The sequence below is a fragment of the Kogia breviceps genome, chromosome 9, assembly GCF_026419965.1.
Source record: "Kogia breviceps isolate mKogBre1 chromosome 9, mKogBre1 haplotype 1, whole genome shotgun sequence".
In the NCBI taxonomy this organism is placed as follows: Eukaryota; Metazoa; Chordata; class Mammalia; order Artiodactyla; family Physeteridae; genus Kogia; species Kogia breviceps.
Window position 1 is genome coordinate 110,867,372 of NC_081318.1, and position 72,089 is coordinate 110,939,460.

Genomic DNA, 72,089 nt, shown 5'->3' on the forward strand with positions numbered 1-72,089 from the left:
TAAAACCATGGACTCTACGCGCATTCTTCACCCCCTCCCGCTTTCCCTTGTTCTTACCTAAAATTAGGCATGCCGCTGTGAAACATCACCCTTCCTCTTGCTCCTTGATGACATCATTCCAACAATTTTATCCTCTCTCTTCTGCATTTATTTATTTATTGAAAGGTATTTATTAAGTATCTGTTTGTGCCAGATGTCATTTTAAGTGCTAGAGACACAGAGTAAGCAAAATCAGTGTTGGTGAGGGTGTGGAGAAAAGGGAATCCTTGTGCGGTGTTGGTGGAAATGTACATTGGTGCAGCCACCATAGAAGGCGGTACAGAGCTTCCTCAAAAAATTAAAAATAGAACTACCGTATGATCTAGCAATTCCACTCCTGGGTATATATATCCAAAGAAAATGAAAACACTAATTAGAAAAGATACATGCACCCTAATTTTCATAGCAGCATTATTTATATTAGCCAAGATATGGAAGCAAACTCTGTGTGTGTGTGTGTGTGTGTGTGTGTGTGTGTGTGTGTGATGGACTATTACTCGGCCATGAAAAAGAATGAAATATTGTCATTTTCAACAACATGGTTGGGCCTGGAAGGTATTATACTTAGTGAAGTAAGTCAGACAAAGACAAAAACTGTGTATCTTCACATATGTGTGGAATCTAAAAAGTAAAACAAACGAATATAACAAAAAATAAACGGATTCATAGTTACTAAGAACAAACAAGTGGTTACCTGAGGGAAGGCGGGGGGAGAAAAATAGGAGTAGAGGATTAAGAGGTACAAATGGATGTCAGCACTCTGGAGTTGTTGCAGCTTTAAATCTTTTGCCTGATGGGGTTTGCTGCTTTCCTGGAAACATAAAGGGGCCGTTCTGGCTCTCAGAGTCCCATCACCCATCAAATGTCAGCCTAGAGTGGGGTGTTGGAGCTTTGCTTTGGGATAGAGCTCTGAGTGGTGGTGTTCACATCAGCCCAGCGTTCTGAAGGTAGCACACTGAGCAGCCTGTAGATTTTCTCCCCCAGTTTCATTCCTAATTCTTAGGACATGTATTCAAGTATTACATAGACATACAGAAAAGTATAGATTCACAGGTGTCAAGCTTGGTGGATGAGTATAGAGTGAATGTGCCTATGCCTTCTCTCTCCCCACTTTACCAAAACTCCTTTTTCCGTATCACCAACAACCTCCATGTTGCCAGGTTTAAAATACTCCTCTCTCCTCTTCGGGGGCCTTCATCCCTGACTTTATTTTTTATTGCAGTATAGTTGATTTACAATGTTGCATTAGTTTCTGGTGCACAGCAAAGTGATTCATATATATATATATATATATATATATATATATATATATTCTATTTCATATTCTTTTCCATTATCGTTTATCACAGGATATTAAATATAGTTCCCTGTGCTATACAGTAGGACCTTGTTGTTTATCCATTCTATATATAATAGTTTACATCTGCTAATCCCAAACTCCTAGTCTTTTCCTCCCTCACACCCCTCCCCCTTGGCAACCACAAGTCTGTTCTCTATGTCCGTGAATCTGTTTTTATTTTGTAGGTAAGTTCATTTGTGTCCTATTTTAGATTCCACATATAAGTGATATCGTATGGTATTTGTCTTTCTCTTTCTGACTTACTTTGCTTAGTTTGATAATCTTTAGTTGCATCCATGTTGCTGCAAATGGCATTATTTCATTCTTTTCTATGGCTGAGTAACATTCCATTGTATATAGGTACCACATCTTCTTTATCCGTTCATCTGTTGATGGACGTTTAGGTTGTTTCCATCTTGGCTATTGTAAATAGTGCTGCTATGAACATAGCGTGCATGTACCTTTTCAAATTAAAGTTTTCTCCAGATATATGCCCAGGAGTCGGTTTGCAGAATCATATGGTAGCTCTGTTTTTAGTTTCTTTAAGGAACTTCCATACTGTTCTCCATAGTGGCTGCAGCAGTTTACATTCCCATCAACAGTGCAGGGGGCTTCCCTTTTCTTCTGTAGCATAAAATACTGTAGCATAAAATACTCCTCTCTGTTCATCTACTGAAACTTGCAGCTTCAACAGATTTGACATCTGTGCTCTTTTCCATAACAGTCAACTCTGCTGGATTATCTGACGATGCATTCTCTTGGTTTTCCTCCAGCCCCTGCTCTTCTCTTTTCTTTATCCCACAGCTAAATGTTAGCCATTACCATTCTCAACCCAGCGCCTTCAACTCCTTTCTCTTTCTATTCTCCCCCTGGTTCATCTCAGCCCTTTTCTTGCCCTATTTGCTATCTCATGTTGGTGTCCTGATCCTCTGTCTTGTCTATGTCCAGGACGTCCTCTTGGACAGCCCAAAATAACATGCCCCAAAGATAACTCTCCACATCCCACCCTCAATTCTGAACCCATTCTCATCCCGATCGCCTCTCACCTAATTCTTAGGAGATGAAAGCCCCAACCACTCAGCTATCTAAGTCCCAAACAGAGAAGTAATCCTTCAAGACTCTCTTTCTCTCAGTCAGATCTTCAACGAGCCCAGTCATCTTGACATCTTGAGGATCTCTTATCTGTTTTTATTTAAATCCATCTGCCACCATATTTTCCATATATACCACCATTTCTTGGTGAGTGGCTACAGTAGCCTCTTATTGAAGTCTCAATTTCCTCTCCTTTCTTCCTCAAATCTACTCTTCACTTAGACAATGTAGCAACAGCAATTATTTTAATCAAGACTGTTGACCCTTGAAAAAAAACACGGGTTCATAAATTGAGCATGATGCTTCTACTTAAATGGTTCAAGGGACATAATTCTTTAATAAAATCCAAAGTCTTTGTTGAGCCTTGGAATTTCCTGTGTGCTTTGACCTTTGATGAACTCCATAAGCTCATCCAGCCCACTTCTCCTCACCTGCTAGGTTCTTGCCATGTGCCCTGCTTGGGGAAGCATCTTCCCTCTCAGTTCAAAGCTTTCATGCACACCATTATTTTGTGTGGAACATTCATCCATGGCCTTCTCAAGGTCCATTCCCTCTCCTCTTTCAGAAACTGGCTCAAATGCTGCATTATCAGGAAGCTCTTTTGCCAATATAGACCCTCCCATTTTCTTTTGTAGACCCTCTACAAAAGAGAGGGTGAGGAGTATATTTCACAAGTTTTTATGAAAATATGTGTGCTTTTTTTGTTTGTATTATTTCTATTGTCTGTCACCCCCACAGAGTGCAAACTTCATAAGGTCAGAGGCTAAGTTTGTTAAATCTACTAGTGCTTTACCTGTGCAGAGTATTGTGTCTGACACATGGTAGATACACATTACATAAGTGTTTAATAAATGCAGAAATGTCCTGTAATTATAATTTTAGAGATTGTAATTGTAATTTTAAGGCTAAAATTCAGGGAAACTAAGGAACTACTATGTGACAGGAGTATTCTCAGCATTTATTTCATTGAATTTTCATAATATTTGGGGGATGAGGCCTTGTTAATCCCATCTGAAGCTGTGGGCCTTTTATGTAGTGAATTCTTGAGGAAATCAGGCATAGTCCTCATCACTTTACATTCATTCTCTTAATATTTATGACCTGGGAGGGATATTTCCATTTTATAGAAACAGCCTTAATGGAGTCATATTAGGTATTCAAGTTCATCCACAGTGAGGAGATTACAGGGTCAGACTTGAAACATTGGTGTTGATGTTACTGAGCTCAAGCTTTTCAACGTGACAGGTGTTGTGTCCCACTCCTGGGAAACCCCCTGGATCACGTTGGTTTCCAAAGGCTGCTATAACAATGATCATTAACAAGGGGGAAAAAAACCAACAGTAATTCATTTTCTCACAGTTCTGAAGGCTAGAAGTCCAAAATCAAAATGTTGGCAAGGCCATGTTCCCTCTGAAGGCTTCTAAGGAAGAATCCTTCCTTGCTTCTCCCACTTTCTGGTGGCTCCATGAGTTTCTTGGTTTATGGTAGCATCACTCCAATTTGGGGCTCCATTTTCCATGGTTGTCTTATCCCTGTGTTCTCCAAATCTCTCTCTCATTGTGAGCACATCACTTACTGGACTCTGGGCCACCCTAATCCAGTGTGAGCTCATCTTAACTTGTTTGCTTGATGATCTGCAAAGACCCTATTTCCAAACAAAGTCATAGTCACAGGTACAGGAGGTTAGGACTTCAACGTATCTTTTTGGAGGGACACAATTGAACTGACAACAGATTCCTCAAAAAAAAAAAATAAAGGATCCAGGAATGCAGACAGTACTCTAACACAGAAAACTCTTCTCAAAGGGAGCTTCCTCAACCGTCGAGATCCTTCCTGCTTCATCTCAAACACAAAACAGAACTCACAATTCATAGGCAAGTCCAGCAATGACATTTATTCCTAACATCCTCAACCTCCAGCCCAAAGGCAGCTCTGGTACGAAATGAAAATTTTTAGCTGAGGAGACAAGCAAAAGATTCAGGCAAAAGCTTGTCCCCATGTCTCCAGTTACTGTTCTTGGGACAGTTCTCAAGATGTCTTTATTCTTCTTCTATAGGAAGAGAAGCAAACAGAGGGGAAAGTGTGCAGATCAGGGAAAGCTTATCCAAGATCAAAGCACAAACAAACCTTGGAAACACTCAGAAAGATGACTGAGCTTTATTTATATATTAAGTGATTGAAATGACTCAAGGTCCAAAGCAACCTTTTGCAGGAAGAGGATGTTCCATAAGGAGATGAAGTCACTGTGAGGCAGGACATTTATCTAAATCTCCAGAGGATTCCAAACCCATTTTTCAAACAAATGGCAAAGACAGCGGCAGGGAACTACCCACCCTTCCACCCATTCTTGACAAATATCAGCCCTTAGAATTGGCGCCTAACTGTCGAATTGCAGTTGGAAGTAGAACAGGACTCAGCAAAATGAGGAGAGAGCTTATAAAAGTATATAAAATGTCAAGAAGGAGCTGCCAACATTAAGTTTGAACAAGATTAAAAGAAGCAGCTTCTTAATTATGCACATATATTACAGCCATAAATGAAAGCAGATAAACAGGCACACAAAAATTAATGGATCCATTCTTTAAAAAATACGTTCCAAGTAAAAGAAGAGTCTGAGTAAGTCCTTTTCAATTTAGAAGTACTTTCAAAGACAAGAATTAGGTAAAAACAAAGATGAAAAGGTAAAACATCCTAAGAAAATTTAAAAGGAAATTATATTGGTAAGAAAATAATTTGGGAACTAAGCAAACCATGAGTAGAAATAACTTAGAAACATTAGGAGACAAACTAGACAAAAGCTGAAACTCGACTCTCATGACTTGAGTTAATTTTGTTGAATAAGAGAAATAAACAAAAGGTGAAAAAAAAAAGGAGAGACTATTTTAAATGGAGTGTAAGGCCAATCCAGGTTAAATTTAAGTTTTGAAATAACAAAACCAATGAATACAAGATAATATGTATTATTAAAGCATACTACAGAATTTTTAAAGCATACTACAGAATTTTTCTGCTAAAACAAAAGAATAGTTTGATCTAAAATTTAAAGTACATCCATCTATTCCCTGATCAACCATTTCAATAGTTAATACTATGAGCTGTCCACTGAACTTCAAGAATAAGCACAGAATTATTCAAACCTACAAACAGAAATAACTAACAGGAAGAAAATACTTCTATTAAGCTGGAGCCATTCAAGGCAGCTTTGGATGCATTGAAAATGCCCCTTCCTTCCTAAAGCTTGGTGTCCGATCACTGCTGGAGGAAACTATATAGATCATTACCATCATCAGTCCTTTATCAGCACCCTCAGCTGGCCCTGGATGCCTTTAGACAGTGAACAGCACTAGTTTGCTGTTCCCGATCGTACCATCCTGAGCTTTAATTCTTTTTCTCAATCAACCCTATGTGCACCCCCCGTTTCTCTCTGTCTCTGTTTCTGGATACTGGTCATGCCATCTCTTTCACAGAGGAAATTGGAGCCAATATGTCTAAGTTCCCTCAACCTCCTATCCCTAAGCATGTATATAGATGTTCTAGCAGCTACAGTTACCCCTTTCACTTCCTCTCTATTCTCAAAGAAAGGTGCCCATTTCCTGTTCAAGAACACTATGTCTTCATGCATGAACCCACCCATGTCTTCTCTGGCTCCTGAAAGCCTATAGAGCAACCTGTCACACCCCCTCTTGAGTCTGACATGGCAAGTCTTCCATCGTCCCATTCCTGCCCCTCTCACACACCCTGTCTCCTTCCTCCCCCTCCTCCATTCCCAAAGGACCCCATCCTCCAGCCAAACCAATCTCCTTAAAGATGTCTCGGCATACAATTTCTCTGTGCACGCTGCCTTCTTTCCTGAGTCCACCCCACATTCAGTTTCATCATTTAGTTCAAGTGGTCATAAATCTGTGAAAATTCTCTTCATTCTTTTGGGTAGACACATTCCTAAATTCTGCTAAACCTCTCTATACACAATTATGCAGTATTAACTTTTACAATGCATGGCACATTTCTCTTTAAAAATCTAACCTCTCCTACTGATGTTGGAGGCCTTTCAGAGCAGGGACTACTCTACGCTCTTCTTTGGTTCTCTGATATCTATCACAGGTAAGACCACCTTAGGCTGTCATTAGGTGTCTGTTGAGTTGAGTGAATTGGCCGAGGTACAGGTAGGTTAAATCACAGGTCACATACCTAATGTGTGAAAATGGCCACTTTCCAAACTAGGCTCCACAGACTATAAAATCAGGGCCCTTTGCACTGTGCTGTGTGACCTCACTGAAAGGAAATTATTTCTTAATTACATGGCTTTGTGTCTACATGCAGCTCGATTACAATTGTCAGAAAAAAATTGAAATCCAAAGGCGTGAGGAGGAAGCGAATCTCACTAGTGGCTCAAGACCTCGACTGGGCATCAGTCACCAGTGCTGGGCACAACCGACTCTAGATTCAATGGCGATTTTTGTTTGTTTTTCTTCCTGAAAGATATGGCTTGATGGACGAGAGAAGGATATGTCCACACACACCTTTCAACATTTTCCTGAACAGGTGGTACACAGATGCTTCACTGTTCATAACTGAGAGAAATATAATTGCGGTGAAAGCTCGTATCAATGCCTGTTTGGGTTATTAAGCCACGAGATTTAAGCCTTCATCTAATGATAGTACAAAATAAGTTCTAATGGTACATGTCAGAACACTCATAATATTCATTAAACAAAGAGTGACTTGCTGAAGAGATAAGAAAATGAATTCAAAATAATAAGGGGTAGGGCTTCCCTGGTGGCGCAGTGGTTGGGAGTCCGCCTGCCAATGCAGGGGACACGGGTTCGTGCCCTGGTCCGGGAAGATCCCACGTGCCGCGGAGCGACTGAGCCCGTGAGCCATGGCCGCTGCGCCTGCGCGTCCGGAGCCTGTGCTCCGCAACGGGAGAGGCCACAACAGTGAGAGGCCCGCATACCGCAAAAAAAAAAAAAATAATAATAATAATAATAATAAGGGGTAAAATTCAAAGAATGTTGTGTACCTAATCACATCACAAGACTAACGGAAAGAAATCATGGGCCATTTAACAATTGTGTCTGAGTTATCAGAATTACATGATAACGCTTCTTTCCTTTCTTTTATTTATTTATTTTTGGGGGGGTAAATATTTTACAATTTATATTTACTTCCTTATGTTTTTCCTCACTTCAGAATCTTTTTTATTACCAAATATTCTGGTCAGCTAAAAAGTGATCATAAATCTTTTTTTTTTTTTTTTTTTTTTTTTTTTTTTTTGCGGTATGCGGGCCTCTCACTGCCGTGGCCTCTCCCATTGCGGAGCACAGGCTCCGGACGCGCAGGCGCAGCGGCCACGGCTCACGGGCCCAGCCGCTCCGCCGCATGTGGGGTCCTCCTGGACCGGGGCACGAACCCGTGTGCCCTGTATCGGCAGGCGGACTCTCAACCACTGCGCCACCAGGGAAGCCCATAAATCTTTTTTCTTTTGCAGAGACCTGATGCTATTATTGGAGACATTGTTGTAAATTTTTTTTGCTTATTGTCGAACTTTGCCTATATATTTGACACATGCAGGGGCTGGGAGTTAAGGAGTTTACCCAGGACTGTAGATTTGTCCACTCTTGTCCTGTGAATCAGTTTTCTTTGATATTCTTTTGCCAAAGGTCAGGTTTAACGAGGGTTTCAGCAAACCTAGGTTTAAAGAGAGGTCTCTCTATGATATTACAAATGTTTAGTAAATGCTTTTGAGTAGTGATTTCTGGAAAGTTGTTAAAATACTATTTTCCACATAGAGTCCTCATGGAGGTTAAGAGAGATAGGTGAAAGAATAGCAAAAACAAGACATATACTTGACCTTCAGAATAAGTTTCAGAGTCAGTGGTTTAATGGAAACAGTGTAATGTACACGCAGCAAGCCCTGAGTCTGGTTCCTTACTCTGCCCCTTACTTCCTGTGTGTCAGTGAAGTTATATATCAAATCAGATAAACTCATTCATCTTTAAAATGCAGCTATCTATACCACTATCAGAGGACTGAATCTAAAGCACTGGGCATGAAAGTTTTCATGCAGCTGGATGTAATCTAGACTTAACTGATCAAAACTTTAAAGGCTTCTCTATCTACTATTTAGTCAACCCAACTATGTATATATATACATATATCTATATATACACATATACATATATACATACATCTTGATCATCTATCTATCTACCTATCTATCTAGAAAAAGAAAGAGAACAGAGATTATGTAACTTGTCCAAAACTGACAAATAGAAAATGGCAGAATGGAGATTTCAATTCAAGTCTTTCTGGTTACAAGATGTAATCTATTGACCTATCTATCTATCCATCTATCTAAATGGGTTGTTGTCTACAAGGATCTTCTTTCTATTTTTCTATTAAAAACTTCTCAAAAATATTTGAACAATTATAGAGATACATGAAGTGCAGACTAACTCTGCTTTATCTTGTCCTCTTAATGTCCCCCATAGTTTTCCACAGCCAAATATTAAATTTCAAAATTTCTCAAGAGAAGGGGATTTGGTTCGTATGATTGGCAGTTAACAGAGAGACAACAGGGTAAAAAGGAAGAACCAAGTTCAAGGGAGGATCTTCTTCTCTCCAGGACTTTACAACCACAGCTTGCTGAGCACCTCTGGAATGCTATGGGATGAGACAGAGCTAATTTTTGTAAAAGAATCAGTAGCATGACTTGTCTCTCTCTTTTTTCTTAAATTATTCTAGAGATACTGAGATTTACTGCCTGAATGACAACTCTTTATAAAAGTACAACTCTATTCCAAATTACAACCAGTCAGGCAGCAGACTTAAAAGAGAAAATTAAAAGACAGAGCAAATAGTTTTAAGCCATTGCTCATTTTAAACTTACTAAAACCTTTTTTCAGTAAAATACCTTAATTTTTCTTTTTTTCTTTGGTCAAAGCCAATAAAAATTACTTGGAGATATTTCTTAGCCCTAATAATTTCAAGTATTTTTTGAAACTTCAATCATTTTCTAAATTACTAAGTACATAAGAATCTATGTACAAAGACCTGAATCTATGAAAAAGTAACAATTTTTTCCATCTGTTCACTTACACATCCTCGAAACACACAAGTGGTTGAGGAATCCTCTCAGCTTCAGAAAAGACTGGACAACATCTTAGAAGTTTTCCAATTCTTTCTTCAAGTCATTCAGTTTGAGAAAAAAATCTTCATTTCTTAACCCTGCAGGCTTAAACAAAGACTTTGTTATATGTATTTATGAGTTTCATTAAGTATATAAACACTAAGGTTTGCATTCTACTTATTTTGAACATCTTTATTGGTGTATAACAACACATACTGAAAAGTTCATGAACCAGAAAGTTCAGCTCACAAAAATGAAATCTCACAAAATGAATATAGCGAAGCAGCAACAAAATCAAGAAATAGAACAAATGCCACTTCTCCTGCTTGTGTCCCCTCCTAATAACATACTCACCCTCTTCCCCAAAGGCACTCATTATCCTAGATTTATAAAATGTAGATCATATCTTATTTTTGTAAGTTTTATATATGTGGAAAACTAGAGTATGCATTGTTTGACTTTTATTCAATGTTATGTTTGTGAAATTTATTTTTGTCTTTGTATATATAACTCTGATTCATTTCTTTTTACAGCTATATACTGTATTTTTGTAGCATCATTACAACCATTATGTATCCACTCAACTTTGGAAATGCCTTAGGGTATTTCCAGTTTGGGGCTATTATAATGCTGCTATGAGCATTTATGTCCCTGCATTTTGGTACACATATGCTGCACGCATTTCTATTGGATACATACCTAGAAGTGGAATTACTGACTCACTGGGTGTGTGTATATCAACTACATCGATAGTGCCAAACAATCCTTCCAAAATGATGAGAATATAAATTGTAGCCATGGGACTTCCCTGGAGGTCAGTGGTTAAGACTTCGCCTTCCAATGCAGGGGGTGTGGGTTCAATCCCCTGTGGAGGAGCTAAGATCCCACATGCCTCGGGGCCAAAAAAACAAAACATAAAACAGATGCAATATTGTATCAAATTCAGTAAGGACTTAAAAAATTTGTTTTAAAAATAAATTGTATCCAATACATAATTGTGTCTTTGTCCACTAGTTACCAAGCATTTGTGATTTCCCAATGATGTTTGTTACCATTATGTAAAGAAATACTATCCTGTTTGATAGATTTCTTCCTAAATCATTGACATGGTTTGTGCTTTGGCAAAGATATCAATTTTAGAAAGTTATTTTCAACAATGTTTTCTGTTATATAGAAATAAAATAATTGTATCAGATGTACTTCTGCAAATATATATTTTCCTAGTCTGTGGCTTGTCTTCTCATTTTCTTGACATTGTTTTACACAGAGCAGAAGTATTTTTTGGTTTTTGGTTTTTTTTAATTAATGTCCATTATTATTGGTAAATGATCATAAATCAATCCATTGTACAACTGCAAATGTTTTCTTCTTGATGTAAGAGATGCAACTTATTTATTCAACTGAAAGCCTCCAATATTAGCTAAATGTTTACAAGATATTTCAATAACACAATGGTTAATATTGTGAATTCAATTCTAAATTCAGAAAATCTCAGGAAAACTTGCTGGGTAATGGATTAGGAACCTTCCATTGCTGAACTAGCTCACAAAGGTGTGTGCACCAACAAGCCACAAGGTGACATTTTCCTAGAATTAATAGTTGTGGTTTAAAAATTTCTCATAGACGTCATCCTACAAAGAAAAATGGAAAGCATGATTTAACCTGGCATCAGCATGCACCAGCTAATTATACTGGTGCTCCCTCCTGGTCTCCTGTAATCTGAATCCTTGTTGAACAACTGCATAAAACAGGCTATGGCTTTAATTTGAATGAAGTCCAACTTTTCAATTATTTCCTTAATGGACTGTCCCTTTGGTGTGATATCTAAAAAATCATCACTGAACTCAAGGCCAGATAGGTTTTCTCCTATGTTATCTTCCAAATGTTTTATAATTTAGCATTTATATTAGATCTTTGATCCATTTGTAATAAATTTTTGTAAAAGATGTAATGTTTGTGTTTAGATTTTTTTTCTTTTTTTGCATGTGGATATCTCATTGTTCCAGCACTGTTTCTTGAAAAGACAACCTTTGTTCTATAATAATGCATTTGCTTTTTTGTCAAAGATCATCAGACTATATTTATGGGGATAGGACCTATTTCCAGGCTTTCCATTCTGTTAAATTAATCCATCTGTCTATTCTTTCACCAATACCACTCTTCTTTGATTATTGCACTTTTGTAGTAAGTTTTGAGGGCAGGTAGTGCCAATGCTCTGATTGTCTTCTCCTTCAATATTGTGTTGGTTATTCTGGGTCTTTTGCCTCTCTGTACAAATTGCATAAACAATTTGCTATTTTTCACAAAATAACTTATTGGGATTTCATTTAATCTTACAGATGAAGTTGGGAAGAACTTACATCTTGACAATATTGATTCTTCCTATCTATGAACATGGGCTATCTCTCTATTTATTTGTTTCTTTGATTTCTTTCATCAGAATTTGTACTTCTTCTCCTACAAATCTTGGATATAATTTGTCAGATTTATGCCTAAGCATTCCATTCTTCGGTGCTAATGTAAGTTATAATGTGTTTCAGATTTCAAATTCTACCTTTTCATTTCTGGTATATTAGAAAGAGATTGACTTTTGTATCCTTGTATCCTACATCTTTGCTGTAGTTACTAGTTAGTTACAGAATTCTTTTTCCACACCTTAAGTGGGACAAGATGACGAGAAGGAGCTATTGTTGAGTATCTCCCTTCCTCCAGGTGAATTAGGCTCTGATAAAACCCCAGCAGATTAGGCTCTTGTAAAATAGTTTCTCTTGAAGGCAGATTTTGTTAAAAACAGAATGCTCTGGAGTATTTTGAAATAGTTACTTTTTCCCTCTATCTGTCTCTCCCTGAAAGTAATTTTTTATTATATTCTGAACATCTTGGATATCATATTATTATAAAATGCAGACCCTATATAATCTTCATATTTAGCAGTTTCCTGCTCAGGTGTAGCATGAGGGACAGGTGCTTATCTATGTTTAGCTTTCTGCTAGGTCTGCCAAAACTACCCCAGCAAAAGTGGGGCACTGACTCAAATCGCTTCCTGTAGATGAGTGGGGTGGATGTGAGTCTCCCCTCTTGGCCCCATTCACAGCAGGGAGAGGAACATGGAGGGCTGACTCAGACTTCCTATTGCTGCAGGGTGGGGGAAAATGCTCAGAGCCCCCCGGACCCCCACTGATACCAGAGAAGAGGGGAAGCAGGAGTGTGTTGCCAGCCAGCCCCGCCTCCCATGACCTCTGCCATCCCTTTGATTTCCAGGTGGGTCTGGGGACTGACTTTTCAGAGCCCCCTGCTGACGCCAGGAGAGGAGACAGTGCTGATTATCCCCTCCTCATGCTGCTGGTTGGGATGAAGAAGAGCAGCTCCCACCGAGCCCCGAGGACACGCGGGATGTTAGTGAACCTCATGTTGAGGAGCTTTGCCTTGTATTGTGAGGTCTCACCACTGCCAGGTGGGGGTGGAAGCTCAGGCTGCCATCGGGCTCTGCTGACCCTACAGGTGGGGTAATCAGACCACTGACTGCCTCTGCCACGCGTGGGTGGGATACCAGCTCCCTAGTCAACCCTATTGACACGAATTCAGCGAGTTCCACTGGGCAGGGAAAGGAAGAGCAGCTCTCTGTTCAGCTCTGCTGATGCTGCTCTTACGGAGGATTGGAGCACTGCTGGCTTCCAGCGACTGGGGAAGGAATGAACAGCAGCCCGCTCCTTCCAGCTGATATCACCGCAGGGAGAACTCAGGATGCTGCCTGCCCCACGGCTCATGGTGCTGGGGTGAAAATTAGCTCTCACTCAGTTCTGCTGAAACCACGGTTGTGGTGGAGGGCAGTTTTCCATTGGTGTTTAGATAGAATCAGGTAGATATTGACAAAAATCTATCTGTCCTGTTAGACCACTCTCTCTAAATCCTTTGTCCATGGGGAATGAACTTTCCTCGAAACCTTGTTTGTTTGTTTGTTTGTTTGTTTTTCTGCACCTGTTGGCAATTCCAATTCGGAGGCTTCTGAGGCACCGTGTTAGATATCTATGGAAGGAAAAATGATAACCCAGTGAACACAGCTTTGTATTTTTCCTCTAGTCCTGAGGGTCCTAAGCAGCCATCTTCTCTTTTCCACCCTTCAGAATCTTCCCACGTCTGATTATTGTGTTATGTTCAGGGATTTTTACTTTATAACAGGGAGGATCTGGGAGAAATAAGCCTACTTCATATTTACTAGAAACAGAAATCTTATCTCCTCAATAATAATAATAATAATAATAATAAGCCTCTTCTGTAATTGTAGTCCTTCTTATATCCTTCTTGGGCCAGGGAGACATTTATATTGCTTTTTGAACTCCTACACATTCATTTTTGCATTTTCCATATGGTTTCCAACATTGGGAGAATTTAGTAATTCTTGAGTAATTTATGATAAGTTCCCCTAGTGATATCTCTATTTTAGAGAATTTACAGAGATATTTTTAAATAGCAGTTTTAATATGTTATTTTAAAACATATTTGGGCAATAACTGTAAAACTCCTATATTTTTATTGAATATTGTATCCCCATAAAGAATCCTAAGATAATTCACCTGTAACATGAAGACTCTGCAGTTAGTAACATTAATAACTAGGATAAAAATTTCCATTCTTGTAAGGAGGAAGTTAGGGAGCAGGGTGACAGGGGGATTTGGGGATATTTGTGGACAGAGAAAGAAAGTTGGTGCATGTGAAGCAATGCCAAAAATGTGGACTTCAGAATCAGAGGGATCTGAACTTGAATCCAGCTTCATTGATGCTTATAGATATTTTATGATACCCTTCAGTTCAATTTCTTCATTTTTACAATAAGAATAATTTAAAACACTTTGCATATAGCAATGTTTCCTTTCCCCAAACCATCCTCTCACCATGAGTTTTCTGTTGCATTATGGGGAAAATGGTTTACCTCTGATTTAAGGACCACTCACTCCCTTCCCATCCTCCACCTCCAGTCAGTCCTACCACTGGGCAAAGAGACTTGGCAACAACTGTAGTCGGCAACCAGCAGAAGAGAGAATATAAATATGTAAAACATCTTCCTAAAATATGCAAATTGCACCAAACATAAATCCTTTTCCAAGACCCTCCCCCCAATCCGTTTGGGGATGAAAAACATCTTGTGTTTTACAACTACATTTGTTATTGCAAAAATATGCAACTCTCTAAAAAATGAGTGCTGCAAAACCCTTTCTTTAACAGTTCTTTCATGCTGTCCAGGAGGCTTTATCACAGAACTGATAATAAAAGCAAAGCCAGGCTCATTTCCAGTAATTTAATGAGTTTTCCCAGCTGTTATCATGAGCAAAATATCCTTAAATAGGAAGATAGAGTTACTTTGGAAACCTGTGCTGATTTTATCTTCTGACTAGCTGTCTGTAGTTTACACTAACACATTTTCTTAGATGCTGCTTTATAGTGTGTAAATGATGACCATTGAAAAGGTATATTCACTCATAATGCTATTGGCTTTCCCATGTTTAAACAAGCCATCTTGCATCTAATATTGTGAGGGTTTTTGCATAACTACCTACAGGTCATCTCACAAAGCTATACTTGCTATATCATTACCAATTCACAAGGGTAAATTTTCAAATGCTTTTCTCGTGTAATGCTCTTTCTCCTTCCCTTAAAAATGCCCAAACATAAAAAGGAACAATAAATACTCCAGGCTATATTAAGAACTTAATTTGCTCATTCTAAATGTAAATTTACATAGATTGCTGAGATAAAATTGGCATTTTAATTATAGATTGCAAAGAGAAAAGACAATATTTCAGTGAATATTTCCAAGTTATTGCACTTAAATGGCACTGCACATAGGGTAGCCCAATCAGTCATTCCTGGAGGCTTGATGATCTTGGATAAATGTGGAAATTTGCACTTCTAAATAATTAGTTTAAGTATCATTAAGCCTTTTAAAACCCATTTCTGCTTATTATAGTTTTACATATTAAAATATATTTACTGAGGTTTTGGATTATTTCAAGTGTGAGAGAAAAAGGCCAGGCAGTAGATTAAAAATATATTAAGCTACAAGCATCTCAGCTGATGCAAACTGCAAACTGCCTGCTTCTCTGATTGTGTGTCCTTTCCTTTGTCCCTGTGGACACTCTTCTATTGAACTAGAGCATACAGCCTCCATTGCTTCTGGATGTATGACCATGTTCCAGTTCAACATCTGAAACAAGAAAAAAAAAAAAACAAATCTGTGAAGAGGTATTTTTATCAAAACGTCTTCAAGAGTACTGAATATAGTTGAGGCTCTATTCCACTTGGTCAAGATTTGCTTGCATGTCAGAACCTATGTTCCTACGTGCTGTAGTGCAGAACCAGTGTTGTCACTCTAAAGTCAATCACTTCTGCCTCACACTGACACCTGGGTAAATGTTTCCATTCCATGGCTTTAAACAGCCAGGAAAACATCTTTAAAAAGATGTAAAAGCTAACAAACTTGTATATTTGGACTGAAGATATCTGGGATAAATAAACATTATTTATAAAGTAGATGGAAATATATTAATAAAACTTTGTTCAGGCTTCAATTTGTGAAAAATACACTTGAGAGAAAAAATGATAGTCATAAAATTATTTGTATATATTCATCATGAATGCACTGATTATGAAATTTAAGGTCAATATCAGTAGTACTCAAAATGTACCCTCAGACACCTGAGGGTCCCAAGACCCTTCAGAGAGTTCACAGTATGCAAATTATTTTTATATCAATACTAGGGCTTTGTTTGGCATATATGCTTTTTCTCTGATGTTAACAAAGCAATGGTGGGTGATTAGTACACCTTGGCACAAACCATGACAGCAGTAAAAAGCTCTACAAATTGTTAGTATTTATGTAACTGCTATCTGCTTGTGCTTTTTCAAAAAGAAAAAAATAATGCTAGTTTCACAAAGTAAAATCATGTGAGACAAATTTATTTAAGCACAGTGTACGTACATCATCTTTCTGTTTCTGTATCATATCAGAGCAGAGTATCTGATCCCCACATGAAGTAAAACAACAAGAAGAAACAATAAATGGATTTCTTTTATTAGCACATTCCAAATCTGTGAAAATACAGACTTTTCTGAAGGTTAAAGAAAGTTAACCTTCTAAATAATAAAATGAATTGAGCTTCTAAATAATAAAATGAATGGAACTAAGATAATCAGAAGAGTCTAATGACAAAAATATAAACTCCTATAGGAAGGAACTTTCAGAATAATGATATCTATAAAAAGTAAGGATTCATGGTCATGATAAAATACAAGGAAGGTAAAAACAAATAAACTGAAAATGAGGTAAAAATTAAAATGAGAATAATAAGAAAACAAAAATGAGAAAAAGATTTAGATAGGTAAAAAAAAAATCAAGATGAGATAAACAGAAGCCAGACTTTTAATCCACATTGTTTTCAAGCATGAAAACAAATTATAGAAATGATGCTGAAGGAAAATAAAATATGTGGAGAATCTGTTTGAGAAGGTAAACCAGAACGAAGAGAAAAATAAAATTAAAAATTAAGATGATTAGATAGATGATTATGATGATGATGAAGCTAGATAGATAAATAGATACACGAGAATAATACATGAACAATTCATTATGCAAATGAAACTGGAAAATAGAAAAGAAATCTTAAATATAAAATAGAAGATAGTTTTGAAATTGAGAAAGCAGGCATAACCCTAGCTATGTTTCAGATAACATTAATAATAGATGAAATCACATACAGAAATATGCAGGCTATATTTTTAATGACATACTTAAATTTTGCTGAAAAGATAGAACTTACTTTAAACATTCTTACCACAAAATAATAATAATAATAAAGGGGACAGGGGAAATTTCAGGAGGTGATAAATATGTTTATGGCCTTGATGGTAGTGATGGTTTCATTAGTGTATACTTATACCTAAACATAGTATTGTATACATTAAATATATTACATGTAATTTTTACATGTGAACCATATCTCAATCAGGTGGTTTTCTTAAAAAAGAGAACAGAGGTAAATCTTGGATGTAAAATATAAATTTTAAAAAAATCCTTCCAAAAGTTTTTGGAAACTGACTAAATTCAGTCTTCATTCCTGTAAAAATAAGTAAAGGAGGTTTACATGCAAAATAATTGTGATTACAACACTACGATTTGGAAGAAATTTATCTGTGACTCAAAACTTTGTCTTTGAAAATAATCTTAAATGTCCATTGGGTGACCACAAAGGGATTAAGATAAATGATTATGGCACATCATTGTGAAAACTCAGAGCAGAAGGAACTCAGAAGTAGAAACTTTCAGAGAAAGAAGAAAAGAAACAAAAGCAAGCTGCATAACAAAAATCAAAATTTGAAATCAAATTACACATCCCCAGTGCAGCTCAGGAAGCTACTTCAGATAATTTGTCTTCAAATTCTTTAGGAAAATGATGTGCAAATTTGTTTTTTACACCTAACAAAACTATCACAAAGTGATCAGGGCGGAATTAAGATATTTTCATAAATGAAAGGTCTCAGAAATGTTGTTTCCTTTTCAGGAAGCCAATGGAAGTGATTTTTCAACCAGAATGAAAAAGCATATATATATATATGTGCAGGTCTGAAGAAAATTATGTCCTGATTGGAGCAGGTCAGAATGCACTGGGAGAAATTTTATCAAGTGGAGGAAAATAATAAATAGTTTGGTGTAGTCGAGTATATCTATAGAGGACATCATAGTTGGGGAACTGGGGGAGTGTTTGAGAACTAATTCATGATAAGTTCTTTAAAAAGATAAATGACCAGATTCTCAAAGATGATTACTAACACTAGGACACATAAAGTGTAAGAATGAAAACTTCATATTCTAAAATATGCTTTTTCTGTTATCAGTATTTCATAATCATGATGGTTTTGGGTGAACATCAAAACTGTCTCTCCCTCTCTCTCACTCCCTTCCCTCCTCTTTCCTGTCTCAGAGTTAGGGGAAAAAGGAAAATCATTACCTTTTTTCTCCATTTGGGTGGCCAATGAAAAAGTGACAAAAGTAAAAAATAGTGATAGTTTTACCTCTTCCCTTCCAAGTTGGATACATTTATTTCTTCTTCTTTTTCTTGTTTAATTGCTGTGGCTAGGACTTCCAATACTATGTTGAAATGGTAAGATTGGGCATCCTTGTCTTGTTCCTGAAGGTGTGTGGAAGAAACTCGTATCTCTCAACTGCACTGCTCAGGCTATAGCCTCAGTAACAGGCAGCTAGGACAGGATGAGAAGCCCTGAAGTCCTGCTCTTCCTGGGAAGACAGCCTTCCAAATGGAATGTGAAAGAGGGAGCCTCTGACCTTGGCTACAGCATTCTAGAGTGGAATGTCCAGTTCATGAGCCGGGAGGGCCTAGGGAGAGAGTGGTCTTGGTTCAAACATCACAGATACTCACCTTTCTTGCCAAATTTTCATGAATAGATGTTTATTTGCTGCTTGCTCTTAGGAAAATTTCAAGATGTTTTCAGTGACTAGTGTATTTAAAAAAAATAGTTCTTACTAATTTCATTAGGGAGGGAATCAGCAGAGCTTCTCACACTATAATGCCAGAAGTCAATCTTATAACTTGCATAAGTTCATTTTACTAGTACATACTTGAAGATGAAGAGACTCAGACATCAAGGAGTTGCTGAAGAGTGGGAATTCAGACATTGTCACCAGTGAATGGAGTGGACAATGAGAGAGACCAAGTCCCCCTGTAGTCACAGAACTACACAACATGTGACCACAGCGGTTCCTGGCAGGGTCAGCTCTACTTTTCTTTTTCTCCCATTAACAAAATTAAATTGTTAGATTTTGCATTGAAATTCCTAAACAGACTGATATACCACATATTAAATGGAAAAGCATGTTCATTTAGAAGAAGAGATATGAATGTGTGACATGCCAGACACAAGACATAAAGCTTCCAAATCTCAGTTTTATAGAGCTAATTTGAAGTAGTTCATGATTTTTCTAACAAAATGCATTTTAGTCTATCATAAGCTACTTTGTTTCTCCATTTGTTAATTTTCACTTGCTAAATCCTCTCTGCTCTCCCACTGTATCATTGTCTCATGATACCAAATCGTATATATCATGAAGAAGAAGAAAAGTGCTCTAATGAATTCCTCAGTGGATTTTATTATGAGCTATGATTTCTTAATATATTCTTAACATATTCTTTTCCGCTGAAGGATTTGTCAAGTTAAAAATAACTGAGCCTTACATTATGTTCTTATCATCTATTCACATAAACTCAGTGCACGGTGCTATCATTTTACTTCCAAAATAATGAAAAAAAGGAATCTGGCACCAACAATGTGGAGAAAATATTGAGCTTCTAAATGATACTATTTATGTTCCAAAAAGTAGTCGTATATTTGAAATCTAATATTAAACTACTTGAGGAAAAATTTCAGGCAATGAGAAAATAAATATAGAAACTACATAAAAATAACTGGAGGTAAATATTTAATATTTTTGATTATCACTGCAAAAAAACCCCTCTATTTGATATATAAAACCTGAAAAAATAAACTATTAAACTTTTACATCTGGAACCAAATTATAACACTTTTAACTTATTATCAGATAATAATTGTATGCATTTATATGAATGCTTATTTGAGAAGTCTTAACCACTATGGTGTAACAATTCAAGTTATACATTCAACCATGAAAACGGATTCAAAATACCTAAAGCCACCCTCAGAATGGGAGAAAAATGTTTGAAAATCACTTATCTGATGAAGGATTAATATGCAGAATATATAAAAAACTCGTAAAACTCAACAACAACAACAAATCCAAAAATGGCCAAAGGATTTGAAAGAACATTTCTCCAAATAGTATATACAAATGGCCAGTAATCACATGCAAAGATACTCAAACCACTAATCATTAGGGAAGTGCAGATCAAAACCACAATGAGATAACACTTCACATCATTAAGATGGGTATTATTTTAAAAAATATGTAAGGACTACAGGACAAAAAAAAAAAATGGAAGGAAGGAAGGAAGGAGATAAATAACAAATGTTTGCAAAGATGTGGAGAAGTTGGAACCCTGTGCATGGTGGATTGGATGTAAAATAGTGCAGCCACTATCGAAAACAATATGGTGGTTCCTCAAAAAATTTTAAAAAACATAGAATTACCCTATGATTCAGCAATTCAACTTCTGGGTATATAACCAAAATAACTGAAATCAGGGTCTCAAAGAGATATTTGTACACCCATGTTTATAGCAACATTGTTCACCATAGACAAAAAGTGGAAGCAACCCAAGTGACTATTAATAGATAAATAAAATGTGATATATACATCCAATAGAATATTATTCAGCTTCTCAAAGGAAATAAATTTAGACACATGCTACAACATGGTTGAACCTTGAAAACATGCCAAATGACATAAGCGAATCAAAAAAGACATCTACTGTATGATTCCACTCATATGAAATAGTTAGAGACAGGTTGATTGCAGGGGCCTGGGGGAAGAGGCAGTGGGGAGTTATTGATGAATGGGTAGAGAGTTTCTCTTTTGAAAGATGGAAAAAGTTCTGTGGATGGATGGTAGTGATGGTTGCAATTTAATGTACTTAACAATGTAATATACTTAATTCTACTGAACTGTACACTAAAATGGTATATCTTAGTTACGTATATTTTACCACAGTTAATTTTTAAAACACTAAAGCAAAAAATGATTTGAAATAAAATACACAAATTCACAGTCATATTGGAGATTTTAGCACATACACCTTCATCAGTGCCAAAAGAAGCAGACAAAGTATTAAAATCTGAACAACCCATTTAAAAATATTATGTCCGGGCTTCCCTGGTGGCGCAGCGGTTGAGAATCCGCCTGCCGATGCAGGAGACACGGGTTCGTGCCCTGGTCCGGGAAGATCCCACATGCCGCGGAGCAACTAAGCCCGTGAGCCATGGCCACTAGGCCTGCGCGTCCGGAGCCTGTGCTCCGCAACGGGAGAGGCCACAACAGTGAGAGGCCCGCATACCGCAAAAAAATAAAAAAAAAATAAAAATAAAAATATTATGTCTGATTGAGAGAATATACATTGTACCCAATAATGATAGAATATACATTATTCTATAGTGCATACAAATACAAATGTTTTACATATATTGTCATTGTCTCATCACACAAAAAATTGAAATAATATACCACATTTTCTCTAACACAGCTGTATTCAGATAAAAATCCATAACATAAATATAACTTAGAAAATCTTCAACTTTTTTATTTGTAAGTTAAGTAATACTTTTCAAAATAACCTATAGATCACAAAGGAAATAATAAAGGAAGTTAGAAAATATTTTTAAATGAATCATAGTGAAACAATATCATATCAGTTCCATGGACCATAAGTTAAACATTTTCTTAGAATAAATTTGATTTGTTCAAAAATATATGTCCTAAGTATCTAATTAAAGAAATTAGAATAAGAACATAAAATTGACTCAAAGAATGAGTGATGAAGGAAACTATGGGTAGACAAATATAAACTTTTAATAAAACAAACATACAAAGTAACCAAAATTTATCCTTCGATAAGGTTGTTGAAGTGACTATAGACCTCTAGTAAAACTAATCACAAAGAAAGTACAAAGTACCAAAACTGGGGGCAAAATACAAATATCGTTAAAGATCCTACAGACATTAATCATATATAAAAAAAAAAAGAGGAAGACACTATGGAAAAATCCATTATATTTGAAAATACATATGAATGTAAAAATTCCAATAAAACATGCAATTACTGAAACATCAAGAGAAATCATGACATCTGTGAAGAGTGTTCTCAATTTTGGTAATTTCTGCTTTTACTTAGTAAAAGGGACCGGATCAACCTTGTGCCAAGATTAAAACCTAACAAATTAGACTCACGTGACACTTGTCATACCGCACTGAATTCCAAAAAGTTCAAAATTCTCATTTCTGTCATATATAATTAACTTCCTGAAAAGAAAAAATAACCCCAAAGAAAATATGAATAAAGAGTAAGACCAGGGACTTACCTGGGGGTTCAGTGGTTAAGAATCTGCACTGCTAACGCAGTGGGCGTGGGTTCCATCCCTGGTCGGGGAGCTAGAATCAGGCATACCCTGCGGCACGGCCAAAAGATTAGAAAATAAAAGATAAGAACATACATTCACAGAATAGTAACCATGAATGTCTCTTAAACATTACTCAGCTTTGTTTATTACACAAAGTTGTAACACACATTAAATGTAGCTGACATACACTTTTTTCACCTACAATATTAGCCAATGTCATAAAGTCTGATAACACCCTTTGTTGGTTACTATATAAGCAGTCAGTTTTACATCTATCATTTGAGAGTGCAATTTGGAATACAGCCTATGAAGAATAATTTGATAATCACATAAAATAACTCATTTATAAAACTAATCATAATTTGCAAATTTTATATGAAAAATAAATATACCAATAGGCACAAGGAAAGAAAATTAGGGCCTGCTTCTGGGGTCCAAAATTCCAAATACACACATTCTTAGGCCCCCATTAATTCTATCTCAAAGTATCTTACAAATAAAAATCAAGGTTGCATGTATAAAACTTATTTTTATTCCTTATTTATAATTCCTTATTTTTATTCCTTATTATAATTATAATTAAATATTCCTTATTTATAATTTATTCCTTATTTATAAATTCCTTATTTATAATTATAATTCCTTATTTATAATTAATTCCTTATATATATATAATTCCTTATAAATTCCTTAATTATAATGCCATAAATACTCATCAAATAGCCTGGTTAAATTATGGTACATCCCAATACAATATTCAGCATTGTAAAGAGCTTATATATTAATATTTGCATTAAAATAATACTTACATGCATTCTACTCTGCAGGCTACATAAGAAACTAGTAACTTCCAAAGAGGAAAATAAAGGCAAGTAACATAAGGAGAAGCTAACTCTGCTTTCTCCTGTGCATAGTTTTGTAACTTTTGAAATTTCTATCCTAATCTTGCCTTAATTATTTTTAAAAAGAATCAATTAATTACTAATAAATGTGAAAATACCCCCACTCTTAGTTGAAAAAAAAAAGAAATAAAACATAAAATAATTTAGTAAATTATGAAGGTTAAAATGTATAACGTTTCATAATTTTTATTGCAAGAAATTATCTATGGGATAAAGCACATGCTGGGATGAAATACAAAATTATGCTAATTGTAATACTTTTGATAAAAATAGGAAGTAGAGACATACATCTTTCTTCTTCTGGCTACTTTGGAATCATTCTAACGGCGTGCTTTTCCAATTCTCAAACTTCCGCACTTGTAAAGGGCCAGTAAGGACTGCTAACGTGGTTCAAATGAAAGAGACTTTTTTTTTTTTTTTTTTTTTTTTTGCTGTACGCGCACTGTTGCGGCCTCTCCGGTTGCGGAGCACAGGCTCCGGACGCGCAGGCTCAGCGGCCACGGCTCACGGGCCCAGCCGCTCCGTGGCATGTGGGATCCTCCCTGACCGGGGCACGAACCCATGTCCCCTACATCGGCAGGCGGACTCTTAACCACTGCGCCACCAGGGGAGCCCAAAAGAGACATTTTTAAGATACATTTTCCAAGTCATATAAAATGTGGTATATTTCTCTACTGACTTTTCTTTCAAAAGCAGTTATGATATTTTTAACTATTTTAAAATATATAATTAAGTATAGAGCTTTAAAACTTTGTATGGTATCCCATTAAGGGATTTTTTTATTAACTAAAGAAGATGCATTTCATGGGTAAAAGCATTGTCATGACTGTCTGGGCCTCCAAATCCACATAGTTCTCTTTATGTACATGCTGCTGGGGGAAGATGGGCGTTTTATTTTTTCTCAGCCCTGGAAGGATTTTCTAATTTATGTCTTTGGGTTTTTGCTTTTGATCCAAATAGGCAGATTTCTTCTTTAACAGAGACTTTTGAACAAAATCTTACTGAAGTGTGATATATCTAACAGACACAAATCTTACATGCACAGTGTGTCATTCCAAGATTCCACATCTCAGCTGATGACACACCAGCCAGACAAACTAGAAAGCTGAGGATCCACATGGAAACTATCCCGATTCTTTACATTCAAGCCTTTATGAAGTCTTGTTTATTTGGTCTGCTAAATATTCTCTAATTTTCCCACTTATTCTCACCTTCCTCACAACCATTCGCGAGTTATCATGAATTGTAAATATCACAAATTTTCCTCTCGATGCCTCTTTTCCATTCATAATCTTTTTTTTTTTTTAAAGAAGATGTTGGGGGTAGGAGTTTATTAATTAATTAATTTATTTTTCCTGCGTTGGGTCTTCGTTTCTGTGCGAGATGCGCGAGGGCTTTCTCTAGTTGTGGTGAGCGGGGGCCACTCTTCACCACGGTGCGTGGGCCTCTCACTATCGCGGTCTCTCTGGTTGCGGAGCACAGGCTCCAGGCGCGCAGGCTCAGTAGTTGTGGCTCACGGGCCTAGTTGCTCCGCGGCATGTGGGATCTTCCCGGACCAGGGCTCGAACCTGTGTCCCCTGCATTAGCAGGCAGATTCTCAACCACTGCGCCACCAGGGAAGCCCTCCATTCATAATCTTCTTCTCCACAATCTAGTTAGTTGGTATTTTTGATAAGGAATTGCCTTTCCCAGGGTTGTAAGGTAGATACCAACATCATCATCCTAGTCTACAGGGCCCTGCACTGTCTAGGGCCAACCTCTGTTTCTCCCTGTCTGATTCACCATGCACCATGCTTTGCCTCACACTCAGAACCGCAAACACACTGACTTCTTTGCTCCTAGAAAATTTCATGTTCAATTTTGTAATTGTTCACTCTCCCTGGAAGGATCTTTCCAGCCTTCCTTCCGAACTGAAACATAATACTCATCAGAAACAAACAAAAAAACACAGCTCAGCATATATGAATAAGGGCACAGGAAAGTGGGAGCCATCTGCCTGATAGAACTTAGGAGAGCCCTGAAGTCTCCAGGCTAAATAAATGGGATCCATCCAGGTAGAAATATAACTGCTAAAGGTGAGTGATCTCTCCAGTATAAAACCCTCTCCCCTGAGACATTTGGTGAAGTCAGAGCCAAGCCAATCAACGAGCCATGCCCACACCCACAGGGATCTCTGTGAGCCTTCTCAATCTAGGGAAAGACCCAGCAGAAAACCAACCAAGAACTCCTGAGGGCTTCCCTGGTGGCGCAGTGGTTGAGAATCCGCCTGCTGATGCAGGAGACACGGGTTCGTGCCCTGGTCCGGGAAGATCCCACATGCCGCGGAGCAACTGAGCCCGTGAGCCATGGCCACTAGGCCTGCGCGTCTGGAGCCTGTGCTCCGCAACGGGAGAGGCCACAACAGTGAGAGGCTAAACACACACCAGAAACTGCAGGAACACATTTAACTATGGAAAAGACAAAGACCCAATCAATAGATGAAGGACAGTGAAGATCAGCAGATCATTCAAGGGGCAGAGGAGCCCTTTATGGCGACTCCCTGTTGCTTACCCGAGGGGCCCACAGATCACCTGGGGACTGGGCATTCATCAGCCCAGGTGTGCCTGGAAGGGATAGGGTTTTGCTGGTAAGTGTGTGCTGAAAACACATATGTTTTCTTTAGAGTTTATGAAAAATTAAAGTTCAAACAAATAGTCAAATTGTAGTCCATTACATCTGGATCCCAGGCTTTTGGTTTCAGTTACTGAGAAAAATACACCTTGACCCTGTTGATGCTCCTAGTTCTCCATTTTCTTCTGTTGGAAAAGAGACTGGGGGTTTCCCTGGCGGTCCGGTGGTGAAGACTCCACCTTGCAGCGCAGGGTTCGATCACTAGCCAGGGAGATCCCACATGCCTCGTGGCAAAAAAAAAACAAAACAAAACGGGCTTCCCTGGTGGCGCAGCGGTTGAGGGTCCGCCTGCCGATGCGGGGGACGCGGGTTCCTGCCCCGGTCCGGGAGGATCCCACGTGCCGCGGAGCGGCTGGGCCCGTGAGCCGTGGCCGCTGAGCCTGCGCGTCCGGAGCCTGTGCTCTGCAACGGGAGAGGCCGCAGCAGTGAGAGGCCCGCGTGCCGCAAAAAAAAAAAAAAAAAAAAAAAAAAAAAAAAAAAAAAAAAAAAAAAAAAAAAAAAAAACACAACCCAGAAGCAATACTGTAACAAATTCAATAAAAATAAATACTTTAAATAAATAAATAAATAAAGCCTGCAGACAGGAGCCAGGGCTAGTGTGGCCTCTTTGTTAAGAGGGGGTTACTGTTTTCTAGTCAAGCAGGGTCTAGAGGTCAGTGATGGGGTGCAGGGGCAGTGTTGGGAGAAAGAGTTTATTTATTACTCTCAGGGTCTCAGCTAACCTCCATGTACCCCCTTCCTGCACTTGCTTACGTCAACCTCAGCTGAAGGCCAAGATTTGGCTCCTGTAACAACCAAAGATTCATCTTCGATGTCTGGTTACATGCAGATGTAGTCAATTCAGATGGCTCAGCCTTCCTTAAAACTTGCCTCTGTCTTACAAGACGCTGTCCAAGTCTGCAACAAATAGACAGCTACTCCAGCAATCTGATATTTTCCCTATTACATTCCTAAAGCTTCAGCCTTGGTAGACCCCTGTCCCAAAAGGCAATATTAAACAGCTAATTCTCTTCGGAGGCTCCTCTTTGCCGTGTCCTACCGCAGGGAAGTCAGTCCCAAACAACTTTCTGTCATTTGCAAACCCAGTGGTAGGTCGAGTCTCTGCTTAGCTTGGAGTTTTTCAGTTGCAAGCCAGGGAAGTCCATGACAGACTAGCTTATGCAAAATGAGACTTTTTGGTCTCAGTAACGGAGAAGACCGGAGACTTTCTAGTTTCTTGTCTCAGCGTCTCTGAATGCTCACAGGACGTCGTCAGGGACCAAGGGGACTGTGAAAGCCGATGTCTTGAGCCAGACACTGCTGTGTTGCCGGTACCTGCTGACTCATACTCTGTGTGTTGAGAACCGTGGCCCTGAGCCGATGCAGGTAATGTGGTCCTTGTAGTTGCCGAGGGCAGACGGGGAGACATCTTCTCTCTACCGTCCGCCATAACAGCCTCTCTAACATGACTGTGACAGACTTGGAGTCAGATGAGCAACGACACTTCTGTGGTGTTGTGGTGCTTTGTCCGGGACCATCCTTTGCACCCCAGCTCTCTGGGATCACCTCTAGGATAGAGAAGTAGGTCCTAAAACTGCGGCAAGGGAGAAGACATAACAGACTTCCTGTATAGTGGTAAAGTGTTATTTTTTAGAGCTACAGGGATATATACTTTAGACCTAAAAAGATAATTTAAAAGTGTGGCCTCTGCAGAGTGTGATAAATCTTGAAAGAAATAGAATAGGAGCTTTGCTTTTCATGACAGGTTCATCCGGTGATGTTTGATGGTGCACTTTATGCAGCGGTGACCTCAGTGTACATTTAAAAAAAAAATAATAAAAAGAAGATGTGGTCGATGTACGTCTTTGCAGAATCAAGCAGGCGTTCACACTGCCAAGATCCAAGTAGGAGACATGCTCTCATTTTTTCCAGCGCTAAATTTGCTGAATATTAGGGAAAGTTAAGACCTATAAAATATGAGGCAAATATAATTTGGGGCTTGCTTTGATTTTGGCTTTTAGTTTTACTAGGAGCGGTATATTAATAATATAATAATGCTCAATTTTAATCCCTGATCAGGAAAGCACAAAAATAGAAAATGATGAACCAATCCAATTAGGATTACAATTGTTAAAAAAAATAAATTAAAATACGATAATTAAATTTGATGGTATATTAAAAAATAATACCAAGACTAAATAGGATTTAGGCCAAGAATGCAAGGCTAACACTATATTTGGGAATCTATTTCTGTAGTACAATAAACTAACAGACATATTTCATTACCTCAGAAGTTATTCAACTCAATGAAATATACTCCCTGATTAAAAAAGTAATAAACAGCAATCTTTCAAGGGTGGAACACAAAGATAATTCCTTTTTATAACAAGGAATATGTATATCTCTAATCATTATTATTTTCTTTGGCAAAATCCTGGAGATAATACTTTTAAAATTTAGCACCAGTAGTTATTATTAACATCATTATTATTTTAAATGATTCTGAAATATATATAGACAATAAAATATGAATGAATATAAGATGTATAACTATTACAGAAAGAATGGGAAAATGATAGATTCAAAAATGTCATTGTTTCCCTGGAAAACCAAGAAAATGAACTAAGCATTTACTACAATTTAAATGAAAAAATGTGCTAAACATAAAAATTGTTTTAAATCAGGGCTAAATGTCTACAAGTGGTCATTTGTCAGACTTAATTCCCCAGCTTAGTATTTTATTATTATTATTCTCGAATTTCAGTATTTTATTATAATAGTTCTAATCATTTTTGTTTTCAAGTCAGCATCAGAAAAATCCACGCATATGTTATAATCCTTTATGTTCTTAATGAAACTACTTGGGGTTATTTGTTAATAACATTTTTTTTTTTATCCTCAATAGCAGTTGCATTTGGTTGCATTTTCTAAGTTATTCTTTTAGAATAAGGAATGCAAATTCTTTGAGGATCTGTAGCTCAAAATCTTACATCATTTCTAAAAATTTTCTGAATACATCTAGAACCAAATACCCTTATTCCCTCATACTCCTTTTCTCCTTTTTCCAGGGTGTAAGATGTTGACGTTTTGCCATTAAAATGTTTCATGACCACTCATGTCATAGTCTAACCTAAACCTGTTCCAGAAATGTAGATGGTCTTCTCTCCTAGTCTGATAGAAGCACACAATTAACTGAAATTATGGCATGGCTTTGTAAATACCGCATCTAAAAATGATGAAATGAAAAAAAGTCCTCTCACATGACCTGGACCCTATATTTAGAATGTTTCAGTATAGAGTGTAGCTAGCACTTAGTCTTTAAAGTGTTACATTCGAGTGGAGCCATAGTAGATATTTTAAAACCCTGAGAGAAAAGCCATAAGGAGCAACATTCTGGATAAAGAATGTTGTGATAAAGTGTGATAAAGAAAAACATGCATCAAAACAAACAGCCTTTATTCCTGTCCTGCCCCTAGGTTCACATTGTAAAGCAATTATACTCCAATAAAGATGTTTAAAAAAAAAAAAAAAAAAGCCTCAAAATGCAGAGGTTGGCTCAGTGCAAAGTTCTCTGCCACTCCTACAGACACGCCCGCTGGGCTCCAATGCAGCTATTCATATGTCAAGGGTCAATTCCAAAGGTATGTTAAGGTTATATTTAGAGCTCGGTATTACGTTGGGAGAGAAAAAAGAAAGCTATTTCCAACAGTCTGTAGGAGAAAGGTGTGCCCTAGTGGATGTCACTGATTTGAAATTTATATGAAGTTATGGATAAACTAGCTTTACCCAGTTTTCTGAAGACAAAGAGAGCATGAAGCCTGCTCACACACTGGTCCCTACAACGTGCAATGTGTGCGCTTGCCTGGAGCATCTCTGGCTACCTGATGGCCGAGACCTTGGAGAAGACACTTGCAGAGAAAACAAACAAACAAAAAAAAAACAAGCAACAAAAACAAACAAACCAACCCTGTGACCAACCAAAAGAATACATGTGTATCCAGTAAGTTTTCCTTATCACTGAGCTAAGGACTGAATGGACCTGGAGGGAGATAAGACCCTCACGGGCCCAGGGCACACAGTCATTTGGGAACACATGTCATGCAGGAGGCAGTGCAGTGAACCTGCAAGGTGAGTGATTGGGACAGTGATTGAATCCGGACGTGGAGAAAGGAATCCAGAGCTGGGAGCAGTTAGGGATACTATCTGGAAGAGGGCTACTGCCGAAGTATTTATCTGGCAATGTGTTTGGGGGAATTAGCTTTCATACGTTTGGGGGTTTTTTTTGGAGGAAAATGATCATTTGTCTGTATAGGCATACACAAGTATATATATAGTGATAAAATATTAATTTTAAGTAAAATATTATAGTGGGTTTGTATATTTTAATTTTTTAAATTTTAGAATACTTTAACCATTTACAGAAAATTTACAAAGATAGGACAAAGAGTTCCCATATACCCTACATCTAGTTTTCTCTATTAACATCTCACTTCAGTGAGCAGATTACATTATTATAAAAGTCTATATTCATTTCTTAGTCTTTTTTTGTGCTCTGGAATCCCATGCAGGGACCACATTACATTTATCCATCATGTGTCATGTCTTCTTGTCTGTGGCAGTTTTGTAGACTTCCCTTGTTTTGCCAACCTGGACAGTTCAGAGGAGTGCTGGTCAGGGGTTTTGCAGGACGTCCCACTACTAGGAATTGTCTGATGTTTTTCTCATGATTAGACTGAGGTTATGGATTTGGGCAAAGAAGACCACTGAGATACAATGCCAATTTTTGACATCATATCAAGTTTATATACTATCAACTTGGTTTATAACTGTTGCTTTTCACCTTGATCACCTGGCCGAGGTAGGTTTGTCAGGTTCCTCCACTGTAAATTACTCTTATTACTCCCTTTCCATTAGTCATTCTTTGGAAAGAAGACACTATGCGTAGCCCACACTGAAGGAGTGGGGAGTTATGCTCTATCTGATTGACGATGATCTCTCTACATAAATCATTTAGAATTCTGAGCAGGAACTGTATCTATTCTTATCCATTATTTAGTGACACAATCAGTTCTCTATATCAGTTTGTACTCCTGGATGTTAATTTATATATTGGGTTATGACTCAATGCTACATTATTTCTTTAGTTCAAATTCTTTCAACTTTGGTCGCTACCGGGAACAAACTGAAGCTGACTCTTGTGTCCTTGTCACACACTCCCATCAATGTGGGGCTTTGCTTTCTGTTTTGAGCACAGCTTCATTTTCTAGTCTGCAGGATGCTCCAATCTCATATTGCATATTCCCTGCCCCAGCCTTAGACTCAGCCACCTTTCCAAGAAGCTCTGGTTCCTTGTATTGGAAAATGGAATTAGAAACTCTGGTTCAGGTGCTGGGTGTGCTTGAGGCTTTCAAGGTGTCATTGCTTCTGTGCCCTCCACCTTGAGGAAGCAAGGAAATATATGTGTGTATGTTAATCCAAGTGTATACACAACTCTATAAATCTTGCTGTATGTAACCATCTGTATCTACATGAAGCTAAGCCTCAGTTGACACTGATGTCTCCAATTCTAACATTACCACATAGATCATTCTAGCCTCCTCCCCTTACCTCTCTGTAACTTTCCACTCTAACGGTGAGAATTCTGACCCCAGACATCCACCATCTATTTATCTGATGGTTCAATTCCACTATGTACAGTGGTTTCAGAATTGTTAACTCGTACCTTTGTGGGAAACAACTTTATCCACTGGACTACAGTGCTTACACATAATTCCTTTCGTCTTTAGTCTTACAGGCACTACTCATATTTCCGAAGTTACCTAGGTCCACATGTCCCTTCCCTCGCCCTTCAGTGAGGTTTTTTTTTTGTTTTTTGGTTTTTTTTGGTGGTACGTGGGCCTCTCACTGCTGTGGCCTCTCCCTTTGCGGAGCACAGGCTCCGGACGCGCAGGCTCAGCGGCCATGGCTCACGGGCCCAGCCGCTCCACGGCATGTGGGATCTTCCCGGACCGGGGCACGAACCCGTGTCCTCTGCATCGGCAGGCGGATTCTCAACCACTGCGCCACCAGGGAAGCCCCTTCAGTGAGGTTTTGTCATAGCTTTCTAATTCAGTTAAATGGTTTTGTCACATTCTGCATTCCATCCTGAGATTCCCCATCCTCCTAAATGCTTTTTGAAAAAATTTGCACATATTAAGCTTTACTCTTTGTGCTATGAGGTTTGATGGCTTTTGACAGATGCACAGTGGCATGTATCCACCAATGAAGTATAATACAGAATACTTTCTTCACCAAAAAAAAAGAAAACAGTCCTGTGCACTTCACTATTCAACCACTTCCCTGCCCTGGATCCATAGCAACCACTGGTTTATTTGCCTTTATTTGCCTTTTCCAAAAGTGTTAAAAATGGAATCATACCATAATTAACTTTTTCAGGTTGATTTATTTCACTTAACAATGTGCTTTTGTAATCTATCCATGCCTTTGTGTGGCTTGCTAGCTCACTCCTCTTTTATTGCTGAGTAGTCTCTCACTATGTCAATGTATCACACTTTTTTTTTTTTTTGGTGGTTTGCGGGCCTCTCACCGCTGCGGCCTCTCCCGTTGCGGAGCACAGGCTCCGGACGCGCAGGCTCAGCGGCCACGGCTCACGGGCCCAGCCGCTCCGCGGCATGTGGGATCCTCCCGCACCGGGGCACGAACCCGCGTCCTCTGCATCGGCAGGCGGACTCCCAACCACTGCGCCACCAGGGAAGCCCAATGTATCACACTTTGTTTACCCGTTCACCTGTAGGATGACATCTTTTTTACTTCTAGCTTTTGGAGATTATGAACTAAACTATTATAAACCCTCACATTTTTTTTTTTAAATACTCACATTTGGGTTTAGGTGTGGGCATATATTTTTTAATTAATTGGGTAAATGTCTGGGGGATGTGGTTACCAGATTGCAGGGTAAGGCTATACTTAGTTTTGTAAGCAAACACCAAACTGCTTTCCGAAGTGACCATACCAGTGCATTCGAGCCAGCAGTGAATTAGAATTCCTGTCACCCACATTGCTATTTCAGGGGTTGCCTCACCTATTTCAGTCATTTAAATAGGTATGTAGTGGTATTTCAGGGATTTCCTAATGAGAAATGATGTAGAGCATCTTTTCATATATACCACCTCTGCACCTTCTCTGTTGAGGTGCATATTCAGATCTTTTGCCCATGTTTCAATCGGGTTGTTTGATTTCTTACTGTTGAGGCTTAAGGTATAGTTTGGACACATGACCTATACCAGTATGTGGGGTTTTTTGTGTTTTGTGTGTTTCTGGTCTTTTGGCCATGCCGTGTGGCATGTGGTCTCTTAGTTCCCTGACCAGGAATCAAACCCCCACGCCCTGCAGTGGAAGTGGGGAGTCTAAACCACTGGACCACCAGGGAAGTCCTTGTATGAAATAGTTTCTTCCATAGATTTATTCTTATAGCTCTTTGTATGTGGAATCTACCACTTGCCCACCTGGGAAGGAAGCCCACTTCAAGGTCAGAGCATTTGTTAAATATCTTGGTGGAGGGGTGGGGAGGCAGCCAGGGAGAGGAAATCAGCAGGTGCTTGGTGTACTTTCTTTCTAAGCATTGCATTTATTACACACATTTCTCCCCAGATTTCTTGTAGGAGAAGAGAGTGGGAGCAAAAATGTTGACTAAGACCCAAAGGAGCCAATCTTAGCATCTACATAAACACACAACACAGTGGCTGTATCCCCAACCCAAAAGCTGCAGGAGGAAGGACAGGGCTCAGGAAAACTTCACTGCATGACCCTTGAATGGAGCCAGCCGAGGACTTGGGCTTCAGAGAGGCCATTGTCTGTGTGACAGTCGGGCAAGTTTCCCACCACTTCCAGTTTGCAGCCTGCACCACACGAGGTCTGGGCTGAAAGCCAGCGCACCTGTGTGTGAGCAGCCTTCTGACTCTAAGCGGGCCCCTATGTCCTCTGAATTATTTAAGTATAACCCCTCTCTCTATCTCTTAAGTTTTCTCATAACTTTTGAAGTTGGGCAGCTTCTGTCAAGATGAGTAGCTGTTAGTGGGATGTAGAAAAAGGCTTCCTTCCTGAAAGCCAGAGTGTGTCTTTCCTGGATTTACTATTATGCTGAGTCATTTTCCCCTGCTCTGGGTAACCCAAATGTCACCCTTGTCACCTAATATCTAGAAAAATCTCAGCTTGATCCACATTTTATGATTTGTTAAAGCTGAAGGACCTCCTCACTACCCAGGAGACTCATCTCTTAGGTCTTGCTTCCTGAGCCAGGGCCCAAGTGTGGAAACTAGGCCCCTTTCCTTGATTTTATTAAATGGAAAAAGAAACAAGCAATACATAGCACCATAAACACCCATGCTAAGCATTTGAGAAAGTAACATTTTCTTTGAAAGTTTCAGGACTTGGTGTGAACTTACACAGCAGCAAGAGAAGCATCTTAGATATCACGCTCTCCTCCCTTTACAGCCCTTCCAACCACCAGAACGCAGAGCTTTTCCTGGTGGTGCCAGCCCAGGTGTGACCCCACTGATCTCTTAGCGTATTGCAGGCTTTCCTTGCCCGTTTCTCTCCTCTCTGATTTTTTTTTTCCTTCTCCTTCTCGTCCTCTCTAGTTGGTCCACCACCTCCACACCAATACTTCACCTTCTGTTATGCAAGAGAAATTATCTTACACCTTCAGGACCACACTGCCTTATCTAAATCCCTCGATGCACTCAGCAGAACAAAAATACCATTTAGCCATAGTGTCAGAAACATAAAGAACCAGCAGAAACCCTGAGGTCACCTCTAACTGGCTACTTGAACAGGAGGCTTCATCCTCGAGAGGCATTTATGAGTTTAAATATGTTTCCCTCCACTACACCTGTGTTTGTTGTGGCAGCTTGAAATGAGCTGAGACACTGCTCCCTTCTCTCTGCATCTCTGTCCTCTGATAGAAGATTATGAAGGGAGTGATCACTAAGGAACTTTGTGAAGCCTGGGTACGAAGGACGCTCTCAGTTCCCGCACACAAGACACTGGGTCAGGCCCTGATGTCTTACCATTAATTTTCCTATGATTTTATGGTTGTTGGGAAACTCAAGCACTAACTTCCCAGGAAAATACGTCCTTTACCTGTATTGAATCTCAAACTGTTTCAGAGTGTTGCTGTTGCATGAATAAAAGCTTATCTGCTTATAATTATCCAAAAATGCCTCAGGAATTTGGGTTACTAATGAAAACCTTCTGTGTTTTCCAAACCTCTCTTAAGGTTTATATATATTTGGGTTATCTATCTATCTATCACTTATCAATCTGTGGGTTTTACATGTATAAACATATATATATATATATACAAATATTATATATGTATGTCCAAATATTTTATGCATACATATATGGGTAATTTTTATGGCAGTCCTGAAGAAAGGAAGGTAATACTGGGAGCTGAAACAGCTTTTTATTAAAAAAAGAGGAACAGGGCTTCCCTGGTGGCGCAGTGGTTGAGAGTCCGCCTGCCGATGCAGGGGACGCGAGTTCGTGCCCCGGTCCGGGAGGATCCCACATGCCGCGGAGCGGCTGGGCCCGTGAGCCGTGGCCGCTGAGCCTGCGCGTCCGGAGCCTGTGCTCCGCAACGGGAGAGGCCACAACAGTGAGAGGCCCAAGTAACGCAAAAAAAAAAAAAAAAAAAAAAAAAAGAGGAACAGGAAGTTTAAGCAACTATGTATAATAATAGAAGTTTAAGCAACTGTGTATTATAATAATGTAACAATAGTAACTCTGCATAATAATAATCATATAAATGAGAAAGCCATCATGCTCGTTCTAAGATACTCATTTATGGATGACTTTAAACAGTGCTATGAAATTTTTTAAAATATATTTCCCAATTGAAATTACCATCTAATTTTCAGAATGAAATTCGTACATAAACTCTAACAGTATAAATATGTCACATGAAAATTCAAAGCAAAAAATGCTTTCTAACATCTGCTGTCACACTTGCTATGGAAATCATAATTCAGAGAAGCTGTTACCAGAGAATGTTCACAAATAGGTAAATAACATAAGCTTCCAGGATGGCAAACTTTTGCCAGAGACTCTATTTAAGTATATGAATCCATTATTAACCTCCACTAGTGAAAAGCATCTGTGTGCAGCTGCTCAGAGACCATCTGCATTCTGTGCTGTGTTTATCCTGAACAGTCACTGAACCTCAGAGATTCCCTGGGAATAAGCAGTCTATGAGTTCAATCTCACCTTTCTTTATTACTCTGCTCAGAGGTAGCAGTTGTTGTAAATCTTTTCATATTTACTGTGCCGTTAGATATTAAATGTGGAAAAGCAAAAGTAAATCTAAACTATCTTTAAGAAGACATAATTAAAGTTTACAATCTCTTTAAAATCTTAAGTTTGACAGAAGGGCCAGTTTGCAAATAGAAACATCAGGAACAACTTAATACTAGTGAAATGCTGCATAGAAAAACTAGCACAATTACAGTGCAGCACAAGAGACATTCATGTGGGAAAAAACAGAAATTGGCACAACAAACATTAAAACTTCCCTGAAGTAGAGAAGATAAAAAGCACAATGTCCCCAGTCAGTGAACTTTATAAGGACCCATTAGTTGAGCACCCCCATGACTGTGAAGGTCATCACTGTAGGATGTGCAGCAACAGGAATGGGAAGGACCATTTTGTGGTTTAGGCTCTGACGCTGGAGCCTAGATTCTGGCTGCACATCCTGACACTCACTAGCTTTCAATCCTGAGCAAGTTCTGCGACCCTGCTGAGACACCTTACATCCTCACCTGTGTCTGGGGTGTAACAACCCCCTCACTTGAGTTTGGGTGATGATTGAATAATATGCTGTATACAAATTAATTAGCACAATACCTGGCCACTGGTAGTGCATGAGTGATAAAACACCATTATTATTTTATTGGAAATGTAGTAGTCTGTACTTGCAATTAATATAAAAATGCCCCAAGCAAGTAAGACACAAAATTTTTTTTAAAAAATCTAAAACAAATGGGACCTAGTCAAACTTAAAAGCTTTTGCACAGCAAATGAAACCATCAACAAAATGAAAAGCCAACCTATGAAGTGGGAGAAAATATTTCACAAAAATGGGACCAACAAGGGCTTAATAGGCAAAATATGCAAAGCAACTCATACAACTCAATATAAAAAAAAAAAAAACCCAATCAAAAAATGAGCAGAAGACCTAAATAGACATTTCTTCAAAGAAGACATACAGATGGTCAACAGGCATAAGAAAAGATACTCAACATTGCTAATTATTAGAGAAATGCTAATCAAAACCACAATGAGGTATCACCCCACACCGGTCAAAATGGCCAACATCAAAAAGCTATAAATGATAAATACCGGAGAGGGTGTGGAGAAAACTACACACCCTACATTGTTGGTAGGAGTGTAAATTGGAGCATATAGAGAACAGTATGGAGGTTCCTTTAAAAAACTAAAAATAGAGTTACCATATGATTCAGCAACCCCATTTCTGAGCATATATCCAGAAAAGAGAAATCTCTAATTTGAAAATATGCATGCCTCTCAATGCTCATAACAGCAGTATTTACAAGAGCCAAGACATGGAAACAACCTAAATGTCCATCTACAGATGAATGGATGAAGAAGATGTGGTAAATATATAAAATAGAATATTACTCGACCACAGAAAGAATGAAATAATGACATTTGCACAAAAATGGATGAACCTGGAGATTACCATACTAAGTGAAGTAAGTCAGACAAAGACAAGTATTACATGATATCACTTATATGTGAAATCTAAAAAAAAATACAAATGAATCTGTATACAAAACAGACGCACAGACATAGAAAACAAACTTATGGTTACCAAAGGGGAAATGGGGGAGAGGGATAAATTAAGAGTATGGGATTAAGAGATACAAACAACTATACATAAAATATGTAAGCAGCAAGATTTATTCTAAAGCAGAGGGAACTATATTCAATATTTTCTAATAACCTATAATGGAAAATAATCTGAAAAAATATGTAACTGAATCACTTTGTTGTATACTTGAAACTAACACAATATAGTAAACCAACTATACTTCAATTTTAAAAGTCTAGTCGTAGAGGGCAGACAGCAGAAGTAAGAAGAACTACAGTCCTGCAGCCTGTGGAACAAAAACCACATTCACAGAAAGATAGACAAGATGAAAAGCAGAGGGCTATGTACCAGATGAAGGAACAAGATAAAACCACAGAAAAACAACTAAATGAAGTGGAGATAGGAAACCTTCCAGGAAAAGAATTCAGAATAATGATAGAGAAGATGATTCAGGACTTCGGAAAAAGAGTGGAGGCAAAGATCAAGAAGATGTAAGAAATGTTTAACAAAGACCTAGAAGAATAAAAGAACAAACAAACAGAGATGAACAACACAATAATTGAAATGAAAACTACACTAGAAGGAATCAATAGCAGAATAACTGAGGCAGAAGAACGGATAAGTGACCTGGAAGACAGAATGGTGGAATTCACTGCTGCGGAACAGAATAAATTTTAAAAATGAAAAGAAATGAAGACAGCCTAAGAGACCTCTGGGACAACATTAAATGCATCAACATTCGCATTATAGGTGTCCCAGAAGGAGAAGAGAGAGAGAAAGTATCCAAGAAAATATTTGAAGAGATTATAGTCAAAAAATTCCCTGACATGGGAAAGGAAATCGCCACCCAAGTCCAGGAAGTGCTGAGAGTCCCATACAGGATAAACCCAAGGAGAAACACACCAAGACACATAGTAATAAAATTGGCAAAAATTAAAGACAAAGAAAAATTATTGAAAGCAACAAGGGAAAAATGACATATAACATACAAGGGAACTCCCATAAGGTTAAAAGCTGATTTCTCAGCAGAAACTCTACAAGCCAGAAAGGAGTGGCATGATACACTTAAAGTGATGAAAGGGAAGAACCTACAACCAGATTACTCTAACCAGCAAGGATCTCATTCAGATTCGATGGAGAAATCAAAAGCTTTACAGACGAGCAAAAGCTAAGAGAATTCAGCACCACCAAACCAGCTCTACAACAAATGCTAAAGGAACTTCTCTAAGTGGGAAACACAAGAGGAGAAAAGGACCTATAAAAACAAACCCAAAACAATTAAGAAAATGGTAACAGGAACATATATATATCAACAATTACCTGAAACATGAATGGATTACATGCTCCAACCAAAAGACACAGGCTTGCTGAATGGATAAAAAAACAAGACCCATATATATGATGTCTGCAAGAGACCCAATTCAGACCTAGGGACACATTCAGACTGAAAGTGAGGGAATGGAAAAAGATATTCCATGCACATGGAAATCAAAAGAAAGCTGGAGGAGCAATACTTATATCATATAAAATAGACTTTAAAATAAAGAATGTTATAAGAGACAAGGAAGGACACTACATAATGATCAAGGGATCTATCCAAGAAGAAGATATAACAATTATAAATATATATGCACCCAACATAGGAGCACCTCAATACATAAGGCAACTGCTAACATCTCTAAAAGAGGAAATCGACAGTAACACAATAATAGTGGGGGACTTTAACACCTCATTTACACCAATGGACAGATCATCCAAACAGAAAATTAATAAGGAAACACAAGCTTTAAGTGACACAATAGACTGGATAGATTTAATTGATATTTATAGGACATTCCATCCAAAAACAGCAGATCACTTTCTTCTCAACTGCGCTCAGAACATTCTCCAGGACAGATCACGTCTTGGGTCACAAATCAAGCCTCAGTAAATTTAAGAAAACTGAAATCATATCAAGCATCTTTTCTGACAACAATGCTATGAGATTAGAAATCAATTAGAGGGAAAAAAGTCACAAACACATGGAGGCTAAACAATACGTTACTAAATAACCAAGAGATCACCGAAGAAATCAAAGAGAAAATCAAAAAATACCTAGAGACAAATGAAAATGAAAACACGATGATGGGATCGTGTTTTTGCTTTTGCTGCATCCCATCGGGATGGGATGCAGCAAAAGCAGTTCTAAGAGGGAAGTATATAGCTATACAAGCCTACCTCAAGAAATAAGAAGCATCTCAAATAAACAATCAAACATTACACCTAAAGGAACTAGAGAAAGAAGAACAAACAAAACCCAAAGTTAGCAGAAGGAAAGAAATCATAAAGATCAGAGCAGAAATAAATGAAATAGAAACAAAGAAAACAATAACAGAGATCAATAAAACTAAAAGCTGGTTCTTTGAGAAGATAAACACAATTGATAAACTGTTAGCCAGACTCATCAAGAAAAAGAGGGAGGTAACTCAAATCAATAAAATTAGAGAAGTTACAACAGACACTGCAGAAATACAAAGCATCCTAAGAGACACTACAAGCAAGTCTATGACAATAAAATGGACAACCTGGAAGAAATGGACAAGTTCTTAGAAAGGTGTAACCTTCCAAGACGGAACCAGGAAGAAAAAGAAAATATGAGCAGACCAATCACAAGTAATGAAATTGAAACTGTGATTAAAAATCTTCCAACAAACAAAAGTCCAGGACCAGATGGCTTCACAGGGGTATTCTATCAAACATCTAGAGAACAGTTAACACCCATCCTTCTCAAACTCTTCCAAAAAATTGCAGAGGAAGGAACACTCCCGAACTCATTCTATGAGGCCACAATCACCCTGATAACAAAACCAGACAAAGATACTACAAAGAAAGAAAATTGCAGACCAATATCACTGATGAATATAGATGCAAAAGTCCTCAACAAAATACTAGGAAACAGAATCCAACAACACATTAAAAGGATCATACACCATAATCAAGTGGGATTTATCCCAGGGATGCAAGGATTCTTCAATATATGCAGATCAAGCAATGTGATACACCCTATAAACAAATTGAAGAATAAAAACCATATTATCATCTCAACAGATGCAGGAAAAGCTTTTGAAAAAATTCAACACCGATTTATGATAAAAACTCCCCAGAAAGTGGGCATAGAGGGAACCTACCTCAACATAATAAAGGCCATATACGACAAACCCACAACAAGCATCATTCTCAATGGTGAAAAACTGAAAGCATTTCCTCTAAGATCAGGAACAAGACAAGGATGTCCACTATTATTCAACATAGTTTTGGAATTCCTAGCCATAGCTATCAGAGAAGAAAAGGAAATAAAAGGAATACAAATTGGAAAAGAAGAAGTAAAACTGTCACTGTTTGCAGATTATATGGTACTGCACATAGAGAATCCTAAAGATGCCACCAGAAAACTACTAGAGCTAATCAATGAATTTGGTAAAGTTGCAGGATACAAAATAAATGCACAGATATCTCTTGCATTACTATACACTAATGATGAAAAATCTGAAAGAGAAATTAAGGAAACACTCCCATTTACCATTGCAACAATAAGAATAAAATACTTAAGAATAAATCTACCTAGAGAGACAAAAGACCTGTTTGCAGAAAACTAGAAGACACTGATGAAACAAGTTAAAGATAATACCAACAGATGGAGAGATATACCATGTTCTTGGATTGGAAGAATCAATATTGTGAAAATGACTATACTACCCAAGACAATCTACAGATTCAATAGAATCTCTATCAAATTACCGATGGCATTTTTTACAGAACTAGAATGAAAAATCTTAAAATCTGTATGGAGACACAAAAGACTCCAAATAGCCAAAGTGGTCTTGAGGGAAAAAAACAGAGCTGGAGGAATCAGACTCCCTGACTTCAGACTCTACTACAAAGCTACAGTAATCAAGACAATATATACTGGCACAAAAAACAGAAATATAGATCAATGGAACAGGATAGAAAGTCCAGAGATAAACCCACGCACCTATGGTCAACTAACCTATGACAAAGGAGGCAAGGATATACAATGGAGGAAAGACAGTCTCTTCAATAAGTGGTGCTGGGAAAACTGGACAGCTACATGTAAAAGAATGAGATTAGAACACTCCTTAACTCCATACACAGAAATAAACTCAAAATGGGTTAGAGACCTAAATGTAAGACTGGACACTATAAAACTCCTAGAGGAAATCATAGGAAGAACACTCTTTGACATAAATCACAGCAAGATCTTTTTTGATCCACCTCCTAGAGTAAAGGAAATAAAAACAAAAATAAACAAATGGGACCTAATGAAACTTAAAAGCTTTTATAAATAAAGGTAACTACAAACAAGATGAAAGACAGCCCTCAGAATGGGAAAAGAATATTTGCAAATGAATCAACAGACAAAGGATTAATTGCCAAAGTATATAAACAGCTCATGCAGCTCAATATTAAAAAAAACAAACAACCCAATAAAAAAATGGGCAGAAGACCTAAATAGATATTTATCCAAAAAGGACATACAGATGGCCAAGAAGCAAATGAAAAGCTGCTCAACAGCACTAATTATTAGAGAAATGCAAATCAAAACTACAATGAGGTACCACCTCACACCAGTTAGAATGAGCATCTTCAGAAAATCTAGAAACAATAAATGCTGGAGAGGGTGTGGAGAAAAGGGAACCCTCTTGCACAGTTGGTGGGAACATAAATTGATACAGCCACTATGGAGAACAGTATGGAGGTTCCTTAAAAAACTACAAATAGAACTACCATATGACTCAGCAATCCCACTACTGGGCATATACCTAGAGAAAACTGTAATTCAAAAAGACACATGTACCACAATGTTCACTGCAGCACTATTTACAATAGCCAGGTCATGGAAGCAACCTAAATGCCCATCGACAGACAAATGGATAAAGAAGATGCAGTACATATATACAATGGAATATTACTCAGTCATAAAAAGGAACGAAATTGAGTCATTTGTAGAGACGTAGATGTATCTAGAGACTGTCGTACAGAGTGAAGTAAGTCGGAAAGAGAAAAACAAATATCGCATATTAATACATATATGTGGAACCCAGAAAAATGGTACAGATGAACAGGTTTGCAGGGCAGAAATTGAGACACTGATTTAGACAGCAAACGTATGGACACCAAGGGAGGAAAGCAGTGGCGGGTGGGGCTGGGGGTGTGATGAATTAGGAGATTGGGGTTGGCATGTATACAGTGATGTGTACAAAATGGATGACATAAGAACCTGCCGTATATAAAAATAAATACAATAAAATTTAAAAAAGAAAAAAGAAACAGCCTATGCAAGAGGGACACTTTGACCCTCCTTTCTATCTCCCTAAAAAGAAAACAAAACAAAACAGAACAAAAAATCTAGTCATTGGTTTATGTTATTTTTGTCACTAATCAAGGGCTCTTTTATTCATTCATAGGTGTTTACTGAGGGTCCCCTCTGTGCCAGGACACACCAGTGACCAGAACTGAATTCACCTCCAAACAAGAAACCTTACAAGGTAGAACACAGAAAGGAAAAGCAGACCTAGTATAAAAGTTCACCTAATTGAGCAGGCCTCAAAGAAAGCAGTTTCTTTTCACAACCTCAGGCTCATGGCTAAACACCACTCACAGCATGAATAATAAGAGATTGCAGAAGCAACAGGCACACTGTTGCAACAAGGCAGCATTTCAAATATTCATATTTTTGAATGAGACAGTATAATTTATTTGTGTTTAACTTCATTTATATAGAAAATATATTTACTATATTTTGTATATTATACAGATTTTGGTTTAAGCCAAAATTCCCCCTCTAAAAACCTTAGCTAATGACATACTCTCCCTACAAAAGAGTGGATCATACTGAAGGACTTTCCACTGATATGAAAATAGGGCTGTCAGTTTACATCCTAAGAGAGAAGATTCACTAGATTTCAAAAGTTATTCACACCTTTGTGTAAATTCAATTGTATAAAGAGGGTACATTGCAGACTGTTTTTTAAAACACTTTATTGAGTTAGGCTGTACTTATCTAACATACACAGCTTAATGAGTTTTGAGATAAGTATTCACATGTAGAAATGTCACCACATTCTATGTCATAAACATACCCAACACCTCCAAAAATGTCTTCCTTCCTTTCTTATATATTATTATTTTTTATAATAAGAATGTTTAACATAAGATCTACCCTTTCAGGAAAATTTTAAGTATACACTACGATATTGTTAAGTACAACCTCCATGCTGCACAATAGATCTCTAGGATTTATTAATCTTGTATAACTGAAATTTTGCAAGATTTGGCTAATTAATCCCCATTCTCCCCTCCCAGCCCCCAGAAACCACCATTCTACTCTCTGCCTTTTTAGAGTTTGACTATTTTAGATTCCTCGTGTAGGTGGAATCATGTAGTAACTTGTCCTTCTGTGTGGGATGTATTTCATTCAGCACAATGTCCTCCAAGTTTGTCCATGTTACCACAAATGGAAAGATTTCCTTCTTTTTTAAGGTTGTGTAATATTCTTCTGTATGTATATTCTACCTTTTCTTTGTCCATTCATCCATAGGTGGACACTTAGGTTGTTTCCATATATTGGCTATTATGAATAATGCTTCAATGAACATGATCTGCCTTCAAGCTCCTGATTTCAACTTCTTTGGCTATATACCCAGAAGTAGGATGGCTGGATTATATGGTAAATCTATTTTTAATATTTTTAGTCACCTGCATACCATTTACCATAGTAGATGTACCAGTTTACATTCCCAACTTTGCAGAGTTTTTCTTCAGAAGAGGTTCCGTGAGCTTGTCAGCAGGTACTATATGTTGGGCAGGAAACGTGGCCATTTATAGCAGTGGTGTTAAGCCACAGGGGCCAACAGATAAAACATGATTCCATTTTTATATGCTTTAAGTAAAGCTTTATTTAAAATTCTAGTAAAAATGATGTCCAAAAAGAATATCTGCTTATTAACCAGTGTATATGTGGGACAATTTGCAGAAACAACTTTAAATTCAAGTGCCACAGATAAAGAGAAAGCTAAAATATGAATATTCTCATCCTTCTGATATGACTTTTTTATATCATGAAAATAAAGTTCTTATCTTTAGCAACAGTTGAAAAGTAGGAAGGGATCCAGTGGTGACTAATGATAATGTCTTTATTTTATAAAGGAGTAGAGTAAAATGTGGATAGAAAACATAGGAAAAATAAACAATGGTTGTATTGAATTTCTTTCAAATATTCATTTCATGACAATCCACTGATACAGTCATAATATTTGAATATTTGCTACTTTAATTTTATGAACATTTAGTTCAATTAATTAATGCTTTTGTTTATTTAAAGAAATGGAACCATGTTTTATATGCAGTTGATTTATTATACAGAAACAAAAGCTTTTCACTAGCTATATTTTTAAAAAGAAGTTGCAGCTACCATTTTGAATTCTCTTAATTAGATTATATCTCTTTCTTTTCGTTGTTTATGAAAGATTATTTTTATTTGAAGTATAAAGATTTGATAAATCTTGCTTCTCTAATGAAATATTTAATGCAGGTATATTACTAATAGCTATTTAATTAACTGTACATGAGTCCTGACATGATACATGCTGCAAAATTTGTAGAACCCAGGAAAAACTCAGACTATATTCAGTATTTGAAAACATCAAAAATTCAGGACATCAGTAAAAGTGTTTACTTTATCATGACAAATAGGTATGTCACATCATATCATAACCTTAGAGGGTTGATGGCTACCAAGAAATAGATCATTTATATCCCCATTCTATTAGACGTGACATTTGGGAAGTGGCAAATATATCTTTCATGTGAAAACTATGATGGCAAAGATTTTCCATCATAAAACGAGTGTGAAGTTGACATTGTTATTTCTTTTGAGAGGACCAAAATCATCTATTCACCTGGATCCAGCAAATGTTAAGATACAAACACGAAAGGCACAAAAGCCACTGACAAATTGCTGGGCTGTGATTTCCCACTTGATTACACAGAATGAAGTGGGGATGGGTGTCATTGTAGCTTAGGAAGCATAACTATAAGAGAAGTGCCAACTAATGCACAGGCAAAACACTCACTTCTCAGGAATAACCTAGGAGAAAACCAAACAAACTTTGGACCAGCTTTTAAGTGTCCACCGGAGCATCCAGGAGGCATATTCAGTCTGGACCTCGGCCACACCCTGGCTCTCTTCCCTTGCCTGATGTTGATTCCAGCTCATCTTTATATATTTGGTTGCTGTCTCTGCCATCTGCTATCCAAGTCCTGTATGTTACTGAGACTTTCAATCAGACCTTTTCTAAAGGACTTTCAATCAAATAGGTCACCAAGCTGAAACAACAATCAAAACGTAGAGAAGCTAGGACACAGGAGGCAAGGACGGAAAGTCACCCAGATGGATCAAATCGTGACTTGGTGATTTTGACTCAGGAAATCTCTCAAGTTCCTGTAAAATGGACCATGTATGCTATTTCCAGTGGGCTTGATATACCACACTGGACCAAGGTTTTTAGTGAACTTTTATTTTAAGAGTAGCTTTGGGCTTCCCTGGTGGCGCAGTGGTTGAGAATCCGCCTGCCGATGCAGGAGACACGGGTTCGTGCCCTGGTCCGGGAAGATCCCACATGCCGCGGAGCACCTAAGCCCGTGAGCCATGGCCGCTAGGCCTGCGCGTCCGGAGCCTGTGCTCCGCAACGGGAGAGGCCACAACAGTGAGAGGCCCGCATACCGCAAAAAAAAAAAAAAAAAAAAGAGTAGCATTTACTTTGTTTGATAGCTCCAAATTTCATAAAGGTACGTTGTAGATAAATTGTATACAGTAAATGTATCAAATACTAAACAAAAGTTATCCAAAATCCTGCCACCATGAAAATGTCTTAATAATTTTGATCTATTTACATGCACGGAGAATAAGGTTTGAACTCACTCTCAGAACACCGTTGTGCAGAAATATAGAATATGACTTTGCAACTAAGTTCAACCGTAAGAGGGAAGAACAAATCTGATTCCATACTGGATCTGTTTCTTTTACCTTAACGTTTGTATTCTATTGCTTTTGATTCCACTTAAGAATGTTGCGGGCTTCCCTGGTGGCGCAGTGGTTGAGAATCCGCCTGCCGATGCAGGGGACGCGGGTTCGTGCCCCGGTCCGGGAAGATCCCACGTGCCACGGAGCGGCTGGGCCTGTGAGCCGTGGCCGCTGAGCCTGCACGTCCGGAGCCTGTGCTCCACAACTGGAGAAGCCACAACAGTGAGAGGCCTGCGTACCAAAAAAAAAAAAAAAAAAAAAAGAATGTTGCCTATAGCCTGAAAGATACAGGAGAGCCCATTCTCAAGGCTCTGACCTTTAAGGGATAACACATTTCCATTCACATAGAGAAAAAAAAGTTGCAGAACAGAGAATAAAGTTTATGGAACCATAAACTGACCTAACTGACAGCTGCAAGAACAAAGGATTCCAACACCAAGAACTTTGCAATGATCAGCCACACCCCTCCCTTACCTGGACTTTAAAAATGTTTTGCTGAAACCCTTCAGAGAGTTTGGGGTTTGGGGGGGGGGGTATGAGCCACCCATTCTCCTTGCGTGGCCCTGCAATAAACTGTTCTCTGCTCCAAACTCCGTTTCAGTAGTGTTTGGCCTCACTGTGTGTCGGGCCCATGAACTTACATTCAGTAGCACAACTTGCTCATGAGCTCCTATACCTTCTCGATGGTGTAAATTACTAATTTCCTTGAAGTTACCTTCTTCACTTCCAAATTACGTCTCAGTCTTGTCCTGGTAAAATCGCCCTCTTTTGAATAATCAGTCAGTTTTTCAGGGTTCCTTTTCCTTCTTTCTTCTTTCCCTTGCCCCTTAGTCCTGGTACATCCCAGGGAGGCTCACACGAGATCTTGTCCGGAGAGAAGCAACAGGGTAGAAGGCTCACGCTCCTGAACGCTGGAGTACAGGTGTGTTGTCTCACACGTTGTCACTCTTGCAGCCGTCCCTGCAATCGTAGGAGCTACAAAAACAGAATTGGGGATGAGAAACAGCTCGGCAGACAGAAGAAAACGAAGGGAGGATGAGTTAAGCCTGGCCGCACGTGACTCTGCTTCACCTGAGGAGCAGGTATGGATTTTGTCTCTGTTTCTTGGATAGAAAACACTAGCCCAGAGAGGTGTCACCAATGAGTGAACCACTTAAGCTCTCGAGGACACCAAAGGCCTCGTAAACATCCAGTGTGTCCCACGGACATGGCTCCTCTTGCTTCTCCTGCGCTCGCCCTGCTCCACACTCCTGTGTTACACTTACCTAAACCTGTCAGCGTGTCCCATGGATTGATGCTTACTGACTCTCTACCTTGACTATCGAGCGTATACACTTAACACGTCTCATACTTTTCACCTACACCATTGTTTGGCTTGTCTTTGGTGGCACAGTTGAACTTTCACAACTTGTTCAGCGAACACACCTGATGTTCGGCTCCTTAGCTGAATGTGTCTCTAACACTAGCTCATAGATATTTTCCTGACACTTGTAACGTTTGAAATATGTTCCTGGGCTTCCCTGGTGGCGCAGTGGTTGAGAGTCCGCCTGCCGATGCAGGGGACGCGGGTTCGTGCCCCGGTCCGGGAGGATCCCACGTGCCGCGGAGCGGCTGGGCCCGTGAGCCGTGGCCGCTGAGCCTGCGCGTCCGGAGCCTGTGCTCCGCAACGGGAGAGGACACGGCAGTGAGAGGCCCGCGTAACGCAAAAAAAAAAAAAAAAAAAAAAAAAAAAAAGGAAAAAAAAAAAATGTTCCCATATTTGCAACCTGTTTTCAGAAAAGTACCAGCAGTCCTCTTCAGAGTTACAGTTTATGGTAAATAAATCTGAAGATTTTGACTGTTTCGTCGACTCTTCTCCATAGACCACAGGAAAAAAAAGTGCTCTTTCTACAGATGCTGAGACAACTGGTGAGCTCAGGGGAAAAAATCGGCCAAACTGAGAAGATTTGCAATTCAAATGCTTCTCGTGTCGAAATGTGTAAATATTTCAGCCCAAATGCTTTTAGGATGTTTTCAATTTGTCTTTTTCAGAGACTCTATCTTCATAAACGTTATTATACAACAAAATTCATCAAATACATTACCAATTTGTCTTGCTTTTGAAGGTTTCCTCAATTTTTGCAAAATCATAGATCCTTTTAACTTCATTCTAATTGGCTACAGAATTCACTTTGTTGAATTGAAGACTGACATTTCTTCAGAAGATTCTTCCTGATGGTTGAGGCATTCCAAAGTAATTCTTGTATATCACCTGCTTTGTTCCTTTGTTCAGTTCCTCCCTGCTTTATTTTTTTTTTTTTTTGAAGCTAATTGTTGGCTTTCTCTTTGCAGTTTGTTTTAAATGTTCCTTTTTTTCTAAAGCTGAAAATATATGGGGCTTCTGTCACCACATAGTTTATATTTTTCCAACAGAAAATGGTAATATGTAACAAATATAATATGGTATGTAACCAAACTTTAGAAGGCTCTTTTATTCAATTTACAATTGTATCACTTAATACAATTGTAGACACTTAGGTTGACTTTAAAGAGAATTTTTCAAAAGTCACATCTTTCTAATTGATTTGTTGATAGGCAGCAAAGAAAGTGTATTCTGCCATGCTGACATACACACATACATTTATAGAAATAGTTATTATACTATCTATCTATCTGATTTAAGATCTTTGCTATATTTATTTGGTAGTTGGGTATTTAAGTTACAGTAAACGTGTGTATACATGTGTATGTATATAATATTTATAATAACCACATAAAATCTACAGTTTTATCTTGTATCAGTAGAATAGTGTAGCTGGTTTGAACATAATATGAATTGTACTTTTATTACCACCAACTCAAGTGCATTTCTGATCCAGAGGTTTCTTAATATAATAAGAACACTGTTTTTTCCATGATGCTGTGAGTCACCAAAATCTGTATTTGGATTTGTTTGCCACAGAAAAAAAAAAAATTTTTTTTTTTTAATATTGAACTTTTCATCTGATGTGACAATACCATTTGTGATACTATTTCACTTTTAAGAAAATAAACATCCAAAAGCTTTATTTTGATTCCATATATTGCCTGGAAAAAAATCAAAACTGTAGTCAAATTTATTGACTCTTTATTTGAAACTACTGATCACACTGATATAAAAGTTATCATTTAAGTCTTTGCAATGTTTTTCTAATAACAGAAGCTACATGGTAACAGACTTTTTTTCCTTCTTCTTACATACACAAAAAAACTTAAAATGAAAATCAGCAAAATTAATCTGGAAGAAGATTGCATCCGTTAGGTCACAACTGGCCATTTACTACGGGGCTGGTGGGGACAGCTGTGCCAAATTAGGTGTCAGGTCTCCCCTCTGCTTGAGCCTGAGCTCAGTTTGCTTTATCAGAAAGTCCGCTGCGTGCCCTTCTTAAGAGAGAAACGTTAGCTCCCCTGGATCCGGAAAGGGCCAGAGAAGGAAGAAGGGTCACCACTGCTCACTTTTTGGACTTCACAGAGTGTCAAAAAGGCCACTCTGCTCGTTACAATGTCATCTCACACACCGTCAACCAGACCATGGCAGAAGCTGGATGTAACGAATAATAATAAAAAACAAAATCGAGAACAAATGGTGACATGATGAAATATGGAGCAACAAAAGTAAACCATGATTTACGGTCACTCTAGTTTTAATGGACGTGAGTGGACCTTGTATCTGGGATCCCACGTGAAGCTGCCATCCTCGAGTGGGCCATGCCCTCGGTGAGGGTTGAAATGCAAATACAAATAGTAATAGTAATCCCACAAAGAGAGGCATGAGGGGAACATGTCCATCTTGGAGTGGCTAGGTGTGTGTGTGTGTGTGTGTGTGTGGACACACAATCCATTCAAAGCCATACTGCAAGTCATCTCTCATGTGAGTTTGGAGCCTGAATCATGATTCCTGCATGGTCTCATACAAGCAAACAGACAACCCCCAAAACAAACAAAATAAGTCATGGAATGTACAATAGTTCAAATGTGACTGACAGAAGAAATTCCTCAAACATAAAAAGGATCCAGAATATGAATTCACATTTCAAACCAAAGAATTACAAAGAAGGTACTAAAAGTCAGCATTATCAGCAAAATCAGGCTTTTTTAATGACCACAGATTCTGGAATTATGAGGTACAGAATAGAAAATAGATACTTAATACGTTTCTGGAAATAAAAGAGAAAATGAAAACCATTAGTAATAAGAGATGATAAAAATGTCTGGAAGAACTGAAAATCACCAAACAAAATGCATAGAAATGGAAAATGTGAAAATCAATAAGATATTCTAAATGAACTTGTTTAACAGCAGAATATGTACATTTAAAGAGAAAATCAATGGACCACGAGGTAGATTTACCAAGATAAAGTATGCAGAGTATAGCACAGGGAGACAAGGAGATGAATCAAAGAAGGTAGAATACAAAAATTTAATATCTCACTTAGAAGATTTCCTGCAGAGGAAATTATAGGGGTTGAAGGGAATGGCAAAGAAATAATGACTGACATTTTTCTAGAAGTAAATATGGAGAAATTCACTTTTCCTGATACTGAACATAGTATAAATTATGTTTTTAAAACTTGGTATAGTTGCAGGGGTATACAAATAGACCATGAAGCAAAATAAAAAACTCTGAAATAGATTCGTGCTTGCTTATATGAAAACTTGACATATGATTGAGAGGGTTTTTCAGATCTGTGGGGAACGGACAGACCACACCGGAATGATGTGACAATTATTATCCATCAAATTATGGAGAAATCACCCAGATCATGTGACAACAATTACTTTTTTGAAAAAAGAAGAATCTGGATCCATGGCTAACAAAATGCCTAAAAATATATTCTAATGAATAAAAGCAACAAAGATAATCATACTTGTTATGCATTTAACTACTATTTTGAGAAGACAGGGAAACTTATAAAGAATCATATAAAATATACCAAGGGAGCTCACCTGAGGTGGGTGAGGTGCAAATGTCACCGAAAGTAAGATTTCAAGGTTGATGGACTTTAAGGTATCATGGAAGGTGCAGTGTTGGTGTTTCAGGAAGAGGGACCAGGAAGTGCAGAGCTCCAAGTGGGAAAAGCACAACATACACGGATCAGAACAGAGCTCCCCAAAGGTTAACTTGCATTTCTTTGATTTCTAATACTTTTCATACACTTGTGAGTCATTTATATTTCTTTTTTGATACTGATATGTCTCCTTATAATCCTGTTCATTTTCTTATACTTAAAGCATAAGACAAACACTTAATATTACTGTCAAATATTAGAAGAAATGGGTTTTCTTGAGAATTCAGGGATAGAGATACCAGGACATTGGTGGCATCACTCATATCTCCAAAAGGGGAGGATCTGTAAGAGAAGACGGGTTCCCGAAACTCAAAAAAGTCACCGGGAGGGGGTGGTCACCAAATTATAAAAACAAATCAGCTTGAAATGCCAGGTATATACGTGAGGGCCGGAATGTCGCTCAGCTCTAGAACAAGGTAAAACACGGTGAAATTTGTTCAAATGTTCGTTTTATCAATGTGTTAGCTATTATTGTCTCCCTATTATTCTGACGTGCTTGTTTTGGTGACGTAAGTGCATTGTGTAAAAGAAGATTCAGTGTTGTATGATCAGAGTCGAATTTCACTGTTAACTCTGCCCTTGTGTCCTCTGCACTCTCAGTTGGACACCTGTTCAGGGCATGACGTTCAGGTGTCCTGTGTGTGCTCTAGGACAGACCACACGGTAAGCAGTCAGAAAGCAATGCTTGTGCAGCCCTCAGCTGGAGCTTGACCTCTCCTGGTAAAGAGAAGATTCTCAGTATATTTATGGTAAATGAATTAGTATTAGATGGATTGAAATAATAATACCAATAGATCATACATTTCTTAGGGAAGAGTAACTTGAGTAAGAGATTATGTATGTTCATAAAATGATGTATGTGTGTGTGTGTGTGTGTGTGTGTGTGTGTGTGTGGAGAGAGAGAGAGAGAGAGAAACAGAGAGACAGTCATATTTAAAATAAATACATAAAACTCGCATATAATCTTCCAGCCAACAAGAGCATTTAGAACAGAAAGGAGAGCTTTACTCCCAGATCTGATGCGGCATAAGTGAACCGAGGTATGCCAATATTTATGCACTAGCTCATTTATTTGTTAGATGTTGATGTAAGAATGTGAGGAATATACCTGGAATCGTTTTGAGTTTTTATTTCTATTGACATGACACTAACATGGTGACTTATTCACAAGGTTATTATGAAAATTTAAAATGACAAATGTTCTGGCCTTTAATCATCTCTTAATATATAGTAGCTGTGATTACCTCTTATTCCTTACTACATGCCACAAATATCTGTCAAATTTCCCTGGCCTCTGAGAAAATGTACCATTCCACGTAGGCTTGGGGGGATGATCCCAAGCCTCACTTCCTGGCCATGTCCTCTGCCCAAGAATCCCCTTCAAAAAACTATAGACCCAATATTTGTTTCATCTTTAAGTTCATATGTTGAATCGTAATGCCCGATGAGATGATATTTGGAAGTGGACCTTTGGGGTGATTAGGTCATAAGAGTGAAGCCCTCAAGAATGGGATCAGTGCCCTTATAAGACACCCCAGAGAGTTCCCTCACCCCTTCTTGCCATGTGAGGACACAGTGAACCAGTAAGTAGGTCCTTTCCAGACACCAAACCTTCTCGTGCCTTGATCTTGGACATCTCAGCATCCAGAACTGTAAGAAATAAAAGTCTGCGGTTTATAAGCCACCCAATGCATGGTATTTTGTTATAGCAGCCTGAAAGGACTAAGACACCATTCAAAATGTACAGAACAAATGATAAAAGTAGAAGTTGATGATATTTTTCAAAATGTCTAACCTGTACTACTGCACATAAATATAAAAACAGTCCAAGAAGGGCTTCCCTGGTGGCGCAGTGGTTGGGAGTCCGCCTGCCGATGCAGGAGACACGGGTTCGTGCCCCGGTCCTGGAGGATCCCACATGCCGCGGAGCAACTAAGCCCGTGAGCCATGGCCGCTGCGCCTGCGCGTCCGGAGCCTGTGCTCCGCAACGGGAGAGGCCACAACAGTGAGAGGCCCGCGTACCGCAAAAAAAAAAAAAAAAAAAAAACCATGAAAACAACTCATCAATATCAATCTAAGCAAGAAACAGAAAATTTTATCTGAGCCAACCTGAGGATTCTACCCCAGGAGGCAGCCCTTCAGAAAGCTCTGAGGACTGTTCTGCTCATTAGCGGGCAAAGCCCAGTTATATACATTTCGGACAAAGGGTTATACATCAAATGACGTAATGACAGTTTATACAATCCAGATCTGCATGTGGAAAGTGAGTCCTGGATCATCGCGACCCCTGACAGGATTAAGGAGGAAGGCTATCTCCTAAGGAGCTGTGACCCTTGATGAGACTAAGAAAGAAGGTTATCCCCCAAGGAGGTCTGGTTAACGCAGATGCACAACCCACACTAAAGGGGAGAGAGGAGGTCCAATCAGGCAGAGAAAATTTTTATGTTTCAATTTTTCGTGTTTTTCCATAAAACATGAATATTATTTCATCAAAACTAGTATGTTTACACTTTCTTAGACTGATAGTTTTACATACTGATCTGAATCCTTGTTTGGTAGTCTATGTTGTCATCAGTAGGTACATTTTTGACTAATCTAATACTAACGTTCTACCGGTTCCAAAAAAACCCTCAACCACAGCATTAAAGGAAGTACAAGTATCTATCACGTGCTTTAAAAAAAAAAATCTTTTTTATAACGTGAAGTAGGTTGGGGTCGTTTTTGTTATCCTGCACCCAGAACGACTGAAAACTCAGAGGCTCTAAAGAACATAAACCCATGCCTTCCGTGAGATCACTCAACTAATACGTTTTGTGATTCTATATCCCGTGCTAAATTTGCCTGTGAATAATTCAGCCTTTTAAAGAATGTGTGTACAAATGTAAAGCTGCAGAACCAAGGTCTTAATCATGCATTCACGCTATCTGCGTGGGGTCAAAAGGGGGGAGAGAACACAAACATTTCAGAAATGGAACTTAGAGAATTAGTTTAGTACCTTTATGTGAATAATTAGATCTCCTGCCAGCACTGTGTTGATTGAGGGGCAAATGTGGCCTAAACAGCTCCTGGGTGAATCAATAAAAGCTCTTTATTATTTTAAGGAAGCAGTGCAAAGTCACTGCAGTCGGGCCAAGCAGAGGAACCAGTAACATCATTCCAGGAAGGTTAGAGCTCCCGGCTCAGAAGCTTCACCAGCAGGAGCGCCCAGGAGAGCGAGGCTGCCCCTTCAGGCAGCATGACTCTCCCCGTTCAGGCCCAGCCCTCGCTGCACACGGCTGGAGTTGACCGTGGCGGTGCATTGTCCGGACACGGGCTGGAGGCCCCCTCACCAACCCGGGAGGGCCTCATCCGTGGTGGGCGTCCCCAGGGCACCACCGCAATGCTGGAGTGGGGAGCACAGAAGAGCCAAGTCTGCACCACCTGCTCCAAAGCACTGCTGAACTCCAGTGAGATGCAGAGCAATGGCTGGAGGTTCAGACTTCATGGACCCTTGGACCAGCTGCGGTTTCTTTTTTTTCTTTTTTTTTTTTTTTTTTAACTTCTCAGTGCAATTCTCTTCAAGGGAATGATACACTCTAATGTGCTCATTTAAAAAATTCCCGGGCTTCCCTGGTGGCTCAGTGGTTGAGAACCCGGCTGCCGATGCAGGGGACGCGGGTTCATGCCCCGGTCCGGGAGGATCCCACGTGCCGCGGAGCGGCTGGGCCCGTGAGCCGTGGCCGCTGAGCCTGCGTGTCCGGAGCCTGTGCTCCGCCACGGGAGAGGCCACAGCAGTGAGAGGCCCTCATACCACCCAAAAAAAAAAAAAAAAAAAATTCCCTTTACTTGTTATCTATAGCTTCTAATACACTGCCTCTGTTACGTGGCGTCACACAAACAAGTTTTACCTCATTTGCCTGTCAATTGACTAGAAGGGTCATCAGTTAAGACATAAGCCACTTCTCGTTCATAACTTCACATTGTACCTGGAAGCACTTGGAAATACCGAGGTCTGCCAGTCAAAGCATTTTCGAATGGAAGCTCCTAAATCATGTATCTTGTCACACTCTGAAGACCTTATTTGCAGAATCAGCAGTGCTTCCTGAAAAAGTATTACAAGGCCACAGTTTGCCACATTCATCCAAGATAGTTGATCGAGCCTGTTATTGACAGTAATGTGATGCTGATTACTAGCTACAGCAATCCAGATACCAACCCCCAAAGTGCTTTCCCTCCTGTCTTAATAGCATGTAGAATAGTCCTCGTTGTATTTAGGTGTAAGTGCAATTATTTTCTCTGTTAGCAGGTCAGAAAGCAATCCATACCTCAGTGGGATAAACGCACACCGTGAGTTAGCAGACTGTGGTTTACAGCCGTGATCAGCAGGGGGACAGCAGGGCATTTAATACAACACCTCAAAGCATCAGCCACAAAGCAGTTAGCAACGTGGCAGCTTGCACAGAGAGGAGATACACTCAGGTAGCTGATGAAATATACCTGGCCCAGAAAAATAACAAAAGAGTAACAAAGCTCACATGTCACGGAACTGCTTCTGGCAACTATCCAAGGTCACTGAGTGAGCTTTCAGCAGTGTTGACACGTGGCCCCCATCCTTAACCCCAAGTACCAGTGAGTATTATGGCAGGAATCCAATCCTGACCCCCTTACGAACACCTAGCAAAGAATAGTTCCTTAAGTTTAACAGAAAACATATAGTCATTATGTGCCATGCATTCAAAGTTAAGGTTGTATACGTCTTAGGAACAACTTGGCTATTTGGGGGGGCATTTATCCTTTGCCTTAATTCACCAGGCCATGAAGTTTAGAAATGGGGTGTCCCTGCTATCTTAGATTCTAGAGTTTCTGTAGCATCCACCGCCTGATATTTGTGGCTGCAATAATATCAAAGTGAGTGCCTTAATGACCACACCACTAGAACTCTTGGTGTTGTTCAGATTATGATACATCATCTAAAGCGGAGAGCACTGCTCTTCCGATCCCCGGGGACGGCTATATACCTCTTTCTTTGACATAATTTCTTGAGCGCTTTCTGTTTTTAAGATTCTGGTAGGCTGTTGGCAGAGTCTTATTTGTTTTTGTCCCCAGCAAACAAACGTTTTGTGTGGAAGAACCCAATTCCTACTAGCAGCTTTATTTTCGAACTTTTCTATAAAAATGTATTCTCCTAATTTTCAAGGAAAATATTAATGGGGTAAATGTATCGCTTCCTATGAATTTGAATAATGTGTTATTCATTTTAAAATGTTACTATGTCAAACTTTTACTGAATTCTTCTTTCTTTCATACTTGGAAAAGAGCATAAAGGCAGATTTAATGAGTGTGGGGTTCTGAAAAGAGGATTATATTGATAATGACATTCAACTTCTTAAGTTTGTGAAGGCAGAGTTCATGAACACTGCATATTCAAACACCAAAATTGTTTAGAATAAAGTTTTGCACATGTGAAAATGTCAGCCTCTGTCAACAGTAAAACTAAGCAGGTGTTCTTTTCATTCATTCATTCATTCTTCAGTGCTACTGAGCATCAAATGTAAGACAGGTACTCTGATCTGGTGAAAAGCAGTGGATAGAATATAAGAATTCCTTGCTTCCAGGGATTTTACAGTCACATGGGAAATAGGTTCTACAGTAGTTAATATTTATTGTGTGCTTACTTTGTGCCAAAGCACAGTTTTTAGCATTGTATAAGTTACTAACTCATTTAATTCTCACAACAGCGATATGAGATGAGGACCATTTTATCATTGATTCTCAGTGAAGAAAAACAAATATACAGAACAGATATGTAACCTGTCCAAACTAATGAGTGACGGAGCACAGCTTTCCATCCAGGCAGCCTGACTTCTGAGCCTGGCTGCCAACCCACTGCTCTCTACTGCCTGTTCTTTAAAAAAACAGACAGAAACTGCTCACCTACCTGTAGGGTTTCCCCTGGTGTTTGGTAATGGGAACTTTATCTGCTGAAGTGTATGAATAGTGTTACATTCTGTCTGTTGCAGGTTTTAATGGCACATAAGGGGTTTCAAATAGGAACAGAGGGAAGTATTGAAAACTGTTTTTTTTTTTTTTTTTTAGCCAACAGGGTATGTGTGTTTGATGTGTTGATTGCAACGCGAGGGCAAACTTCATGGCAGGAAGTTAGCGAGATCCATGATGCTGCTCATAAGAGTTGCAACCTTGTGAGAGCCAATCAAGCTTCGTGCTCAGAATGGCTAGAAGGTATTGGCTAAAGAATATGGTCTTGACCTCTACCGTCAAGGAGCAGCTGCTCTGAAAGACAGCAGAATATGAACACTTTCTTTGGATAAAGCAACACCTTCAGCCAAGCGAGGGTCTCCGAGCAGGTATACTGGAAAAACCTTCTTTTTTCCTAACTAACTTTTGGTGGGAATGAATTGCTACTGAATTATAACATTTTTAAATCCTTGCTCTTAACTCAATTTTCTTTTATGCAGTGCAGTGCATTTTCACAATTCAGGGAGGCATGTTGAGGATTGAAGAAACGTAATTTTCCCTTTCCCATCTTTATGCCCTGGAGAGATATATCTGCCTTCAGATTCCAGAGTAAATATCAGTCCTCTGAAACCTTTGTGGGGACCACAAAGCTACTAGTGCATCAATATACTATCTTATGATACTTTAGGAGCTACTCTAAGGCAAGGGTAATAAAAACTCCAGCAAGAAATTAGCATTGTGTAGGCATGTCTTTTAAAGCACAGTCTCTCACAATGAAGATGCAGTCCCTGGTGGGTGACAAGGAGATCCCAGGGGGTTTCTGGCACAGCGAGCGAAGTGCTCAGAATGTCAGTCTGGAACTCAGTCCTCCGCGGACTCAACATCCCACCTCCAACGTCCTTGGCAAATATAACTCCCAGGCTAATTGTCAATGATGACTTTCCTCCATAAAATATCCGTATCATTATCTGACTCCTGCATATGCCTTCATGACGTATTGTCTCTGACATCCACTCAGCTGGACCGCAAGCTCTGTGAGGGTATGGGTTTCATAAACATTTATGTTTTTTTAGAAAGGGGGGAGGCTTAATAATTTTTCTGTGTCCTTTTTTACCGGGGGTGTTTCGCCCAAGAAATCACAGATGCTTTCTGCGAGGCAGTGGCTAGATCTGCTTGGATGTCGGTCCCAGAGGCACCCCATCCATATTATCAGGATGCAGCCAAAGCCGTTAGTTCGGGCTTCCCTGGTGGCGCAGTGGTTGAGAGTCCGCCTGCCGATGCAGGAGACACGGGTTCGTGCCCCGGTCCGGGAAGATCCCACATGCCGCGGAGCGGCTGGGCCCGTGAGCCATGGCCGCTGAGCCTGCGCGTCCGGAGCCTGTGCTCCGCAATGGGAGAGGCCACAACAGTGAGAGGCCCACGTACCGCAAAAAAAAAAAAAAAAAAAAAAAAGCCGTTAGTTCATCCCTGACGACTTACAGCTGCCAAGGGAACTAGGCGGTGAGGGCATCGTTTCTACACAATTTAACCTCTGTGAACTCTTGTCTTTAAATAGATGATCATGGTGTGTAACTTCTAACTTTGCAACAGAATTGATTAGCACTCACTTTGGGTGCACCAAATTATAATCCTCTCTTTTATTGTATGATTCCATTTTTTTAAAAAAATTTTTTTGAATTTTTTTTTTTTTATACAGCAGGTTCTTTATTAGTTATCCATTTTATACATATTAGTGTATACATGTCAATCCCAATCTCCCAATTCATCACACCACCACCCCCCTCCCCCATCACTTTCCCCCCCTGGTGTCCATACATTTGTTCTCTACATCTGTGTCTCTATTTCGATGGATCTAGAGACTGTCATACAGAGTGAAGTAAGTGAGAAAGAGAAAAACAAATACTGTATATTAACACATACGTGGAACCTAGAAAAATGGTACAGATGAACTGGTTTGCAGGGAAGGACTAGAGACACCAAATTATAATCTTTACCACAGGCTTCATCAGCATCTGACTTGCTGTTAACCGGACTGTCATGGGACTTCCAAGTTTCAGAGACTAACTGCACGGGAACGTTTAATATATCAATTACCTTGAGTTAATTTACCTAAATATATCACACTTTTTTTAACATCTTTATTGGAGTATAATTGCTTTACAATGGTGTGTTAGTTTCTGCTTTATAACAAAGTGAATCAGTTATACATATACATATGTTCCCATATCTCTTCCCTCTTGTGTCTCCCTCCCTCCCACCCTCACTATCCCACCCCTCTAGGTGGTCACAAAGCACCGAGCTGATCTCCCTGTGCTATGCGGCTGCTTCCCACTAGCTATCTATTTTACGTTTGGTAGTGTATCTATGTCCATGCCACTCTCTCACTTCATCCCAGCTTACCCTTCTCCCTCCCCATATGCTCAAGTCCATTCTCTAGTAGGTCTGTGTCTTTATTCCCATCTTACCCCTAGGTTCTTCATGACCTTTTTTTTTTTTTCTTAGATTCCATAAATATGTGTTAGCATACAGTATTTGTCTTTCTCTTTCTGAATTACTTCACTCTGTATGACAGACTCTAGGTCCAGCCATCTCAATACAAATAACTCAATTTCATTTCTTTTAATGGCTGAGTAATATCCCATTGTATATATGTGCCACATCTTCTTTATCCATTCATCCGATGATTGGACATTTAGGTTGCTTCCATCTCCTGGCTATTGTAAATAGAGCTGCAATGAACATTTTGGTACATGACTCTTTTTGAATTGTGGTTTTCTCAGGGTATATGCCCAGTAGTGGGATTGCGGGGTCATACGGTAGTTCTATTTGTTGTTTCTTAAGGAACCTCCATAATGTTCTCCATAGTGGCTGCATCAATTTACATTCCCACCAGCAGTGCAAGGGTGTTCCCTTTTCTCCACACCCTCTCCAGCATTTATTGTTTCTAGATTTTTTAACATCACACTTTTAAAGTGTAACTTAACAGAAACGTACTTCTCAAACTTTGAAAATGTGAAAGTCCTCAAATGTTTACAAGTGAGAAAATAGGGGGCTTTGTATTCAAAATGGAAAGCTCTAATTTACGTTTAAAACAGCATCTAAGGGAGGCTGGGAGGTTTGCGCAAGAGGGAGGGGATAGGTGGATGTATGTATACGTATAGCTGATTCACTTTGTTTTACAGCAGAAACTAACACACCATTGTAAAGCAATTATACTCCAAGAAAGATGTTAAAAAATAAAAATAAAATAAAATGGCATCTGTTAAGAGTGCTGATAAAATAACTATAAAAACAGCAAAGGGAAATAAGTTTGAAGTTATAATGTCATGGGAAAGTAGCATTAACTGTTGAAGGGGTGATGCAAAGATTTTTCTGTGGGTGATCAGCATTTTCCATATTTGCACACATCCAACAGAAGTAGACCACCTCTCTCACTGACCAAAGCCTAACACTTAAAAAAAAAAATTAGTGGTCATTAGCATGTTATTTTAATGGAATCTGTGCAGAAAAGAGTTAACGTAACAGGCTTGAGACTACTATCCTTATACTACTGTATATAAAATAGATAACTAACAAGAACTTACTGTATAGCACAGGGAAGTCTACTTAATGCTCTGTAATGGTCTATATGGGAAAATAATCTAAAAAAGAGTGGATATATGTATATGTATAACTGATTCACTTTGGTGTACACCTGAAACTAACACAACATTGTAAATCAACTATACCCCAATAATTTTTTTTTTTTTATGTCTTAATTTCCAGTAGGGTCCTGGGTTAAAATCCATGAATTTGAGTGGTTTGCATTTTCCTACACTGATGTAAAACTTTCCCTAAATGATAAGACAGCTCACTGTGCATACATTGTGTACACAACATAGTTTATAGTGAAAACTGCCTTTCTTCTTCCGGAGTCTGGAAGTTTGCTACATGGTAGCCGGAGGGAGATTACATAAGCAGTCCCCAGGAAAAATCTTGGGCACTGAGCCTCTAATGAACTTCCCTGGTAGATGGCACTTCATACACATTGTCTGTTTCTGGAGGAATTGCATGCACTCTGTGTGACTCCCTGGGAGAGGAGCCTTGGAAACTGGCTCTTGGTTTCCTCTGGACTTTTACTCCATGTACCATTTCCCTTTGCTTATTTTCCCTTTTGCTGGAATAAATCTTAGTTGTAAATACAATTCAAAATAAAAGGGCTTCCCTGGTGGCGCAGTGGTTGAGAATCCGCCTGCTGATGCAGGGGACACGGGTTCGTGCCCCGGTCCGGGAGGATCCCACGTGCCGCGGAGCGGCTGGGCCCGTGAGCCGTGGCCGCTGCGCCTGCGCGTCCGGAGCCTGTGCTCTGCAATGGGAGAGGCCCGCGTACCACAAAAAAAAAAAAAAAAAAAAAAGAAAGAAAACCAAAATAAAAGGTGTGGAAAACATCTTTTGAAAGTTGCTTTTGATGCCACTGCTTTTTATGGTCTTCAATGTTTTCTATGAAGAGTCGTACACATTTTCTTTGAATTTCATGTAGGAAAAAATGTTTCTTTCTCCAACGTGTTAGCACGTTTTTCTTTATTGGACAATGACAGCTATTTACCCATTTGCGTTTCTCACTTGCCTGGTTTTTTTTTTTTTTTTAATCAAGATACAATGGTATTAAATGTGTTCAAGATGTACAACAGAATGATTTGATATATTCATGTGTTGTAAAATGATTAACAAAATAAGTTTAGTTAACATGTATCACCACACAGTTACAATTTTTTTCTTGTGAGGAGAACTTTTAAGATCTACTTTCTTAGCAACTTAAATGGACAATACAGTATTGTTAGCTATAGTCACCAAGGTGTACGTTACTACCATGACTTTTTATCTCATAACTGGAAGTCTGTACCTTCAGACCACTTTCACTTATTTTGCCCAGTCCCCAGTCCCTGCCTCTGGCAGCCATGAATCTGTTGTCTGTGTCAACCAGCTCAAGCTGCTGTTTTGTGTTTTAGATTCCCCATGCAAGTGAGATCACACAGGATTTGTTTTTCTCTGTCTGACTTATTTTACTCAGCATAATGCCCTCAAGGTCCATTCTTGCTGTCTGTAAATGGCAGGATCTTCTTCTCTGTCTGCAGAGTATTCCGTTATTCCATGGAGATAAAAAATCTAGACCAAATTAGCTCTTGAATTCATTTAGTCAGATATATATTAGGTAGATGGATAGATAGATAGATACATAGATGATAGATAGGTAGATAGATATCACATTTTATTTATCATTTTACCCACTGATGAATACTTAGGTACTTAGGTTGTTTCCACATCTTGGCTACTGTAGGTAATGCTGCAGTGAGCGTGGGGGTGCAGATATCTTTCTGAGACAGTGAGTTAATTTCCTTTGGTTAAATACCCAGGAGTGGAATTGCTCAATCATACGGTAGTTCTATTTTTAATTTTTTGAGGAATGTCCATACTGTTTTTCACAGTGGCTGCACCAGTTTTACATTCCCACCGATGGTGCACAAGGGTTCACTTTTCACCAAGTCCTCACCAGTACTTATTATTTCTTGTCTTTTCTAAAATAGCATCTTAACAGATGTGAAGTGATACGTCATTGTGGTTTTGACATGCATTTCCCTGATGATTAGTGATGCCTGGCACCTTTCCATGTACCTGTTGGCCACCCACATGTCTTCTTCAGAAAAATTTCTGTTCAATCCCTCTGCCTGTTTTTAAAATCAGATTGTCATTGCCATTGTTTTTTCTATTAAGTTGCATGAGTATTTATATATTTTGCATATTAGCCCCTTATCTGATATAAAATTTCCAAGTATTTTCTTCCATTCCATATATTGATTTTGCATTTTGTTCATGACTGGATGATTTCCTTTACGTAAAGAAGGTTTTTCGTTTGTTCATTTGTTTTAGTTCAATGTAGTCCCACTCATTTGTAGCTTCTTCTTTTGTTGTCAGATCTAAAAAATCATCGCCAAGATCCATGTCAAGGTTCTAACCATCTGTGTTTTCTTTTATGAAACGAGGATGTTTGGGAAAGCCTATTTTGCACAATGAACAAGACACATAATCCAATGGAATATGGCTACCTACCATACAGACCATAACAGCTTGAGCAAACGAGCTCTTGAATTCATTTAGTTAGTTGGCATTGGTCTAGACATGCCTAGAAATCAAAATCCAACACTTGGCTGTTAGAAACCCAGATAGCCTGTGACCATGTCTGGCTTCTCACCAGGGTCTTATCTAAAACAGTCTAAGGAAAGCCAAAACAACCACTTGAAATGCAGACATAACGATGATGACAAATGTTTTTAAGTATTTACTCTGTGCCAGGGTTTATTCTAAGTACTTTGTTGCTCTTCTGTTTCCATGCCAATAATAAGACATTTATTTCTTAGGCTACCTTCTTAACATCTTGGTATAGGTGGATGTTTTCAAGATGGATTTCAACTTCTCTAGTAATAACTAGTACTATTCTGTTCATAGCACTTGCCAATCACCATTTGTATCCTTCAATAGTATGCCAGAAGAATTGGTAAACAAATAGAGACTTTTTTTTTCATGGAAGTAAACTCCATAAAGCAACATAATGACCTTTTCTATTCCTTACCCAGAAGCTTATGTTTTACTTTTTCACATTTCCAGAATCCTTGAGTAATGAGTTACAGAAACTTTCTGTTTTTAATTAGAAGCATCATAAGCCATCCTGTGATAAGCATTACCACATACCATTAAACTCATTTCTAGAGCATCTCCCTGGGTAAAGCAGACTTTAAAAATTGGAATATGCTCTATGGCTTCACTGATAAAAAATGTGTTCAAAGAAAAGAAAATGTTAGGAAATACACCTAAATATATAAAATATATCTCTGCCAATGAAAGGAAGCAATTTATATAAAATTTCCCATTATTTGAGGCAGTTTCAAAAATAGGTTCAAGAAAGCGTAAACATCCATCTTGTCTTTGAGTCACTTCTGATGGGAGCGTCACCAACTTGAAATGTTTTAGATAAAGACTGTTGCTCCCTGGCGGAATTCTAGTCACCAAATCAGGATGAGGTGTCTTTAGGGGAGATGCCTTCCCCTCTAATATGCTCCAAGTTACCCTACACTTTAACCGGTGTACTTTGCTTCAGTTTGGTGCCAAGCCTGCAGATTCCCTCAACTACCTTTGCCTACAGGGGTCGTAAAGGCCTCACTACTTATTAAGTCCAACTGCTGTAGTTCAACTCATACACTAAAGGCTACTTCATTTAAAAGACTTGAGCTTATTAATTGTAGAATGTAGGTACTGAGTATTATGCCAAGTTTTTCTTGATTCTTGATCTTTGGACATTCAAGAATGGCAATTTAAAAATCAATATGGGTTTAGGGATATTAACCAAATTAACGTTGCACTCTTGTTCACACCCTGCCTTTAATGAGTCTTTTTTATTTTCAACAAGACTGAGCATTATAATTATTTATGCCTCAGTTAGTCAGATAAAGCCAATTGCTTTTGTTCTATTAGGATGTGTGTTCGATTCAAATTGCATGTCTAATATATCATGCACCTGGAGTTGAGTTACAGAATAAAAGGCAGCCACATTTCCTATTCCACAGTTTCCTGAAATCCTATTTACTTTTAAACTTTACTGTTTTTCTCAAGATATCCTCCCAACATCAATATTCTGTGGAAAGCCACAGATTGTGTTTCATTTCAGAGTCTTTTGCTAACTTCATGAAGTGATTGTGATAAACAGTAAAGCACGTGAAATGTCTGCTAAGTGATTAGTATAAGCGCACAACTGCTACCTCTCCACTGCAGTGGGACAACGTCAGGTTCAAGGAGATTTTGCCCCTGACTTTCAAATGTTTATAATATTTAAAGACCCTATTTTTTCAATATAGGGTTAAAGCTGTAACTATTTAATTTCATCCTGAATTTATAAAGAGCCAAGGATTTAATCAATTGAGATTGATTTGATCTCCAACACCATCCAGTAATAACTTCTATGAAATGTTAATTAAAAATAAGAAAATGTAACATTTATTATTTATTATTTACTGTTCAAGTATTCTTTAGACAGCTGATTGGAAAAAAGTCCTTATTTCTATATTTTTCGTCTTGAAGTAAAACAAATGCAAAATGTTCAAGACGTTGTCTTAATGTGTCAGTCATGTTACAGTTCTGACAAAGGCACAAGACAGACAACTTAGGGGGAATTGGACCCTACTTGATTTAAGTCATCACTTTACTAATTGAGTTAAGGGTCTAATATTCAGGACAATATTGTACAGTTAATCTTCCCTCTTTACTCGATTATTAATTAGAAATAGATTTCCCTTTCCTGATATTAAACCTCTAAGAGCAAAAGTGCTGTTACTGGATAAAACTGAAAGACTATTTTGACACATTTTAAATGTGATAAATCTCACATCACGATGTCTAGTCTTATTCTTAGCTAATTTTTAAGTGGATTTTATCATAATCATATGAACACATGCAAGCACACACACATGCACACATATGTGCTCTTACACACACAGACACACACATAAAAAGTCTGCAGCCATAGATTTCAACCCTTGCTATTTCTGGATGCAGTATTCCCTTCTGCAGAAACCTTCTTTATTTTTATTTAACCCATCTGGGCTTTTTCTGTTATTATCACTAGAGGAGTTTGACAACAGAGTTAAGCACCTGAGAACTTTTTCTCTTCTTTTGGTTTGAAAATAGGTATTACTCTCTGAAGTTGTAACAAAATTGAATGAGAGGGCGAAAATTCAGAAGTTTTACAACTCCTCCACATATTAGAATCATGCAGGGGAGCTTTTAAACCATCCTAATTGGGAGGTACTCTGAGAGATGTTGATTGCATAGGTGTGGGCTGGCGTGTTGTCTGATGTTTCCAGAGAAACACATAGAGAACGAGACTTATTATAAGAAAGTGGATTGCACAGTAATGAAGGCTGGCAAGTTCAAAACCAGTGGTGTGGGTGACAGGCTGGGGATTCGGGAAAGACAAGGATGCGGCTGAAGCCTGAAGACTGTCTTCTTCAGAATTCCCTCTTGCTTTAGTAGGCTGTTTTTTTATTCTACTCAGACCTTCAGCTGATTGTATGAGGCACACACACATGGAGAGCAATCTATTTATTCAAAATTCACCAATTTAAGTGTCAATCTCCTCCAAAAACACTCTCCAAATTGACACATCACAAGTCCACCCCCTTTCAACTTGGCATCTCTATGAATCTCCTTAAACAATACTTAATTTCCAAATGGAGATGATAAAAAGATCATGACACAACTATTCAGCATATAAGCAAAAACACAATAACCTTTTCCAGGAAAGGATTCGTTTAGTCTTCTTGACCTTCATAACCTAAATACTAAGATGTAAGTTAATAATACTCAAATACTATGACAGTATGATACAGAGTCAATATGTCTTATGTTACAAAGAAGATAAGAGGGGGAAGGAAACAAAGAGTATAAATATGTGTATGTATATATATAAAGGAGAGAATACTCATGACAATTATAGTCCTTGTCCTTGTAACTGGTCTTATGATTGTAGCTAATATTCATAACTACCCTCTCAAATACCCCTTCTGAATTTCCTTTGCCTTTACCTCAGCAAGCACCTCAGCCAGTTGTGGGTTTGTTGCCTGGTGAGTTACCCTAACTTAATTCCTGTAGTGTCTGGGCCATTAGTAGTCCTGCTTGGCTTGGTTTGTTGTAGATTTCCATCGACTTTAATCACAGGGCATGGTGATACAGAGATACTCTTAAGAAATCTATTGTATTCCAGGCATACTGTTCTTGACCTCCACTGGGCTGGAGTAGCAGCCCAGTTTCCCCTTGGGAGTCAGGATCAGCCATCCCAGCCATCACAGTAACTCCTCCTTTGCCTGTTGATGTAGAGACACGAGAGGTTCAGGGTGACCAGATGGCCATCGTAACTTTCAGCTCAGTAGACTCATTGTGTCTCCCGGTGGAAACATTCCTCCCTTTGGAATTCAATCTAGGCCACCAGAGTGTAATGCGACAGGAATGGGAAACACAAATTTTGCTAGTGAGTCATTAGAGGTCATAATGAACGGTACCACTCCCTCTTATATCCCTAGATCTTGGGCCAGTGAATTCTGGCTCTGAAAGAAACAGCACCATACGTGTCGGACAATGGTTCAGAACATGCACAACCTCCTGGAGAACCTGCCCTAGCCCTGCAAGTTACTGTCATCTAGATAGCACTGTAACTGAGTCTCCAAGAGCTTGTTCCTACTATTCTATCAAGCCAGCTGCTTCAGGATGGCGGGGAATATGGTAAGACCAGTGAATTCCATGAGAATGAGCCCCTTGTTATGTCGTGAGTTTCTTAATCAGAATAAATGCTGTATGGAAGGTCATGATGGTGAACAAGGCATCCTGTGATTATCTGGATGTACTGCCTGGAGGGTAGTCTGGGAGGAAACATCTTGTGCAGAAAAGGCAAGTTTGTATCCAGAGTAAGTGTCTAGCCCAGTAAAGACAAAATGTTGCTGTTCTATGGTGGGAGTAGCCCAGTGTAATCAATCTGACACCAAGTGACTTGCAGATCGCCCTGAGGAATGGTGTCTGTGTTAGGGGGGAAAAAAAGAACAACTAACTAATGTGTCCCTACTGCGTTTCTCTTTATTCTCTCACTATACCGCACTCACAACAATTCTGAGACTTCTCGTCACCAAATGAATGGGATTCTTTTCCCCCACACCAAGCCATTCTCTCTATGACACCATGTGGGTGTCTTAGAATTGGACTCAGTTCTGATATTATGTACCTGGAGAAAGCATCAGACCCCACAGGTTAAGGGCTCAAGTCCCACAAGCCCAACTTCAGATGCCAGTCACAGGTAGTAAGTTCCCAGGATCTACAACTCTGTCCGACTTGGCTACCAACTGGACGTTCCCATGACCTCCTTCTCCATGGATTCAATTATTTGCTAGAGTGGCTCCCAGAACTCTGGTAAATACTTACATTTACTAGTTTAGTAAAGGCTATGATAAAGGCTACAGATGAACAGCCAGATGAAGAGATACATAGGGTGAGATCTGAGAGGGTCTTGGAGCACCGGGAGCTGCTGTCCCTGTGGAGCTGGCGGCTATCACCCTTCTGGAGTGAATGTGTTTACAACATGAAAGGTCTCTGAACTCCATACTCTTGGGCTTTTGATGGAGGCTCCCTCACGCGGGCACGATCAGTTGTTAACTCCCTTTCCGGCCTCTCTCCCCTCTCTAGAGAAGTGTGTATGTGGTGGAGGGGAGCCTGAAAATTGTAAGCTTCTAATTATGGCTTAATCTTTCTAGTGACCAGCCCCCATCCAGAAACCATCCAGGAACACACCCAGAGTCACCTCATTAGAACACAAGATTCTCCCAGTACTCTTATCACTTAGGAATTTAAAAGGGGTTTAGGAGCTCTGTGCCAGGAACCAGGGGTAGAGACGAACATATATTAATATATTATCTATTATCTCATGGTGCCGACTCGGAGACTCAGTCTTGGTCTCGGCTGCCGGCTGATTGGCTGTTCGCCAGTGACCATAGCCAGATCAGCCTGGGTGAGTAGAAGTCCACGGTGCTGAGCCCATCTAACCTCCATCTCTGCCACCATGGCCACTTGGTTCATGTCCTTGGGTAGTGACAGGGGTGGCCGGGGAAAGAGGCTTCCTGGTAATAGGTTATCCTATCCACTCGTTACTAAAATCCTCCCTTGCTGAGGCCGCCCTTTGGTGAGCATAGACATGGGACCCAAAGGCCTTCACATTTTCCCCATTCAGAGAAGGCTGTCCATATACCTCTTTCCCAAATTTTCATGTCACCAATCTCCCAATCACATGCCTTCTAAATTTCTGACTCTTCAGCCAAACCATTGCCCACCACCCTTGAAACTGTATATCGTCACAAATCTGGTCATCTGTCCTTCCGAGCAGAATAGCCAGGCGCACTCCTTGATGTTCTGCCCACTGCGAGGAATTCCCTTCACTGCCCTTCAGAGATGTCCCAGAGAGGGGCTGGGTGCTGCAGTTGTCTGTCTGTGAACTAGGCCCTAGTCTTCTGTTCCCCTGCCAGCTGATCGGAAGGAACTCCCCATGGGGCCAGAGATGCAGAATGGGAGGGAAGGCAGTGTAGCAAGAAGTGGTGACCATGTGCATTTGGGCCACTTCCGCATGTGCCTTACCTGTGCTTTCAGAGTCTGCTCGCGTCTGATCTCACTTATAGACCACTTCCATTTGGTGATGGATGGCTGCTGTGGGCCCCCAGTATTACGGCTTGGTGGGTCAGATAACACCCAGTTCACGATCGGTAGCTCAGGTCACATGGTATTGCAGTGGCCCGCGAGTGAGCATCAGTCTTTACTAAGGCCCAGTGGTAGGTCAAGATCTGGGTCTCAAAGGGTCAATTAGCTCCAGAGGATGCAACACTTTGCTTCAAAATTCGAAGGGCCTTCTCTGTGGTTTACCTGTACTGTAAGTCCCCTACATACAAACCTTCAAGTTGCGAACTTCCAAAGATGTGAACGTGTTTACATGTCCAGTCACCTAAGTTAGTTCACGTGTCTGGTGTACATTGTCACGTGTGTGCATCCTCTACAAGTGGTTGTGCTTTTGTGTACTTTACTGTACAGGACTGTGTAGAGTACCGTAGTACAGTATCTTTATTTCAAGTCCAGGACCTCTGGAAGCAAGTGTAAAAGCAGCAGTGGTAGCTGGTACTACCGTAGTCTTCAAGGTACTGTACTATAAGATTAAAAATGTTTTCTTATTTTTTGTGTTTGCTTGTTTTAATGTGTTATTTGTGTGAAAAGTATTAGAAACCTATGACAGTACAGTACTATACAGCCAATTGTGTCAGTTGGGTACCTAGGCTCACTTTGTTGAACTTACGACCAAATTGGACTTATGAACGTGCTCTTGGGACGGAAATTGTTCGTATGTAGAGGACTTTCTGTAGGGGCTGCCAAAGGATTCAAGCATGTCCTCCTCTCTAGGTGACACTTCGAGCACCATTGACTCTGCTGGATCCCATGGCACAAGTAGCAGAGCAACTTGTACCGTGATCAGGACCTGTTGAAGAGCCTGATGTTCTGTTGCTCTGAGCCCCACTCCACCAGCAGCTTTCCAGGTCACTCAGTCAATGGAGTAACACGCACAAATGAGGAATATGTTGCCTCCAGAATCCAAACTAGCATGCCATATTGATATCCTCACATCACTGGACCCCTAGAAATTTTACTGAGGTGAAAGCACCCTGAATTTTATTCAGATTTACTTTACATCCTCTGACATGCAAATATCTTTCCAGTAAGTCTGGAGCAGTTGCTACTTCTTGCTCCCCACATCCAATCTGCGTAATGACATCAGTGTAATGCACCAGTGTGATGCCTCATAAAAGGGAAATGTGATCAAGATCCCTGTGAACTGAAGTATAACATAGGGCTAGAGCGTTAATGTACCTCTGAGGTAGAACAGTGAGTATGTGTCGCTGGCCTTGTCACTGAAGGCAAATGGCTTCTGATGGTCTTCATTAGCAGGGATGGAGAAACAACCATTTCCCAGATCAAGAGCTGAGATCCAGGTACCAGAGGATGTGCTAATTTGCTCAAGCAGAAGAACCATACCTGGTATCAGGGATGCAATTGTAGTTACCACTCAATTAAGCTTATGATAATCGATTGTCATTCTCCAAGTTGGACTTGTCCTCTGCATAAACCAAAAAGAGTTGAATGCAGGTGTGGTAGAAATCACCACCCCTACATCTTTCTAGTCCTTGAGGGTGGAACTAACCTCTGCAATCCCTCAAGGAATGC